This window comes from Delphinapterus leucas, chromosome X, assembly GCF_059928025.1.
Source record: "Delphinapterus leucas isolate spDelLeu-1000000601 "Yukka" chromosome X, BTC_Dleu_Yukka2, whole genome shotgun sequence".
Taxonomy (NCBI): Eukaryota; Metazoa; Chordata; class Mammalia; order Artiodactyla; family Monodontidae; genus Delphinapterus; species Delphinapterus leucas.
Genome location: NC_143150.1, coordinates 67,468,578 through 67,540,666, shown reverse-complemented (window position 1 = coordinate 67,540,666; position 72,089 = coordinate 67,468,578). Strand labels below are relative to the sequence as shown.

The 72,089-nt window shown below is 40.7% G+C and overlaps 1 protein-coding gene across 2 annotated transcripts; it reads left to right on the top strand.

The window, feature by feature from the left end:
* The first annotated feature begins 30,075 nt into the window (after nt 1-30,075).
* On the top strand, nt 30,076-34,567 carry PBDC1 (polysaccharide biosynthesis domain containing 1). 2 transcript variants are annotated; one of them, XM_022580869.3, is made up of 6 exons: nt 30,076-30,192; nt 30,283-30,348; nt 31,946-32,005; nt 32,506-32,646; nt 33,599-33,710; nt 34,034-34,567. In XM_022580869.3, exons 1-6 carry the CDS (start codon nt 30,163-30,165, stop codon nt 34,285-34,287), a joined length of 663 nt encoding a protein of 220 aa, XP_022436577.2. In that variant the 5' UTR covers nt 30,076-30,162; the 3' UTR covers nt 34,288-34,567. The 2 variants fall into 2 exon arrangements, with proteins under 2 accessions (XP_022436577.2, XP_022436578.2); XM_022580870.3 differs by having other exon boundaries at nt 30,077-30,189.
* Nucleotides 34,568-72,089: the final 37,522 nt, after the last annotated feature.

Sequence of the window (72,089 nt, the reverse complement as noted above, 5' to 3'; positions counted from 1 at the left end):
GTTTTGAGGTGTTACAAGAGCTTCCCTTTTTGGTATCCCACCTTCAACGCAGCACCATCTCTTTACCCTTAGTGGGATTTACATTCCACTAAATGTATATTTTATCTCCTCTTTGTGTTTCTCATTTCTTAGATGCAGTATATACCTCATGAAATTTTTCATTCAGTCTCCAATATTTTTGGTAGCCTGCTCAGAGGTGTGCCCATATGTGGTTAAGCCCTAGGTATATGATAATGAATAATGCACGGTAACCTTCTTACAAGGCACTCATCCTAGTGGGAGATATTGTTACGTTAAAACTAATCATTTTTAACAAAAGACAGTAGTAACTGGAATGACAGGGGTTCCAAAGAATCTCTGTGGCTGACGTCTATTAGAGGAGTTCCATGATTACTTGTTGGATGAATGGATCGATGACAATATATCCAGGGTATTACGGGAAGACAGAGAACGGTTCTAAGCTGTCCCTGGGGCATGGTGGGATCTGCACAACTCCTGAAGTGAACACACCTTGGGCGAAGGTTGGAAGCTTCTGATGCATTGAGTTCCCAGGAAAATCCTGGGAATTTTGATTTAATACTGTTCACGGGTAAGGGTAGGGAAATAATCATTCTGTTAACTGCTGAGTCTGGATCATATGGGACTTAATCTGTCCCATACCAGTTGGGCTGTGTGGGGGTGGGGGTGGGGGTGGTGCATGCGTGCCTGCCTGTGAGTACATGTTCAAGAGAGAATGCCTCCCCAGACACACCAGGGGCAGTTCAAGTGATCTGAAATCGGGCCAGATTTTAAATCACCTCCTCCTTGGAAATTATCAACCCTACTCTTCTGCTCAGCCTCGGGGCCGTGATGGTTTATGGTTAAACTATGTCATCTTTTATTTCAGAGGCACCTGAGTTTTACTATCTGGGTGACCTTAGGCAGGTTTCTGAAGCTCACTGAGCCTTGGTTTCCTTACTTCAAAAGTGGAGGCTATAGTCACACTTGCCTCACTTAGTTGTTTCTATCATTAGGAATTATGTAATCAGTGAACATACGAGCTCTTAGCACAGGACCTGGAAGCTAGTGAACGCTCAGTAAATTCTAGATTATTCAGATAGCCATGGACTTTGCAGACATAGCTCAGACTGAGGCTCTGAGATTATTTTCTGCAGCGGTTCCTTTGTTCCACATCTGCTGAGGGAGAAGGAGGCCTGGGGTGAGTGAAGGGGAGAAGTAGGCATAAGTTAGCCCTGATACTTGTGGGTCCAGCTGCAACTTCCTGGTGCTGTGGTGAGCTAGGGCTGTGGCTGGGTATAGACCCCAAGTCATGCCTGTCTTGCTGCAGTGTGTCACAACTTTTCCTCCAGGGAAGCTCTGAAAGCTCCATTAAGCAAGCACAATACCAGGGTGTTATAGCCAAGACTTTGGGCTTTAGAGGCAGCAGCCATGGGTGTCAAGAAGAAAAATGAACTGAGCCCATGGCTGGTCTCTCTGTATAGTCACTGTTCTCTCTTTCCATTGTTTCCTTCCTTTGTCTTTATTTACTCTTTCGTCACACCCTGGTTGGGGCTGCTGAGTATGTTGATGCAGAACTCACTAGGAGTTCTGGAGCAGCCAGAGAAGAGGCAGGGATGAGACTGGTGATGATCCTGTCCTGCTGACCTGGTGCTGACCCTGTTCTGACTCAGCCACATCTACAGGAGATTTCAGGGTTCTGGACACAAGTATCACCAGAAGATTTCTCTGAGAGTGGCTCCTGTGGTGCTTGGTGACACGGGGCACCCTTTGTTCTGACCACAGGCCCACCAGCTGCCCTAATCACTGCCATGAGAGGGAACCGTTTGGGATGTGATGAGCGACTTGCACTGCTTCACCACTCCTATGGAAACACCTCTTTCAGTGTGCACTCTCAGCCCCTCATTGGATTCCTATTTGGTCCTGCGGGGTCTGGGCCAGGAGGCAAACCTGAGTAAGGGATAGAGTCCTCTCTTCAGAATCACCACTTGCTCTTAGTGGGCCAAGCTGGGCTTCCTGGCTCTTTCTTCCTTAGGATGTCATTGCCTAGTATCCTTTACAGTCCCTAAATCAAATAGTCCTCTGAACGGAAAGAAACGGTATCTCACTGTGACCCAAATTTTTTATTGCCTGACTCACTTTGAGGCTAAGCATCTTTTTCCATGAAGGGTGGGGTGTGTGGGAGGGGGGCAAGGAGGCCATTTCTACCAGTCACCACACACGCTCAGCAATGCCTGGAATGCAGCAAGGGACACAATTTAATCTCATGGTAGTAGGATACCTGCTACATTATCTTACCTCCCTAGAAAAGAGAATACTGGGAAGCAAATTAAGTACTAAGCGTGATTATACATTGGCCGTGGAATTATGGGTGATTTTTTATTCATTCTGGTAACCTTCCCCTACTTTCAATGTTTTCTTCGGCGAGGATGTCAAGTCCATATGGTGGGTTAAATGCAAAAACAAGATCTGGAATGAAGGGCTGGCAGTGCAGGTCAGAGAAGACTGAGTGAACTGGCTCAGGCAGCATTGCCTGAGGCCATTCCCTGAGGTAAAAAAGAAGTTAGAGAGAGAAACCTTTTGGGCCTTGACCCTGAACCGTCAGGTAATAATTCACGACCCTCAAACTATTTGTGCCCCCATTGGCTTCCCTGTGCACCTCCAAATTGATGAAATCCCATGCCACAGATACCAGGGGCCCGGATTTCCAAGGATTCACTTGTTAGAATGTTTCGACCTGACCAGGGCATTTTCCAGGTGGTTCTGGGGATCGGTCCTCTAGGCAGCATCCTCTTAGGTGGAGAAGGCTCGGAGATGCCACAGTGCCACTGAAGGTATAGCCTCTCCTGTATTTCATACTCCACTTCCCCATCCTGGGTTAGCAGTGCAGGCTGTGGGAGCTAATCCAAGTAGGGAGGGGACAGTCATACTGAATAGGCTGGAGGAGGGAACCTTGGAAGTGCCATGGATTCACCTGGACAGAGAAAATCATAGATGCATGGATACAAGGGTGATGATTGTTGTTATCTAGAAAGGCCCCAGTAAGTCGGCTCACAGCTTCTTTTTCTGGCGGGCAATATGGATGTGCTAGGATAGAAGTAGTTGTCATCACAAGTCTAATAGTCTCAGTGGTGGCTGGTGATTGTATTTCTTCTCAGAGGGTGGGCTGTAGAACAAGAATTTAGCATTGACCAGACAGATACATCTGCCATGCTGTTGGTAGAAAGTGTAACAATATACAGAGTATTTGTGGATATGACTGACAGATATGCTTTATTCAAATGTTGGCATGTACAAGGGGTAAGCTGACTTAGAGAGACATCATCTCTTGCCATCAAAAGCTGGGTTAAGGAAAAAAAAATCTGTGGCCGTGGTCATGTAACATGTGGCTCGATCACCACCAGAAGCAGAAGCCTGTATTAAAAGTATAATCTGATTGCTGTTTGACTAGGGGCAGAGAGAGTGAAGTGCAGCGAGAGCGAGGAGACTGTGGGAGAGGAAGGCAGAGCGTTAAACAGGAATTAAATCCGATAGATAGTCCTTTACAGGCTAAGGACTGGGCTTTTACTCTGGGTGAGATCAGAAGCCGTTGGAGGGCTTTGAGCTGAGGAATTACACAGCTTATAAAATACATCAACACAAAAGAAAATCAAAGTTAAAAACAAATACATTGGATGAGGAAATCAAGGCCAAATTAAAATGAGGAGGGAGGTCTAATCAGATGACTGATTTGAACGCAAACTGCATGCCATAAGGCTCTATACATTTACTGCCACTTGGCCACAGATGTGGATCTAAGTTTTCTAGCTGCCCAGATGGAAAGAGGGAAAGGTGATCGTCAGCAGGAGTCACAGTAACCCTGAGCTCAAACCTGAACTATCTGTGCGGGAGGAGCAACAATGCTTTTCCCTGAGATGAGTTTCTCCCATGAGTCATCCTAGGGAGGTTACTGTATATCGAGTGAACTTCGTCTTCAACATTGTCCTAACACCAGACACAACAGGTACATTCACGGAGCTATTTTTTACAACACCCTCAGAGTGAGCACAGTTAGGCAAAAGTAGTTTGTTTCCTTAAACTTCACCACCACCACCACCACCACCACCAAATTGTTTTTGAACAATGTTCATTTATTTATGGGTGTCTTCCAGTGTTTTGTTTGTTTTGCTGTTTGGTGTGCTATTTATTGCCTGCTTTTGTTCCTTAGGGTTTTTACCCTTTGCCTGTTATGTGTGTTAGAGATATTTTTCTTTGTCTTGGGATTTTTGTCAATGATGGTACAACCATATGGGGGAAATTGAGGAAACACACAATTTTGTGGGGGACATTAACATCTCCCTCTCATTCTTCACTGGATCCAAAAAAATTCAAGTAAAGATGGAGGATGTTGGTAACGTATATTTATTCATTCAACAAACATTCATTGAGCACCTACTACTAGCCAGTCACTACTGGGATAAATTAGTGAACAATTGGACACACATACTAAAAACAACAACAACCAAAACAGAGGGTTTGAAGAGCTTGCCTTCTAGTGGGCAGAGACAAGCAAACAATCATAATAAGGAAATAAATCACATAATGTGTTGAAAGAACAAAATACATTCGAGAAAGAATAAAATAAGAGGGTAAATAGAAATTGTGTGTGTGTGTGTTTGAAGTAAGATGTTTAGGGGTAAGCCACATTGAAAGGTGACATTTAATCAAAGACACGAAAGAGATGAGGGAGGTAGCCATGCAGGAAAGAATGTGGGGAAAGAATGTTCCAGGCTGCAAAAACAGATGGTGCCAAAGCCCTTACTTTAGGAGCAGCGAGGATGTCACTGTAACCAAAGGGGAATGAGAGAGGAGGAGAGTGAGGAGAGTACTAGGAGATAAGGTAAGACAGGTAACTAGTGGCCACACTGTAAGCAACTGTAAGGGCTCTTAATTTACCCTGAATGAAATGAAAGCTGTTGGTTTTGAGCAGAGGCATTATATGATCTGATCATATGTTTTAATAGCATTATTCTGGCTGCTGGATTGATTATCAGTGGGGAGGTTTGGTGGGGAGGGTGGAGGGTGAAGCAGGGAAAGAAGTCAGGAAACAATTCCAATAACCTAGGGGAAAAACTGATGGTGGCCTGGAACAGGATGGTGGCAGTGGAGGTTGTGAGAAGTGGTCAGATTCTGGATATATTTTGTAAAAAGAGCTCATCTTTTTACAAAAGATGAGACTGCCTGACAGGTTGAAAATGAAGGGTGCATGAAAGAGCAGAGTCTATGGCACAAAAAAGTGGGAGGGCAGAGTTACCATTACCTTGGGATGGGAAATACTGAAGGTGGAGAAGGTTTACAGGGGAAGATGAGGGAGTTCAATTTTGGACTTGTTAATTTGGGTTGACTCCTATGCAATGTTCTCCGTGAAAAATTGAGAATAGGTCATCAGCTAAGAGTTGAGAATGGAAGAGGCAGTGTTGGAGGTTTGAAGAGAGAAAATAGGTTGTGAAATAGAAGGGTGGGCAGGGAGTGGGGCATGAGAGAAATGAGTAGTTTGAGGATTTGGACTAAAAATCTGGTGGAAAGATGTCTTAGTTTAAATAGAGACACTGGGTGTTCCAAGATCTGACATTGTTCTTTCTCTATGATCCAGGTACCTGAGTCCACCGGTGGAGGGGCAGCTTACCTACCAGCTCCCCAGTGGGTAGGAGGTTATATCTAGGATCACATTACTACTGTTCAGTCTACCCTCTGCCTCAATGTACACCTCAATGTACACCTCAATGTACACCAATGTACACCAATGTACACCAGGCAATGTCTTCCTTCATTTTACCCCCAGATGGAGATACTCTGCCTCCCTTTTACCTGAGTTCCATTTGCCAGGAAGGCTGGACATTCTACAACAGTTCTGAGCCTCCCCTGAGAGCTCCTGGCGTCATACAGAGAATTACACAGATGCTTCAGTTTGTCTGCACTGCTGTGAGCTACAGCGGTGGCCAACCTGAGTTTCCTGTAGTTTCCCTCTTCCTTGAGCTCCATACAGCACCATGCTTCCTAATCACCATTCCCATCAGCACTCCCCGAAGAAGCTCCATGTAGCCACTGAAGCTCAACAAGGACAATCTGAATACCCGATAATCAGTGGGATGCATCCTGGTGGGGGTGCATCAGGAGTTATCTTTTGGGGTACTGGTTGCCCCACATATTCCACAGAGGCCTTACAGTGCTGAAACCTACAAAATGAAAATTTTAGAAACACTTTGGCCAGGAGGGCTGGGGATTTAAAGAGCAGCATATCACACTTCTGGACCGTCAGGCCCCAAATAAGCATGTGCTGCAGACATAATACCTCCTCTAGGTGTACATGTTAACTCGTTGCCTTCTCCATGAAGTTCAGGAAGATTAAAAGGGCCATGGAGGTGCCTGGGCACCCTCTCCATTCAACAAAGCCCCCTACCCCTACCCCAGTCAACGGTCAGATACAATCTGTTTTCTCCTTATCCTCATTTGCCATAAATATAAGGAACACACTCCAAACATCTTATATAGTGAACAGATAGCTTCCTGGCAAAGAGTCCTATATGTCAAAGAAACCAGCAATGTGTGCTCTTTAATAGTAGTTTAGTCATTCAGCACATATGGTATTTTACAAATACAAATTTTTAGGCCACCCCACCCACCCACCCACACACCACATTTGGAGAAACACATTGACATTAATTCGTAGTTGGGTAATACGATCACCCAGGTAAGTCATTCAGAACAAAGCGATCTCGTCCAATATTTCAGAAAATTGTTTTAAGTTATTAAAGGTGATCATATGCTGCTGCCCTTGGTCATTTACTACATCTCATTCAGGCAAAGAATACTGTGAAATTGTCCCTTGGCTCTCCTTTCACTCAAGAAAGAGAGCTTCCAAGTTAAATCTGTCAAGACTCAGCATTTCTGGAAAGGTATTCAGGAGGAGGGGATGGAGCCTGACACTTGATTTCTCTCTTCATCACCATTATGTTCAGGCAAGCATTTGAAAAAGATAAGCAGAGTCAGGGCAATTTAGAATTCTATAGCCTGTCAGCTCTCAGAAATCGGGACTTTAAAGGAGCTAAAACTGCATCTAACCAATAGCTCTGCTCACCTAAGGCACATGAAAGTGCAGTATAGCATGGAGCCTTGGTACTCAAAGTATGGTCCACGGACCAGCCCATGAATCAAACTCTGCATGTGATTTGTGAGCGCACTGAAGTTTGAAAAGTTCAGCTCTAGTGATTGGTTAAGAGCTGGGGCATCGACTAGCGCAGTGGTTCTCCAACTTGAGTGTACATCAGAGTCACCTGGAAAGTGTTTTAAACCACAGGTGACTGGGCCCTGACCCCAGAGTTTCTGATTCAGTAGGTGAAGGGTAGGGCCTGAGGACTTGCATTTCGAACAAGTCCCCAGGCAATGCTGATGCTATTGTTCTGGGGACAACACTTTCAGAAAAAACTGGACTAGAGACAAAGCTGGATGCAAACCATGGCCATATTTGTTTAACCTCAGGTAAGTCTCTTAAACTAAGCCCTAGTTTCCTCCTATGTAAAGTGGAAATAGGGTACCAGTGTTCTGTGTTACTGTGAAGACTAAATGAGGGAACACGGAGAAGGCCCTTGGCACAGGGCCCACCACGTGGTAAACCCTGAACAGATGTAGCCAACTGTTGTTGTTGTTATTATTATTGAAAACATACCACGGCAGACATTTCGTCCTCCTCTAACCTCCCTTTTCCCCTGTCTCTACAGAGAACTCTGTCCCCAAAATAATGTAGCTAAATTGCATGCAGAGTATGGACAATCCTAAAGCTCAGTGCTCTGAACATAGAGGACGAATCCTATCATGGCCTGCATTGGGAGAAAAGGCTGGTGCTGATCTTAGAAAGAAGTGAAGATCATAGTCACCTGCAACCTGCAACCTGCTATCCAACACAACGGGGCAAAGTCTTGCCGCTACCCTGGCCTAGACCAGCTGGTGTCCTCGATATTCCCACTCAACACAGTAGGTAGGTGCCCTCTAACAGGACATCAGGGACTCTTTTCAGTATCTATCTTACACTACAGCAACCAGTCCCACCCTCTCCTTTCCCCTCCCTCCCCCCAACTAGGGCCATTCACTTTGCTTTGTCTACTTACAGTCCTTTTGCCTCAGATTTTCCCCAGGTTGAGACCCTCCGGATATTAGTTTGGACAGTCAAACTGGATCTTACTGTGGCCATTCTTTCTGAAGGCCTATTTTTCCAGCTTCCCTTCACTGTGCACCTCACGCCTACAAAAGGAGAACCATAGCTAGTGACGATCTATAGCCTTTTAACTCCCCTTTTTCCTCCAGACCCAGGATAACTGAGGGGATCCCATTGCTGTCTACCACAGAATATGCATGCATGCATGCATTCATTCTTTCACTCAATTTGTGATGCTGTTGTCAACATGGTTTCACCTGCATACTGAACTTTAGGATTCCTTAAAATATCAAAGTTGTGGTCACTACGTAGGACCTACTGTGTACTATGGACCCACTCCAAACTCTTATTTGGATTTAAAATTCCACTGGCATTCCATTGGTAGTACTGCGGGTCTGTGACAAACTCATCCATTATAGCAAAACAAAGCCCCACAGTGACCTAATCTAGAAAGATCAGATCCCAGGACCCATAGAGAAAGGAGACCAGAAGGGAAGGCAGGCCACAAAGAGGAAGGGAATCAGGCTTCCCCACCCTCTGTACTCTTTGGCCTTCAGTGGAAAGAAGCCTTTCAGCTAGGTGCTCAAGGCCCTAACCTAGCAGCTGTTGTCCACACTCTAGTGCCAGCACTTCCTGGTCCTGATCCATTTAGCCCTTCTATCAGGATTTTCTATTCTGATTCTACTTTTGAGAGTCTAGGAGCTACTGCAGGAAATGAAGCAGCAAACATATCTATCTTTTGTGTTAACTCAAGCCTCTGTATTAATAAGGCGTGAAACAATGTAAAACCAGGAAGAAGCTTTTATCCTTATCAATGTCATCAAAGCCATATAGGACCACTCCTAATGTCCTCACTTGTTAATTTCCTTGAAGAAGCCGAATCTGACCACCCAGTGAAAATGGGTACACAGCCACCGCATTTCTCTCCGTCATATCACCCCGTTTTATTTTCTTACTATCACTTATCACTATCTGAAATTAACTCGGTAATTTATTAATGTTCTGTCTCCACTCACTAGAAGGAATGGTCCCTGAGAACAGGGCCCTTGTGTTCTTCAGTGTCTTGGGTCCCCAGGGTCTAAAACTGTGTCTGGTACATAACCGGTGCTCAATGAGCATTTGCTTTATCGAAGAACGGATGTACGGATGGCTGGGTGAATGATGCCCTTAAAAGGGGCTCCGCGGCTAGCTGGCTTTCTCTTTCCCTCACTCAAGCACCCAGGCCCCGACCCACAAAGTAAAGGAACAGCAGAAACTTCCCACTAAATATCAACAGCTTGAGGGCCCAGACGACACAGCTGGCTTGGGAAGTCCGTACTACACTAATGCGCATGTCACCACGGGACTGAACGCGTCCATCTTCGCACTACTCCTCTAGATGACTCTTAGAGTGGGTCCGAGGACTAACGTCATCCCTCCCCTCGCTTTCAATCTTCCCAGTAATGTCCGCCACCAGGGGGAACATAAGAAACTATCCACGAAATAAGCTCAGGCCATGGGTACGAAAGAGCGGACCGCATTCCGTACGACCCTAAGACAAACGGCCACACTTCCCATCAGCCATTGGCGCTGCCGCCCGGAAGGCAACGCTAGAACTTCCTGCTGCTGTTGCTATGGCTTCGGGGGCGGGCCTTCAGGAGCCGCTCTCTTGCCTCTCAATTGCAAGTCCATTTCCGTGGTGTCCCCAGTTAGCAGCTTTGTGGGCGCCCAGGTCTAGCTACCGTCGCTTTCCCCTTCCCGTTTATCTCTCTCAGGTCCCTTAGTGGACTATTCCGGGTCTAAGAGCAGAGACTGGGCAGCGAGGAGAACGTCCTCCGAAAACCTTCTTCGTCGCTCAGTGAAACTGTGGCCGTTTGATGGCAGCATGACTCCATTAAACGCGCGCGACTCCGCTCTTCCCCCGCCCCTCGTGTTTGGAAAAAAAAAAGGGCTCCTCAGAGTCAAAGTAAAAATTCTTTCTCCACAGAGGCAGGGCTGTTTTAGGGCGGCCTTGTTGCTCTCCCTTCTTTCCTTAAATCTCTGTGCCAATCTGATGGACAGAAGAGTGACAGTAAAATATTTTAAATGTAAGTTGCTGTGATTACCAGCCCGCTTGTAAACTGTCTCGCATATGCCTCTTTTTTTTTTTTCTTCTAAGTAAGCCATTAAGTCTCCTGTAGGGCTTATTTTAACTTTCTTTTGTTGTCCATTAAATGAATCTCAAGTGTATAAATGTTGAAAACTCAGAGAATATCAGTAAGAAGGTAAACATCACCGCCACTCCACTACCCAGAAACGACCACTAGTAATTTTGTGTATTGCCTTTTATAACTGGTAGCATTTTTTTAATGTACTGTTTTCCCATTCATTAAAGGCTGTTCACAAACAACGTTTGAAAGAGTTTCATCTTATTCCGCATTATCAAGATCATATTGTATGGACCACTTTGTACCCTGATCTTTTAAAAGTCTCCAAAAATATATGCTTTAAGCTTTCTCCTCTTTTCTCATTATTTCCCTAGTGAAGAGTTCCTGAAAGTGTAACACAACTGTTTTTCTTCTTCAGCGTTTGACAGGATTTACCATACCATTGACCAGATTGAGTATTACTTGAATTTATTCTTGGAATCGTTCTAACCAAGGTCCCTACTTGATGATGATGATGATTTTTGAAAATTGTGGTATGATTGACTAATAACAAAGATACATGCACCCTAATGTTCATAGCAGCATTATTTACAATTGCCAAGATATGGGTGCAGCCATCTAAGTACCCATCAACAGATGAATGGATAAACAAGATGTGGCATATATATCCAACCGAATAGTGTTCAGCCATAAAAAGAAGGAAATTTTTCCATTTGCAACAACATGGATGGCCTTGGAGGTTTTCTTGCTAAGTGAAATAAGACAGAGAAAGATAAATACTCTATGACATCACTCTTATGTGGAATATAAAATAATACAACAAACTAGTGAATGTAACAAAAAAGAAGCAGACTCACAGATATAGAGAACAATTTGGAGGTTAACATTGGGGAGAGGGTAGTGGAGAGGAGTAATACATGGGTAGGGGATTAAGAGGTACAAACTATTATGTATAAAATAAGCTACAAAGATGTATTGTACAACAGAAAGAATATAACAAATATTTTTAAATAATTATAAATGAAGTTATAACCTTAAAAATTCTGAAACACTACATTGTACACCTGTAACATATAATATTGTACATCAGCTATTACTCAATAAAAAACAGATTAGTGTCAGGTGTACAACATAATGATTAGTTATTTGTAGATATTGGGAAATGCTATCCGCAGTAAGTCTACTTATCCTCCCTCACCTTACATAGACACAAAATAAATTTTTTCTTATGATGAGAACTTTTAAAATCTAGCTTCTTAGCATCTTTCAAATATGCAATACAATAGCATTAACTATAGTCACCATGCTTACATTACACTCCCATGTCTTATTTATTTTTTAACTGGAAGTTTGTATCTCTCTACCGTCTTCACCCTGACTGATTCTTGATACACATTCAAGTTAGAGAAACACTGTCCTAAGGGGCTTGCTTTCTCATTCAAAGCACTATTAGTCTGTGATCTTAGCAAATGATTAAGATTTCTGGAAAAGAGATTGTGTAATAATGAGACAGAAAGACAAAGAATTATACAACAGTGTATTCCTTTTAGTGTTTTTTAAAAAATGGAGATATATAGGAAAATTCTAAATGCCAAACAATGGTACAATAGGTCAATACAGTGGTCTGTATCTGTGGACAGAATATGGCAGGATACTATGTGATCATGGGTCATTATGACAAAGCCTCCCTCCTTCATCAAACTTTTATCAGGCTCCTCTGAGCCTCTCCACTAGGCGTCCAGCCTGGCCTCCTTCAGCAAGAATCCTGCTAAGTCTAAAATTTTAGTGAGAAATTCCCTACTCTTGGTATCTGATCTTGTTCCTCAAACCCACCCTTGGTGTGTAAGTCCTTAGCCATGCTTAGCAAGAATCCTGTTAGGCCAGTTTAGCAAGAACTTTCCACCCTCAATGCCTCCTCTCAGTAATTTTCCACCAACTGACCCCCTCACTCTACTTGTTTGCCATAAATCCCCAGCTGTCTTTGTCATATTCAGAGTTGAGCTCAGTCTCTCTTTTCTAATGCAATAGAGTTGACTCCTAATGCAAAAGTCTTGAATAAAATCTTTCTTACCAATTTAACTTGTGTCAAAATATTTCACGTTAACTATGAAGAGATCAGCAACCCACTAAACTGGCATAGTGATTACTTCATAGTGAAAACATCTGAGGTACAGAAGATGCAGAAAGAAATCTTATATGAACTTCTTATATGAACTTCCCTTAACTGACAAGAACAGACATTGGGGACTTAACTGTAACACCTCTTCCCAGCCTGCACTCTGGGGAGGACTCTAGTCAGACAGACATTGACCTGGGGAGCCATAATATTCCCAAAATTTGTGTAAACAATCCTCATAAGAGTCTTCCATCCTTTTGATACACAAAATATTATTCAATGACACTTGCAAATAAATACACAGTAAGGAACACTTGACTGTGGCTATAGGTGTACGTCAACTGGAAGTTTGCAATGGGATAGAGAGATTGGTCACAACTCTGAATACAGCACGGGTAAATGGGAATTTATAACAGGGGCAGGGTGGGGCTCACTGGATAGAAAATAAGAGTAAAACATCAAGGGTAATAGGAATTCCAGCTAAACCAACCTAACAGGATTCTTGCTAAAGATAGGCCAGCATAATCAGACATCACCTGGGGGAGAGGGGGGTAGATGAGGAACCCAATGAGATATTGAGGGTGATCATATATCAAGGACTGGGGATTCTGGTTAAAATGACTTAACGGCATTCTTGCGAAAATTGGGCAATGCAGAGATTAACATGAAAATCCAAAAGAAAGGCCTAATTGACAAAAAGTTTAGGGGAGCCTGAGTGGAGTTAGGCCTATGAGAGAAACTTTGTCTCTTTGAAGCACTAAATACTACCACTTTATTAAGCCTGTATATTAACCTTTACTAAGGTACGTTCTGTAAGTGCACTTCCCCAGGCATAGTAAACATTTTCCCTTGTTAATCTAAGGTCAGTTAACTCATAGTAACTAAGACCATTTAAACTCAAATTGGTTGAGAAGAAATGTTTCCTTCCAATAACTACCCATGTTTATTTTCCTATATTTTAAAATTCACAAAATATTTCCTTACCATACCTATGCAGGTTCTCCAACATAAAACACCCATTCACCACTTGAATCTCTTACATGAATATGTATCAAGAATCAGGTAGGGACCTTGGTTAGAACGATTCCAAGAATAAATTCAAGTAATACTCAATCTGGTCAATGGTATGGTAAATCCTGTCAAACGCTGAAGAAGAAAAACAGTTGTGTTACACTTTCAGGAACTCTTCACTAGGGAAATAATGAGAAAAGAGGAGAAAGCTTAAAGCATATATTTTTGGAGACTTTTAAAAGATCAGGGTACAAAGTGGTCGATACAATATGATCTTGATAATGCGGAATAAGATGAAACTCTTTCAAACGTTGTTTGTGAACAGCCTTTAATGAATGGGAAAACAGTACATTAAAAAAATGCTACCAGTTATAAAAGGCAATACACAAAATTACTAGTGGTCGTTTCTGGGTAGTGGAGTGGCGGTGATGTTTACCTTCTTACTGATATTCTCTGAGTTTTCAACATTTATACACTTGAGATTCATTTAATGGACAACAAAAGAAAGTTAAAATAAGCCCTACAGGAGACTTAATGGCTTACTTAGAAGAAAAAAAAAAAAGAGGCATATGCGAGACAGTTTACAAGCGGGCTGGTAATCACAGCAACTTACATTTAAAATATTTTACTGTCACTCTTCTGTCCATCAGATTGGCACAGAGATTTAAGGAAAGAAGGGAGAGCAACAAGGCCGCCCTAAAACAGCCCTGCCTCTGTGGAGAAAGAATTTTTACTTTGACTCTGAGGAGCCCTTTTTTTTTTCCAAACACGAAGGGCGGGGGAAGAGCGGAGTCGCGCGCGTTTAATGGAGTCATGCTGCCATCAAACGGCCACAGTTTCACTGAGCGACGAAGAAGGTTTTCGGAGGACGTTCTCCTCGCTGCCCAGTCTCTGCTCTTAGACCCGGAATAGTCCACTAAGGGACCTGAGAGAGATAAACGGGAAGGGGAAAGCGACGGTAGCTAGACCTGGGCGCCCACAAAGCTGCTAACTGGGGACACCACGGAAATGGACTTGCAATTGAGAGGCAAGAGAGCGGCTCCTGAAGGCCCGCCCCCGAAGCCATAGCAACAGCAGCAGGAAGTTCTAGCGTTGCCTTCCGGGCGGCAGCGCCAATGGCTGATGGGAAGTGTGGCCGTTTGTCTTAGGGTCGTACGGAATGCGGTCCGCTCTTTCGTACCCATGGCCTGAGCTTATTTCGTGGATAGTTTCTTATGTTCCCCCTGGTGGCGGACATTACTGGGAAGACTGAAAGCGAGGGGAGGGATGACGTTAGTCCTCGGACCCACTCTAAGAGTCATCTAGAGGAGTAGTGCGAAGATGGACGCGTTCAGTCCCGTGGTGACATGCGCATTAGTGTAGTACGGACTTCCCAAGCCAGCTGTGTCGTCTGGGCCCTCAAGCTGTTGATATTTAGTGGGAAGTTTCTGCTGTTCCTTTACTTTGTGGGTCGGGGCCTGGGTGCTTGAGTGAAGGAAAGAGAAAGCCAGCTAGCCGCGGAGCCCCTTTTAAGGGCATCATTCACCCAGCCATCCGTACATCCGTTCTTCGATAAAGCAAATGCTCATTGAGCACCGGTTATGTACCAGACACAGTTTTAGACCCTGGGGACCCAAGACACTGAAGAACACAAGGGCCCTGTTCTCAGGGACCATTCCTTCTAGTGAGTGGAGACAGAACATTAATAAATTACCGAGTTAATTTCAGATAGTGATAAGTGATAGTAAGAAAATAAAACGGGGTGATATGACGGAGAGAAATGCGGTGGCTGTGTACCCATTTTCACTGGGTGGTCAGATTCGGCTTCTTCAAGGAAATTAACAAGTGAGGACATTAGGAGTGGTCCTATATGGCTTTGATGACATTGATAAGGATAAAAGCTTCTTCCTGGTTTTACATTGTTTCACGCCTTATTAATACAGAGGCTTGAGTTAACACAAAAGATAGATATGTTTGCTGCTTCATTTCCTGCAGTAGCTCCTAGACTCTCAAAAGTAGAATCAGAATAGAAAATCCTGATAGAAGGGCTAAATGGATCAGGACCAGGAAGTGCTGGCACTAGAGTGTGGACAACAGCTGCTAGGTTAGGGCCTTGAGCACCTAGCTGAAAGGCTTCTTTCCACTGAAGGCCAAAGAGTACAGAGGGTGGGGAAGCCTGATTCCCTTCCTCTTTGTGGCCTGCCTTCCCTTCTGGTCTCCTTTCTCTATGGGTCCTGGGATCTGATCTTTCTAGATTAGGTCACTGTGGGGCTTTGTTTTGCTATAATGGATGAGTTTGTCACAGACCCGCAGTACTACCAATGGAATGCCAGTGGAATTTTAAATCCAAATAAGAGTTTGGAGTGGGTCCATAGTACACAGTAGGTCCTACGTAGTGACCACAACTTTGATATTTTAAGGAATCCTAAAGTTCAGTATGCAGGTGAAACCATGTTGACAACAGCATCACAAATTGAGTGAAAGAATGAATGCATGCATGCATGCATATTCTGTGGTAGACAGCAATGGGATCCCCTCAGTTATCCTGGGTCTGGAGGAAAAAGGGGAGTTAAAAGGCTATAGATCGTCACTAGCTATGGTTCTCCTTTTGTAGGCGTGAGGTGCACAGTGAAGGGAAGCTGGAAAAATAGGCCTTCAGAAAGAATGGCCACAGTAAGATCCAGTTTGACTGTCCAAACTAATATCCGGAGGGTCTCAACCTGGGGAAAATCTGAGGCAAAAGGACTGTAAGTAGACAAAGCAAAGTGAATGGCCCTAGTTGGGGGGAGGGAGGGGAAAGGAGAGGGTGGGACTGGTTGCTGTAGTGTAAGATAGATACTGAAAAGAGTCCCTGATGTCCTGTTAGAGGGCACCTACCTACTGTGTTGAGTGGGAATATCGAGGACACCAGCTGGTCTAGGCCAGGGTAGCGGCAAGACTTTGCCCCGTTGTGTTGGATAGCAGGTTGCAGGTTGCAGGTGACTATGATCTTCACTTCTTTCTAAGATCAGCACCAGCCTTTTCTCCCAATGCAGGCCATGATAGGATTCGTCCTCTATGTTCAGAGCACTGAGCTTTAGGATTGTCCATACTCTGCATGCAATTTAGCTACATTATTTTGGGGACAGAGTTCTCTGTAGAGACAGGGGAAAAGGGAGGTTAGAGGAGGACGAAATGTCTGCCGTGGTATGTTTTCAATAATAATAACAACAACAACAGTTGGCTACATCTGTTCAGGGTTTACCACGTGGTGGGCCCTGTGCCAAGGGCCTTCTCCGTGTTCCCTCATTTAGTCTTCACAGTAACACAGAACACTGGTACCCTATTTCCACTTTACATAGGAGGAAACTAGGGCTTAGTTTAAGAGACTTACCTGAGGTTAAACAAATATGGCCATGGTTTGCATCCAGCTTTGTCTCTAGTCCAGTTTTTTCTGAAAGTGTTGTCCCCAGAACAATAGCATCAGCATTGCCTGGGGACTTGTTCGAAATGCAAGTCCTCAGGCCCTACCCTTCACCTACTGAATCAGAAACTCTGGGGTCAGGGCCCAGTCACCTGTGGTTTAAAACACTTTCCAGGTGACTCTGATGTACACTCAAGTTGGAGAACCACTGCGCTAGTCGATGCCCCAGCTCTTAACCAATCACTAGAGCTGAACTTTTCAAACTTCAGTGCGCTCACAAATCACATGCAGAGTTTGATTCATGGGCTGGTCCGTGGACCATACTTTGAGTACCAAGGCTCCATGCTATACTGCACTTTCATGTGCCTTAGGTGAGCAGAGCTATTGGTTAGATGCAGTTTTAGCTCCTTTAAAGTCCCGATTTCTGAGAGCTGACAGGCTATAGAATTCTAAATTGCCCTGACTCTGCTTATCTTTTTCAAATGCTTGCCTGAACATAATGGTGATGAAGAGAGAAATCAAGTGTCAGGCTCCATCCCCTCCTCCTGAATACCTTTCCAGAAATGCTGAGTCTTGACAGATTTAACTTGGAAGCTCTCTTTCTTGAGTGAAAGGAGAGCCAAGGGACAATTTCACAGTATTCTTTGCCTGAATGAGATGTAGTAAATGACCAAGGGCAGCAGCATATGATCACCTTTAATAACTTAAAACAATTTTCTGAAATATTGGACGAGATCGCTTTGTTCTGAATGACTTACCTGGGTGATCGTATTACCCAACTACGAATTAATGTCAATGTGTTTCTCCAAATGTGGTGTGTGGGTGGGTGGGTGGGGTGGCCTAAAAATTTGTATTTGTAAAATACCATATGTGCTGAATGACTAAACTACTATTAAAGAGCACACATTGCTGGTTTCTTTGACATATAGGACTCTTTGCCAGGAAGCTATCTGTTCACTATATAAGATGTTTGGAGTGTGTTCCTTATATTTATGGCAAATGAGGATAAGGAGAAAACAGATTGTATCTGACCGTTGACTGGGGTAGGGGTAGGGGGCTTTGTTGAATGGAGAGGGTGCCCAGGCACCTCCATGGCCCTTTTAATCTTCCTGAACTTCATGGAGAAGGCAACGAGTTAACATGTACACCTAGAGGAGGTATTATGTCTGCAGCACATGCTTATTTGGGGCCTGACGGTCCAGAAGTGTGATATGCTGCTCTTTAAATCCCCAGCCCTCCTGGCCAAAGTGTTTCTAAAATTTTCATTTTGTAGGTTTCAGCACTGTAAGGCCTCTGTGGAATATGTGGGGCAACCAGTACCCCAAAAGATAACTCCTGATGCACCCCCACCAGGATGCATCCCACTGATTATCGGGTATTCAGATTGTCCTTGTTGAGCTTCAGTGGCTACATGGAGCTTCTTCGGGGAGTGCTGATGGGAATGGTGATTAGGAAGCATGGTGCTGTATGGAGCTCAAGGAAGAGGGAAACTACAGGAAACTCAGGTTGGCCACCGCTGTAGCTCACAGCAGTGCAGACAAACTGAAGCATCTGTGTAATTCTCTGTATGACGCCAGGAGCTCTCAGGGGAGGCTCAGAACTGTTGTAGAATGTCCAGCCTTCCTGGCAAATGGAACTCAGGTAAAAGGGAGGCAGAGTATCTCCATCTGGGGGTAAAATGAAGGAAGACATTGCCTGGTGTACATTGGTGTACATTGGTGTACATTGAGGTGTACATTGAGGTGTACATTGAGGCAGAGGGTAGACTGAACAGTAGTAATGTGATCCTAGATATAACCTCCTACCCACTGGGGAGCTGGTAGGTAAGCTGCCCCTCCACCGGTGGACTCAGGTACCTGGATCATAGAGAAAGAACAATGTCAGATCTTGGAACACCCAGTGTCTCTATTTAAACTAAGACATCTTTCCACCAGATTTTTAGTCCAAATCCTCAAACTACTCATTTCTCTCATGCCCCACTCCCTGCCCACCCTTCTATTTCACAACCTATTTTCTCTCTTCAAACCTCCAACACTGCCTCTTCCATTCTCAACTCTTAGCTGATGACCTATTCTCAATTTTTCACGGAGAACATTGCATAGGAGTCAACCCAAATTAACAAGTCCAAAATTGAACTCCCTCATCTTCCCCTGTAAACCTTCTCCACCTTCAGTATTTCCCATCCCAAGGTAATGGTAACTCTGCCCTCCCACTTTTTTGTGCCATAGACTCTGCTCTTTCATGCACCCTTCATTTTCAACCTGTCAGGCAGTCTCATCTTTTGTAAAAAGATGAGCTCTTTTTACAAAATATATCCAGAATCTGACCACTTCTCACAACCTCCACTGCCACCATCCTGTTCCAGGCCACCATCAGTTTTTCCCCTAGGTTATTGGAATTGTTTCCTGACTTCTTTCCCTGCTTCACCCTCCACCCTCCCCACCAAACCTCCCCACTGATAATCAATCCAGCAGCCAGAATAATGCTATTAAAACATATGATCAGATCATATAATGCCTCTGCTCAAAACCAACAGCTTTCATTTCATTCAGGGTAAATTAAGAGCCCTTACAGTTGCTTACAGTGTGGCCACTAGTTACCTGTCTTACCTTATCTCCTAGTACTCTCCTCACTCTCCTCCTCTCTCATTCCCCTTTGGTTACAGTGACATCCTCGCTGCTCCTAAAGTAAGGGCTTTGGCACCATCTGTTTTTGCAGCCTGGAACATTCTTTCCCCACATTCTTTCCTGCATGGCTACCTCCCTCATCTCTTTCGTGTCTTTGATTAAATGTCACCTTTCAATGTGGCTTACCCCTAAACATCTTACTTCAAACACACACACACACAATTTCTATTTACCCTCTTATTTTATTCTTTCTCGAATGTATTTTGTTCTTTCAACACATTATGTGATTTATTTCCTTATTATGATTGTTTGCTTGTCTCTGCCCACTAGAAGGCAAGCTCTTCAAACCCTCTGTTTTGGTTGTTGTTGTTTTTAGTATGTGTGTCCAATTGTTCACTAATTTATCCCAGTAGTGACTGGCTAGTAGTAGGTGCTCAATGAATGTTTGTTGAATGAATAAATATACGTTACCAACATCCTCCATCTTTACTTGAATTTTTTTGGATCCAGTGAAGAATGAGAGGGAGATGTTAATGTCCCCCACAAAATTGTGTGTTTCCTCAATTTCCCCCATATGGTTGTACCATCATTGACAAAAATCCCAAGACAAAGAAAAATATCTCTAACACACATAACAGGCAAAGGGTAAAAACCCTAAGGAACAAAAGCAGGCAATAAATAGCACACCAAACAGCAAAACAAACAAAACACTGGAAGACACCCATAAATAAATGAACATTGTTCAAAAACAATTTGGTGGTGGTGGTGGTGGTGGTGGTGAAGTTTAAGGAAACAAACTACTTTTGCCTAACTGTGCTCACTCTGAGGGTGTTGTAAAAAATAGCTCCGTGAATGTACCTGTTGTGTCTGGTGTTAGGACAATGTTGAAGACGAAGTTCACTCGATATACAGTAACCTCCCTAGGATGACTCATGGGAGAAACTCATCTCAGGGAAAAGCATTGTTGCTCCTCCCGCACAGATAGTTCAGGTTTGAGCTCAGGGTTACTGTGACTCCTGCTGACGATCACCTTTCCCTCTTTCCATCTGGGCAGCTAGAAAACTTAGATCCACATCTGTGGCCAAGTGGCAGTAAATGTATAGAGCCTTATGGCATGCAGTTTGCGTTCAAATCAGTCATCTGATTAGACCTCCCTCCTCATTTTAATTTGGCCTTGATTTCCTCATCCAATGTATTTGTTTTTAACTTTGATTTTCTTTTGTGTTGATGTATTTTATAAGCTGTGTAATTCCTCAGCTCAAAGCCCTCCAACGGCTTCTGATCTCACCCAGAGTAAAAGCCCAGTCCTTAGCCTGTAAAGGACTATCTATCGGATTTAATTCCTGTTTAACGCTCTGCCTTCCTCTCCCACAGTCTCCTCGCTCTCGCTGCACTTCACTCTCTCTGCCCCTAGTCAAACAGCAATCAGATTATACTTTTAATACAGGCTTCTGCTTCTGGTGGTGATCGAGCCACATGTTACATGACCACGGCCACAGATTTTTTTTTCCTTAACCCAGCTTTTGATGGCAAGAGATGATGTCTCTCTAAGTCAGCTTACCCCTTGTACATGCCAACATTTGAATAAAGCATATCTGTCAGTCATATCCACAAATACTCTGTATATTGTTACACTTTCTACCAACAGCATGGCAGATGTATCTGTCTGGTCAATGCTAAATTCTTGTTCTACAGCCCACCCTCTGAGAAGAAATACAATCACCAGCCACCACTGAGACTATTAGACTTGTGATGACAACTACTTCTATCCTAGCACATCCATATTGCCCGCCAGAAAAAGAAGCTGTGAGCCGACTTACTGGGGCCTTTCTAGATAACAACAATCATCACCCTTGTATCCATGCATCTATGATTTTCTCTGTCCAGGTGAATCCATGGCACTTCCAAGGTTCCCTCCTCCAGCCTATTCAGTATGACTGTCCCCTCCCTACTTGGATTAGCTCCCACAGCCTGCACTGCTAACCCAGGATGGGGAAGTGGAGTATGAAATACAGGAGAGGCTATACCTTCAGTGGCACTGTGGCATCTCCGAGCCTTCTCCACCTAAGAGGATGCTGCCTAGAGGACCGATCCCCAGAACCACCTGGAAAATGCCCTGGTCAGGTCGAAACATTCTAACAAGTGAATCCTTGGAAATCCGGGCCCCTGGTATCTGTGGCATGGGATTTCATCAATTTGGAGGTGCACAGGGAAGCCAATGGGGGCACAAATAGTTTGAGGGTCGTGAATTATTACCTGACGGTTCAGGGTCAAGGCCCAAAAGGTTTCTCTCTCTAACTTCTTTTTTACCTCAGGGAATGGCCTCAGGCAATGCTGCCTGAGCCAGTTCACTCAGTCTTCTCTGACCTGCACTGCCAGCCCTTCATTCCAGATCTTGTTTTTGCATTTAACCCACCATATGGACTTGACATCCTCGCCGAAGAAAACATTGAAAGTAGGGGAAGGTTACCAGAATGAATAAAAAATCACCCATAATTCCACGGCCAATGTATAATCACGCTTAGTACTTAATTTGCTTCCCAGTATTCTCTTTTCTAGGGAGGTAAGATAATGTAGCAGGTATCCTACTACCATGAGATTAAATTGTGTCCCTTGCTGCATTCCAGGCATTGCTGAGCGTGTGTGGTGACTGGTAGAAATGGCCTCCTTGCCCCCCTCCCACACACCCCACCCTTCATGGAAAAAGATGCTTAGCCTCAAAGTGAGTCAGGCAATAAAAAATTTGGGTCACAGTGAGATACCGTTTCTTTCCGTTCAGAGGACTATTTGATTTAGGGACTGTAAAGGATACTAGGCAATGACATCCTAAGGAAGAAAGAGCCAGGAAGCCCAGCTTGGCCCACTAAGAGCAAGTGGTGATTCTGAAGAGAGGACTCTATCCCTTACTCAGGTTTGCCTCCTGGCCCAGACCCCGCAGGACCAAATAGGAATCCAATGAGGGGCTGAGAGTGCACACTGAAAGAGGTGTTTCCATAGGAGTGGTGAAGCAGTGCAAGTCGCTCATCACATCCCAAACGGTTCCCTCTCATGGCAGTGATTAGGGCAGCTGGTGGGCCTGTGGTCAGAACAAAGGGTGCCCCGTGTCACCAAGCACCACAGGAGCCACTCTCAGAGAAATCTTCTGGTGATACTTGTGTCCAGAACCCTGAAATCTCCTGTAGATGTGGCTGAGTCAGAACAGGGTCAGCACCAGGTCAGCAGGACAGGATCATCACCAGTCTCATCCCTGCCTCTTCTCTGGCTGCTCCAGAACTCCTAGTGAGTTCTGCATCAACATACTCAGCAGCCCCAACCAGGGTGTGACGAAAGAGTAAATAAAGACAAAGGAAGGAAACAGTGGAAAGAGAGAACAGTGACTATACAGAGAGACCAGCCATGGGCTCAGTTCATTTTTCTTCTTGACACCCATGGCTGCTGCCTCTAAAGCCCAAAGTCTTGGCTATAACACCCTGGTATTGTGCTTGCTTAATGGAGCTTTCAGAGCTTCCCTGGAGGAAAAGTTGTGACACACTGCAGCAAGACAGGCATGACTTGGGGTCTATACCCAGCCACAGCCCTAGCTCACCACAGCACCAGGAAGTTGCAGCTGGACCCACAAGTATCAGGGCTAACTTATGCCTACTTCTCCCCTTCACTCACCCCAGGCCTCCTTCTCCCTCAGCAGATGTGGAACAAAGGAACCGCTGCAGAAAATAATCTCAGAGCCTCAGTCTGAGCTATGTCTGCAAAGTCCATGGCTATCTGAATAATCTAGAATTTACTGAGCGTTCACTAGCTTCCAGGTCCTGTGCTAAGAGCTCGTATGTTCACTGATTACATAATTCCTAATGATAGAAACAACTAAGTGAGGCAAGTGTGACTATAGCCTCCACTTTTGAAGTAAGGAAACCAAGGCTCAGTGAGCTTCAGAAACCTGCCTAAGGTCACCCAGATAGTAAAACTCAGGTGCCTCTGAAATAAAAGATGACATAGTTTAACCATAAACCATCACGGCCCCGAGGCTGAGCAGAAGAGTAGGGTTGATAATTTCCAAGGAGGAGGTGATTTAAAATCTGGCCCGATTTCAGATCACTTGAACTGCCCCTGGTGTGTCTGGGGAGGCATTCTCTCTTGAACATGTACTCACAGGCAGGCACGCATGCACCACCCCCACCCCCACCCCCACACAGCCCAACTGGTATGGGACAGATTAAGTCCCATATGATCCAGACTCAGCAGTTAACAGAATGATTATTTCCCTACCCTTACCCGTGAACAGTATTAAATCAAAATTCCCAGGATTTTCCTGGGAACTCAATGCATCAGAAGCTTCCAACCTTCGCCCAAGGTGTGTTCACTTCAGGAGTTGTGCAGATCCCACCATGCCCCAGGGACAGCTTAGAACCGTTCTCTGTCTTCCCGTAATACCCTGGATATATTGTCATCGATCCATTCATCCAACAAGTAATCATGGAACTCCTCTAATAGACGTCAGCCACAGAGATTCTTTGGAACCCCTGTCATTCCAGTTACTACTGTCTTTTGTTAAAAATGATTAGTTTTAACGTAACAATATCTCCCACTAGGATGAGTGCCTTGTAAGAAGGTTACCGTGCATTATTCATTATCATATACCTAGGGCTTAACCACATATGGGCACACCTCTGAGCAGGCTACCAAAAATATTGGAGACTGAATGAAAAATTTCATGAGGTATATACTGCATCTAAGAAATGAGAAACACAAAGAGGAGATAAAATATACATTTAGTGGAATGTAAATCCCACTAAGGGTAAAGAGATGGTGCTGCGTTGAAGGTGGGATACCAAAAAGGGAAGCTCTTGTAACACCTCAAAACATCCTTTGCAAAGTAAGCTAGGGTCTCTGCACTCACGTAAGGATACATCTTAGGCAGGATGGCAAAATAACATCCAGCCCTGTAATGGGAGCGCTCTCTTCTCAGTCTCAGGTCTGCTTTAGGGGGCCCAGTCTGCCTATCATACTGTATGCAACACAATAATGGCACACCAGGGACAGCACACCAGGGACAGCAGAAGTGAAAAGTGAAAGAGCATGAATATGAAAGCCCTTTCTTTTAGGAATAGATACCTTCTTCTCTGACTCACTGGACTGCATTGCTTGTTTCTCAAAATACTAGAATTTCTGAGTCCCCAAAGGCTACACAGGAGAAGGGTTGCTACTTCCATACCTCTACATGCTTCTTAACTATGCATAAGGTTGAAGGGCCAAACTTGCCTGCCAGTTCCCCTAGAGATAGCAGATTTTATCTGTGAATTCTGTTGATAGGGTCCATCCCATATTTTGCAGATTCCATTCTTTATAAGACATTGCTGCTTTCAATTTTTCACTTTTTTTTTTTTTTTTTTCCTGGACAAGGAACCTGAATCGTCTCATGGTCCCTGGCACGGTATTCAGAAATCATGCGAGGCTTCTGACTTTCAGTTGTGCTGCAGGGGGCAGCAGGGAGCAGCCCATCATTTCTTTATACAGCTGCTTAATAATGATATAAAACAATACAAAAAACATAGGTTCCATAAATTGAACAGGTCTCCTAAGTTAGGTTAGGTTCCACACTACATCATTAATCTCAGAATAACTCTACAACTTAGGTAGTTTTCTTCCCATTTAATACTAAAAAAAGAAAGAAAGGAAAGAATAAGACCCTGGGCAAAAACACTAAATAGAGGTATTAAAATTCAAGGTCTAAGTTTATCAGTAGCAGGTGTTATGGATACTGAATGGTGTTTCTTGAGTTTTCCTTCCTGAAAAGCAAATCTGTCTATCGGGTATGAAAGAGCAGTAGCTGGAGTCCGTGGCCAGCCTGGCAGCTGGCCAGGACTTATGTCAGCACCCCTGGGAACACTAAAGCTACTTTTGATGGTAAAGGGGTAAGAAGGAGGTGAGATTGTGGACATGACACAAAGCTTAGAGGGCCTTATGGAGACTAGGGAATGGCTGTACCTTTCCATAAGGGAGAGGTATTGGTGGTGTCAGTGTCATGATATGAACCCCTGCTGGCCAATGCACCCCAAGACAGAGCAAGATTCAGGGATCTGTGAGCCCCCCGCCCCCATCATGTCAAAAGGGACACAGTGCATTGTGTCACCTCCTGTAACAACTGTGTCAGGTTGGCCAGGATGGTATCCTAGGGGACCATTGTACTTTCACTTGGCCACAAAACAGTCCTAGAATATGATCACCACTCTCATAGGCAACAACTTCAGCAAGATGGCACCAGCCATCTCTTTTACCTGTCCCCTGTTACGTTTGGTAAATCAGGTTTTCTGCTTTCTCAGAATACTCTCTCACATGATTTCTGACCACAGTCCCAGTTTTTTTCCTCCAAGAGTTTGGTCACAAGTTTCAAGGCCAACCGAGTTTGGTTTCCTGTCTGTAGTCCAATAGACAAAGAACCCATAAGAACCATGCCCCTGAAGATGATCTGACTATGTTGCTAGTCAATTCATGTTTAATATCTCGCTGAGCTCATTGTCCTAGGACACCCTACTTCCTATCGATTGTGGCTTCTAGACTGTCTGCATGAGCTGGACTCTGTTATTTTTTTTTGAGATGTACCTTGTCTGATATTACATTTATTATACATGTTGCAGATATGCTTGACCATAATGTGTATTATATAATTATTGGTTTCAGGGTTCAGGATTTATCCATTAAATCAAGTTTGTTCACATGTTGCTCAAAACTTCTAAATTCTTATTAAGCTGTTGGCTGTTTGAGCTGTCAGTTGCTGAGAGACATGTTAAAATGTACCACTCTTTTAACGGATGTGTCTATTTCTGCTTGTAATTCTTTCAATTTTTGCTTTATGTATTTTGAAGCTATGTCACTCCAAGGTTTCTGGGACAAGCTCGAATCTGGGAAGGCATCCTAAGGTCACTGTTGCACTCCCTCCTAACCATAGAACACACCCTGTGGATGTGATCACTTGAGAGGTCATCTCTAGTATCCTGTTTTCACATGAAACAGCCTCATAAGATGACAGGGGTCAACTCCTGTAGGTATCATGAACCACACCTGTCACAGCAAACGCCTTTATTATCCAGATTTTATATATTCATAGTAGACGAACTTACATGGTTTCTGACCATAGCCCTATTTTCGCTCCCAGGTTTTAATGGCCAGTTTCAAGGTCCTTCAAGTTTGCTTTCCCCGTATAGTCTGACAGCCCCGTATAGTCTGACATATTTTTAGGGAGTGTCTACATGGCTTCACCACCTGCAAATAGCAGCACTCACCCAACTGCCTTGCCACTGACAAACTTATATTCAATAACGTGAGATGCCTTCCTCTACCCCATGACACCCTAGCTCCAGCAATTATAGCTTTCGTCTTCTCCACACCCCTGTTATCCCTGGCATTACAGACACCTCAGCACCTTAGTCAGGATTGGTGATGCCTTTGGCTCCACACATGGCATGTCTACATCACCTGCCTTAGAAGGAAGCTGAAGGTCAACTCAGTGGTGCCCTTCCAGAAAAGAGAGGGAATCATCCCAGTGGACTTCCATCTCCAGTTTTCTTACCCCACACCAAAAGGTCTTTCTTTCTTTGATATAGTTCTTGAAGTCCACCACCTCTCCCCTTTTATGTACCACCTTTTGTTCCTGGCACATTCCTCTTTCTCTTATTTTAACATCCAGCTACTTTGAGTCCATCTGAAACAATAGGTATGGGCACAAAGGCCAGTGCTTTTTCTTATACCTCTGCCTGGGCTGGTTCCTTTGCCTGGCAGTGGGAAAGGCTCTGGGTGACAGTTTTATCTCCTGCTCTTTGGGGGTACAGAAGCAGTTGGCTTTTCCAGTCTTGTGAAGACCCAATTCTTGGTCTCTGCAAGTATCTAAGGCTGTGAGTACTTGACTGGTGAGAAGTTCCCTTATTTAAAAAAAAAAAAAAGTCCTAACAAACAAACCATGCACATACTATACATCTTAATAGATTTCTTTTTAATTTAGAGGCAATGAATCTGCCCAAAACATTAAAGAAAATTACCTAAGTGCTTCCTCAGGTAAAAGGTTACTTGTGTTTTTTGGTATTCTATCCATATGCACTTGTTATGCATTGATTTGGCCATCATTTGGGGCTACCCCTCCGTTTTCCTGTTGTCTATTGACCTCCTGGTCAGGCCTCCACATTCACTAACGTTTAGCATCCATCTGGATGACCCATCTTACATTCAGACCGCTGGGTTACATACAGAGTGCTATCCCTGAAGAATCATGTCCTCTAGTTTGACCTGGTCCCTGAAAACTTCCATCCATCTCCTTGTCAGACTGCTTCTCCCTCTCCTCCGAGCTGCTATGCAGGACTTCTCAAGTCATTCTTCTCAAGACAAGACTTCAACACATTCCCTCTTGCTCTCAGCTGCCCTCTCATGCTTCATAGAGAAAACAGAAAGCATCTGATGGGAACACCTCAATTTCCTGCTTATGCTGCCTCTCTTCATTCCATTTCTCTGGAGATACACCTAGCTCACCCTGCAGGACGGTCTTTTGTATAAGGCCAAGTCCCCAGTACACTTAAGCCTCTCTAAACCTAACATCATAATTTTAAAAGTCCCTGAGGTTCCTCAAAAAATTAAGGATATAATTACCACATAATCCAGCAATCCCACTTCTGGGTATAACTCCAAAAGTATTGAAAGCATGGTCTTGAAGTGATATTTGCACAGCCATATCCATAGCGACATTATTCACAAGAGCCATAAGGTGGAGGCAACCCACGTGTTCGTTGACGGATGAATGGATAAATCAAATGTGTTGTATACATACAATGGAATATTATTCAGCCTTAAAAAGGAGGGAAATACTGTCACATGGCAACACCATGGATGAGCCTTGAGGACATTATACTAAGTGAAATAAGCCAGTCACAAAAAGACAAATAGTATATGATTCCACTTATATGAGGTACCCAAAGTAGTCAAAGCCATAAAAACAGAAAGTAGTACGGTGGTGGCCAGGGGCTAGGGGATGGGGAAAATGGGGAGTTGTTGTTTAATGGGTGTAGAGTCTCAGTTTTGCAAGACGAAAAAGTGCTGGAGATCCGTTGCCCAGCAACGTGGATATACTTAACACTATTGAACTGTACGCTTAAAAATGGTTAAGATGGTACATTTTCATGTTCTGTGTTTTTTAACCAGAATTTTAGGAAGTCCCTGGACCTCATGTCTCTTTCTAGCTGCAACTCTTTGGAAGAATGCCGTATGGTCATTGTCATCTCTTCTTTAACTCCCACTCCCTTCTCAACCCACTGCCCTCTGACTTCTGCCTTCACCACTCCACTGAAACTGCTCTTGCTAAGGTTTTCAAGGACCTCTCCAAGTTTCTGGGCTGAGGGTACTCAACCCAGGGTATTGGACATGGTTCACCACTTCTTTCTGGAAGTTCTCTTATCGCTGGCTTCTGTGAGACTCTCCCTTGGTCCTTTGCTGATGTCTCAATGATAACTCCTTTTTTTTTTAAGTCTTCTTTTCTTTCTTGCTATCCTCTCTTCTTCCTAAATAGTTCTGTCCTTGGCCTGCTGCTCTTTGTGTCTTTATAGTTCTTCATGGTTTCACTGGGACAGCTCAATTAAACCTGGAGTATCCACTATCAGATTTATATCTCTGATTGGATCTCCCTCTGACTAGTCAACTCCATCTGAATGTCCCATAGGCTCTTCAAACTCAACTCCTGAATTAAACTCATCATCCCTCCTCCTGTGTTCTCTAGCTCAATGGCATTTATCCCCCAAACCTATTCTGAAACCTGGGAGTCATATTGGAATCCTAATTCTTCTTTATCCTCCATATCCAATTAGTCAAAAAGCCCTATTGATTCTATTTCCCTTATTAATTCTCAATGTCCATCTCAACTGTCAGTGCCTCAGCTGAGGTTTTTAATCACCCAGTGCCTCCAAGTTAGTCTCTCTGCCTCCAATTTTGCCTTCCTCAAATTTTTCTTCCAGAGGGTGCTTCAGTGACCTTCCTAAAACTTGAGTTTGATCATGAGGCTGGCCTACTTAAAGGCCTTCAGTAGCTTCCCATTGCTTTTAGGGTAAAGTCCCAACTCTCTAATATTCAGCATACAAAGCCCATCTGCTCCCCCAAAATCATGATTGATGACAGGCCCATGATCCAAGGTGACTAATTCTTGGGGAAGTTAGACGCCAGTGGAAGAAGACGAAATCTTCACGGTAAACATATCACCTTAACAGAATAATTCTTCCTTGACCTACTATCTACTCCATTGCTTAACTGCATTCCTGCTTGTAACTTAATCAGTGCCTGGGGTTTTGGGAACTTTGAGTTGTGTCCCCGTCTGAATGCGCGTCCAAGCACAAGTGGAGAATGTAAATTCGAATCTCTGCAGGGCACTCAGCGCAGTGGGGATGGGAAAGTTGCATTATTTTAACTCAGTCTTTTCCCATGTTCATCGCAGATATTACTGACTGTTCAACCACTTCCTGGCCGTCAAGCAGCCCAGAGTATACAACAAAGCCACACCTTTGCGCAAGGCGTAAGAGGAGGGGCAAGGAAGTACTGCCTCCAGGCGAGGGAGAGGGCACGCAGGCGCAGCCGCAGTCGGATGAAAGCCACTCTTTCCGGCTGTCCCTTTTCAATGAACCTGGAACTGCGGAAGGAGCACGCAAAACGTCATTTCCGAACTGGAGCCACGCCTTGTAGGCTGCAACATGGAGGCGACCAGTGGAAATGATGAGGTGGTGAGACGCTGCTCTGGGGTCGGGTGAATGGGGAAGCCGGGCTGGGTCGAAACTCGAACTCTCCTTCCCCATCTCTGTTTCCTTTCCCAGATTTCCGGGGAACTGACGTCCGTGGCGCACGCTGTTTCTCTCCCAGCAGAGTCCTATGGCAACGATGTGAGTATGACTCACCCACGGTTTTACACGCACGCAGCTATCCTGGGATGTCTGCAGGGCCCGCCACGAAATTGTAACCCTCCTACCCAGATGGCTTCCGTAGACTCTCTCCACGTCTGCCAGAAAATGCGCCTTTCAATTAATTCTAATCCTTTTGGTTCGCAAACGCAGGACTAATGTCAATGGGAGTAGTTCCCAAACTGTGCTGTACTTTAGAGTTACCTGGGAAGCTTTTAAATATCTCGAAGTTCGGGTCGCAATCCATCCCAACTAAATCACCGTATCTGGGTGGTTAGAGTCAGGAATCAGTATTTTTAAAGGTCCCCGGGTGACTCCATTGTGCAGTAAGTTGCACTGGCTTATGGTGTATCTGGTTTAGATCCTTAAGGAGAAAGCACATGATGTATTTTGAGTTATAAGACACACGGACATGAAAATAGTAATAACACTCAAATAATAATGTGATGTATGGTAGATTAGTGAATCAGGGCATAAGATCCAAAGGAGGTTAGCCAAAGAAGAAACCCCTAAGGACCCAGACAGTAAAGGAAGACTTTGCTGAGGAAGTAGATATGGAACTGGATCCTCAAAGTGTAAGTGGACAAAAGATATGGATTGGCAGTCAGAAAAAGGGCATGGAGGTAAAAATGCAATTTTTTTTCTGGGGTCAGTGAAATAGATCCATCCAGTTGGAGTGGGAGATTCCAGTGGAACAGGTACTTGGTAAGGCTTATTATAACCTAGCCTGCTTCACGATATTGATTCATTTCTAAGTGTTGTAGGATAGGGAATTGGCTATCTGATGAACACACATGATGATTATGAAATTGTACACTCTTAAAAGTGAAGAGTAATATTACTTCTGTTATATTACACTGTCCTCTCAATAACTCAGTGGTGTATGTGGGTATTTCAGTTTTACAGTAATTTAACTCAGTCCTGAGAAGGTGATTTATCTACTGCTTTATGTAGTCTTCTACACTTTCACTAGCTGCTGGGAAAAGACAGCCAGTGGCTCATTTTGTTTATTAGACTGTGTAGGTAGCTTCTTTTGGTTGTCATAAAGACAAAAGAATTATTATATTGTCCAAACTTATTAGTCCATTTTTTTTTAACATCCAGAATCTTTTATTGGCCACTTGTATGCCAGGTACCAGCATCAACAAGAAAAAAAAAGGTGTTTCCACCTAAAAGAGCCCCTTATCTCTTCGTTTGCCTCTTCCTGTAGTGTTTCTCTCCCAACTCTGTAGATCTACAATCACAGATGAAGACAGCTACAACAAACACTCGATCAGGAGGCAAGAAAGCTATGGATAAATCCCTCCCAAGTACAGAAATATTAGTCAGCAATCACTATACCAATTGCCCAGAGCTTCACATACAGCCTCCCTTTAAGCCTAAGATTATCCCATTTTACAGGGGAGGAGGCAACAAGTTCCAAGAGAATTCAACCTTAGTCCAGTTTTTAACCTTTGACAGTAACACCAAGCTTGGTAGCCCTCTTGAGCATTAACTAGACATCCACAGACTTCCTTAATTTGTTCTCTAGTAGCAAGATTGGGTGATTTCTGACCTGGCATTCTTCACTCCTTTGCAGCCTGATATTGAGATGGCTTGGGCCATGAGAGCAATGCAGCATGCTGAAGTCTACTACAAAGTGAGTTGACTGTCTTCATTGTTAAGCAGAATTAAACATGTAATTTCAGCATATTGTGCTCTGCTAATCACCATTCTCAGCAAGTTAAACAGTTGTGTTTTGGAGATAATTTTTATTACTCTAAGGAGAACTGGGGCATGGAAGTCAGTTTTGCTTTGACAGTGAGGAGTTGTGCTTCTCTGCCCAGTGTTGTGTTGCTAACCCACAAAAGGATGCCTGGCCCATAGTAGGCACTAAATAATGTTTGTTGACTGAATGAATAATCCACAGAGGGTAACAGCCAGACATTAATAGGGCCAAAGGGGTTTGAATTGGTGGAAGGGACTGTAGTATATTATGGCCCTTTAAAATTATGTCATGATTTCATCTGGGACCTAGGCTGTCTATATTTTCTAATAAACTCTTCTGCCCTGAGAACCATGAGGATTTTCTGGGGAAGAGGGGACAGAAATATAGTAAATTAGAGACTAGCATCTTTACGTTGTCTTATTGTCTGGCAGCTGATTTCTTCAGTTGACCCACAGTTCCTGAAACTCACCAAAGTGGATGACCAAATCTATTCTGAGTTTCGGGAAAATTTTAAGAAACTCAGGATAGATGTATTGGACCCAGAAGAGCTCAAATCAGAAGGAGCTAAAGAGGTAAGAATTCTCTCTTTTAAATATTGCCTAGCATCTGACCAACAATTATTGACTGAATACATTTTTATACATTTAAACTTTTGGGGGGTTTGTTTTAAGGCAAATACCTAAAGCACCAGGGCTTTTATGCAGTTGTAATTAATGTGTTACTAAATGAATGTTTTTCTGGTTTATGGATTTTTCATTTTCATTGAATCTATTTTTTTTCCCCTTTGATTTGGACCTTTCATCCTCACCCACCTAGCTCTTTCAAGGGAGAAGGAATAAATTTATTTATGTGAGTACTTTAGCCAGAAGGCTTAGATAGAGGGTTGGCAAATAGAGGACTGAGAGGTGTTTGGATTCTCTGGATTTAAGATCATATTATCACAGGCCGTGGATAATTGGAAAACTTGTGTTTTGCATTGCTTGCTTGATTATGTTATACTTTTACAGAGCACTAAAACTCTTATAGTTAGGAAATTTTTTTCCTTGAGGGTAGACTCTCGGCTTATGAGGAATGTAAACTTTTAACTCTAAGCAGGCTGTTACTGATCTTTGGAAAATTGCCTCTATTGGATGGACTTCTTTCTTAAAATTTAACTTTGTGACTTTGGGCCAAATTCCTGCCTTCTTTGTCTCATTTGTGCTTCAGTGGGGATGAATAACCATTTTGGACTGAACTAGCCAATAACTTAAAACAGAGAATATACTTAAGAAATTAAAATTTAATTCTCTAGTCAAGGATCTAAGTATTTTATCAGATTAAACTATTGTTCATGTTGGGAAATACCAGCCTAAAGATACCAAAGATAGCACAGAAACTCATTGCTAGTGAAACTAGTAATCAGCTCAATTCTAGTCTCTTTCACTGTGGTTACTTTCCTTACCGGGGAAACGGAAGCCCCTCTCCTGGCCTGACTTCACCAGCCTCCTGCATTTTTTAGCTAAGATACCTTTTTTGCCTTTACAGAAGTGGAGACCATTCTGTTTGAAGTTTGATGGGATTGTAGAAGACTTCAACTATGGTACTTTGCTGCGACTGAACTGTTCTCAGGGCTACACTGAGGAAAACACCATCTTTGGTGAGTTTCTTGCCTCTGGGATTGTTTCTGTATAAGGAGAGTGAGGGATCTGGTTTTACTGATGAATCAATGACATGAATAGTTAGTTTGGGAATCATTTTATTTGTTATATCTGTAAAGATCATGTTACTGTATCTTGAGTAACTGTGAGGTAAGATAAGTATTTTTAGCATCATTTAGTATAGGATTAGAATTTACATCTCTGAATCTTATGACTATATTTGAATGCTTTGCATGTTAGTTCAACTTTGTTAATAGATTTCCAGTAGGTTTAGAGAAGTAACTGTGACTAGGACAAATAATCAATTCTATTCACCTTTCAGCACCCAGGATACAATTTTTTGCCATTGAAATTGCTCGGAACCGGGAAGGTTATAACAAAGCAGTTTACACTAGTGTTCAGGACAAAGAAGAAGAGAAAGGAGCCAACAGTGGAGGAGACGAAGGAGCCAACAGTGGAGGAGAAGAAGAGAAAGGAGCCAACAGAGAAGGAGAAAAGGAGAAAATCAACAAAGGAGGAGAAAAAGAGAAAGACGCCTACAAAGAAATCAACAAAAGTGGTGAAATAGCTATGTAAGGTAGACAGGGAACAGCACTCTAGAAGCTGTGATTCAGCTGAGCCTACAAGTACCATGATGCTACTTGCACAGGCCCCTATGGTGAAATGTATCTCCTTGTTCACTGGAAGGACATGCAGAAGGACATCTTTCTGGCCTAATCATCAGGAGCTGCAATGGTTGTTCTCTTGTATGAACTGGCTTGAACACTATTAGTGGGGTCTTAGTTGATGGTTTCTTGCTTCTCACCATCAGTCAAGTAAGAAATTTTGTAAATAAATTTCTTTTGGTTCTTATGACTATATGTCTGTGATTGACTTTTAAAAGGTATTGAAAATTATTTGACACTTGATTTTTTTTTTAGGTACATAATCTCTTTGTCATGTCTTATATAAAATGATTTATGCCTATTTCTTTTTTGTTGTTGTTGTTGTTTTTTGTTTTTTTTTTTGTTTTTTTTGCGGTACGTGGGCCTCTCACTGTTATGGCCTCTCCCACTGCGGAGCACAGGCTCCAGAAGCGCAGGCTCAGCGGCCACGGCTCACGGGCCCAGCCACTCTGCGGCATGTGGGATCCTCCTGGAGCGGGGCACGAACCCACGTCACCTGCATCGGCAGGCGGACTCTCAACCACTGTGCCACCAGGGAAGCCCTATGCCTATTTCTTAATGCTTCTCACTATTTCCTGTAGTGAAGTTCTCTCAAACCTGTAAAGTTGTATACGGTTTTGGATTAGAAGTCCTTACATAAGAATTGACTCTTGCCATTTGAGTGACTCTAGCTTTCTGATTTTATTTGATATATCTCTCAAAAGATTTGATAAATACTCTATGGGGATAACAGCAGCAGCCTGAACCTGTCACACTAGTGAACACAGCCCAGTTCACATTAAAGGAGCAGTAGACTGAACCTGCTCTCTCTTGTAACCTGCTTCTCTCTTGTAACCTGCTTCTCTCTTGTAACCAAGTTGTTACCTAAAATATAGCAGAAATTAATAAATATAAAGCCTGGTAGAGTGGCTTTCCTTTTATAATGCTGTGGACAATAGCACACATTTATACATTAATACAAAATGAACATATTTCTAAATGGGATTTTGTCAGACTCCAAAGATAGACCAATTGATTTTATATGGATGGGGGGATGTTCCTTCTCATCTAATGACTTTTAAGAGTGCATGTTTTCAGTTATCTTTACAAATGTATAGATTTGTGCGTGTCCCCATAGACATACTGACTTTGTTTGCTAAAACTAGCTAGAGAAAGCTGCAATGTTCATAGTGCATACAGTAAATAGTCTAACCACAGCATGATCATGCAAGGAAAGATTTACCAGAGGAGAGGAGGGTGAATGAGACTTGTTTTTCTCAGTGGACACAGGAGGAGACAAAAATTAAACTTAATTGATCAGTTGTCCCCTAGGCAAGAGCTGCACTAGAGATGCACAGTCAGCAGCAACAATTGGGCACAAAGCGAATAGGTTTCTCCATGAATTCTCTTTGGCGAGTTCTTAGAAATATTTAAAACATCTGTTAAAGTTTTCATTTTATAAAAATATGTTTTTTTAAAAGGTAAGAGAGTGTTAAATATATTAGGCAGACTTTTTGAGATGAAGAACATGCTTTACTGTATTAACTTTCTCTTTGATTTTACAGAGAATATGAAACATACTGTTGATAGACTGCTTTAGAGCAAGAGGCATCTGTCTAAGAACTAGGTTATAAAACCTGGGAAAAAGAGGGGGAATAAGAACACGGAACACTTCACACTAACCATTTGATTTGGAGTTGATCAAAAGGGACAATATCCTGGGTGGATCTGGCCTAATCAAGCGAGTACTTAAAGGAGACAAGCAGTAGCAGATGTTCTGTTGGCCTTGAAGAAGCAAACAGATGTATGAGAGAAGGGAGCCATGTGGCAAAGAGCTGAGGGTGGCAGTTGGGAGCTGACAGTGATCCCAGTTGCTGAGAGCCAGCAAGAAAGTGGGGATTCTACTACAGTTGAAAGGAATTGAATTTTGCCAACAACTGGTGAGCTTGGGAGAGGAACTCAAGCCTCAGATGAGATTGTAGTCCTGGTTGATACCATGATTTCAGCCCTGTGAGACTCTGAACAGAGGACCCAGTTAAGTCATACTTGGACTCCTAACCCACAGGACTGTGAGATAACAGGTATTGTCTTAAGCCACTAATTATGTGGTTATTTATAACAGAGTAGTAGTAACTACATAGACTTTGGTAATGAAAGTGGACTGCTGCTGTAACAAGTACCTAAAGTGTGGGAATGGCTTTGGAATCAGGCAGTGGGGGGAGGCTGGAAGAATATTGAGGAGCATGAGAGAAAATCTAAATAGCCTTGTACAGACTGTCAGTGGAAATATGGACTTTAAGGATGCTGCTGGTGAGGGATCAGAAGGACATATTGTTATTGAAAACTGGAAGAAGGGGGATCCTATTAATAAGTGGTAACATTATAGCTAGAGGCCAGGAAGTTTGAGATTTGAGTCCTAGCTCTGAATTATTTGGAAGATGATATGAAGCCAGGCTTGACATAGTGTGTAAACATCTGTGATTTATTCAGAATGTGGTACCTATCCACTTATTTATCTCCATGACATCTTTTGGAGGCAGGGAAAGAGCACAGACTAATTTTTGCATTTACAGAAGGGAAAACTGCAGCCATTTAAAATTTTTAAGCCATTAAGTTTGTGGCGATTTGTTACAGCAGCAATATGAAACTAATAAAGAAAGCATACTGAACCCTGCTCCAAAAGTGGAGACATTCACTGCACTGTCATTATTTATTTTGAAACTATAGTTTAAACAAGGATATGTTGTACCGATGATTGGAGACATGAACGGCACCCAAAGTGAGCTTCAATAATTCTAAACCCTTTTGAACTTAGGAACTTAGGAACTCCTGTAGCTGAGTCTGTGTGTCGTGTGTCAGGTGCCATTAGTATAACTGGAAGTTCTCTAAATTTGCTTCTATGTACAATACAATGCTTATTAATGCATATGTGCTCATTTGGAATATATGTATATATATATATATATATATATATATATATATACACACACACACATGCATAAAACTCAACAGTAACTTCATCAATTGTTTAGACCTTGGACCAAGAAAATGTGTTTCTGGAGAGGTGTGTTTTATCAATGACATTGTTTAAGATTGCCAAAGCATGGTGATAATTAAAGCTGACCGGGTTTTTGTTGGTTTTATTACTGTTTTTAAATTTTCTACAGGTAATACAGCTTTTTTTGCTTGCACCCAGTGTAGATGATTCTCACTACCTCACATTTGTACTCCACAGTTGCTTTCATATGTTGTTTATTCAGATAAGTTAATATCTTAACTGATTATTCAGAATTAAGGCCTGTATGTATGTTATGTTAATGGTCTTTTTCTTTGCTTACATTCTATCTCTAGAAATATGGAAGCATTATGAATGTCAACACGTTGTTGGTCTCCTGAATTGCACAGCTGTCACATGATAACCTTATATATGACTGGCTAGCTTTAAGTTTTCCCTGCTGTACTCAGGGTTTCTCTGAATTCCTCAGTATAAATTTTACTTTCTTGAAGTCAGTATTTATGTTTTCATTTTATAAATTGAAAAAGATTGAATCATAATTTGCTATCTGTCACATAAGTGGTGGTGTTGGGACTCAGATCTACATCTTTTGATTATGAATCTCATTGTTTCCCAAATTCCCATTCTAGAATAAGCTTCTTGCTAGAATAGACAGATAATTTGGATGAGGAATTGAAGTATTCAATAATCATAAGCATTCTGTTGTGGAGTGATGCACTAAACTAGTTTAAACTCCTCAAGACATTTTCAATTTCTCTGTCTTTTTCCTTCTAAGAGATTCCTTTTTACATATACAACCAAGACATTTAAAAAGCATTATAGTATAATTACTATATCACTGTAATCTTTCTTCAGTTTCAAAATTATATTTTAATTTCTTAACCTTTCTTATGAACTGAATTTGGCTGACACATTTTCCTCAAGTGCTTTGTAGTTTTTTATTATTTTTTTCTTTTTGAGGCTTTATCTTCCTGAAATCTTCCTGAAATAAGTTTTTTCAGGCTAAATCGTTGGAAGCTATAATATGTATTACTGGTTTGTTTTTACTTTGTAAAGGAAATTAAAAATGTCAACTTAGAGGATAAGCCTTTGCAACTGGAATATATCTCAGAAACCTAATTCAAAAATTTCATTTTTCTGTGAAAAAATAAAAAGACACAAAAGGATGTGCTTTACCCAGTTGAAAATCCTCTATGTATGTAAAGATTGTTTATTAACTTACTTATTGTCCTTCCTGTTACACCAGGAACACTGCACAAGACATCATTCCATAAGGTTTCCATTGTCTTAGATACATCCCTGCACAAGACACTTTCCTCTAGAAAACAGTTTTAAAATAGTCTCCATGCTTCTCCATGATTTAGGATTCTTATGATGTCCTTTTTGTTTACACTAAACTATATCTGGCCAATCTTACACAATTCTGAGAATTTGGATTATATTTAAAATCAAAATCACAATAATTTGAAATTTACATGTTCTTGACTTTTTTTTTTTTTTGGCTGCGCTTGGTCTTCATTGCTGCGTGCGGGCTTTCTTTAGTTGCAGCGAGCGGGGGCTACTTTTCGTTGCGGTGCGCGGGCTTCTCACTGTGGTGGCTTCTTTTGTTGTGGAGCACGGGCTCTAGGAGTGTGGGCTTCAGTAGTTGTGGCATGCAGGCTCAGTAGTTGTGGCTCACGGGTTCTAGAGCGCAGGCTCAGTAGTTGTGGCACACAGGCTTAGTCGCTCTGTGGCATGTGGGATCTTCCCTGACCAGGGCTCGAACCTATGTCCCCTGCATTGGCAGGCTGATTCTTAGCCACTGCGCCACCAGGGAAGTCCCAGTTCTTGACTTTTTATTAAAGAAAACAAGGCTTTTAAAAATTTTGTCGCTCTTAAGGTCATTTTTCTCCCCCCAAATCACAACAGCTTACATGCTGTCCTTTGGTTTAGGGAAGATAAACGAAGGAATTCTCCCTTCTGCTCCCTGCAACCCCCTGCCATTGAATTAAGTTGATTGCCTCTTAATCCTGGATGAGATCATGAACTCTGACACTTGCTTATCTGGTAAGCTCAAATTCACCTATGGGACATTTATTTTAAATTATTTTTTTGTTATGAAAATTTTAAACATATACAATAGTAGAAATAATAGTATAATGAACCCCTATATATCTGTCATCCAGATTATATAGTTACCAAGATTTTGCCACATTTGCTTCATTTATCCTCCTTTTTGCTTTATTGAAGCGTGGAAAACAAATCTCAGATATTATATCATTTTACCCCTATATATTTCAGTGTGCCTTTCTAAAAATGGATATTTTCTTATATAATCGCAGTGATAATCATAAAATTTTCAACTGATATTCAATTATAGCAAAAATTTGTGAATGCATATTCAAATGATGGAGATCCAGGAAACAATCCTTTAGTGTATATTTAAGGAACAGTGATTAGTGTAGGTTGACTAAAGTATAGGACATATGTATGTACAAAGGATTTAGTAGAAAAGGTTGAAAATATGTATTTGATTCACACTGTGGGCACTAATAATAAGCCCTAGATACTGAGCTAGATGCCTTACATATATCTTATTCCTATCATATAGGCATTATCAACCCTATTTTACACATTAAGAAATTAATTCTTGGCTAGTGATATGATGAAAACTGCTTAAGGAAGATTAAACGATGTACTATATTGAGTAAATTAAATATTAAGCACTTATTCTGGATTGATTGTTTTGACCTGATTCATGCATTCATTCATTTACTTAAATATTTATGGAGTGGGTCTTACACACCATGGACGTTAACAATCTAATGGGGAAGACAGAACTTAAATATACATAAGATATAGATATGGTTTGCTAAGGAAATATATGGTAGAACTCTTAGTGTCTTTTTGTGATTAAAAAACAAACTTATGGTCTTTTTGTTAAATATGGAAATCAAAATCCACAAAGAAGGAAATTTTAATTACTCATTACTTACTGCCAATGACATTGCCAGGGAAGGGGAAAGTCCATGAAGGACTGTTTATTGACTTGCATTGGCCTGTCCTAGAACTGATACACATCTTCTACTCATATTCTGTTAAATAGAACTCAGTCTTCTGTCACTGAATTGAGGGTGGGAAACTTAGTTTAGCTCTGTGCCTAGGAAGATGAGAAAGAAAAGGTTTTATTGACCACCTAGGCAGTCTCCCTCACATATTTATTAATTTCAGTTTATTCATTTTTCAAACTCTGGAAGGAGATTCCCAAACTATGACTCTGGTGCTCAGTCACTTAATTGTACAGTTAACTTCTTGAATCAATGTTCCTGGACACTGTGTCAATATGGTCTGAAATAACAAGCTTCTCCTTTGGACTCATTTCTTCTTTTTTTTTTTTTTGCGCTACGCGGGCCTCTCACTGTTGTGGCCTCTCCCGTTGCGGAGCACAGGCTCAGCGGCCATGGCTTACGGGCCTAGCTGCTCCGCGGCATGTGGGATCTTCCCGGACCGGGGCACGAACCCGTGTCCTCTGCATCGGCAGGTGGACTCTCAACCACTGCGCCACCAGGGAAGCCCTCATTTCTTCTTTCAAGTGATTAAAATGCACTGTGTTGGGATAAGTCACTCACTTTTGCGTTTTTCATCTAGACAATATAATCCATGCATTGTTTATTTTTGGTTAAAAAGAAATCCATCTGTTCTGGACACAGAGAGACTGTTCATTTCCTCATAATCTGCAATAGGTTTAGGACATTAAACCTGATAGGCTAGATGAGCAAATCATAGAAGTGACAGGTTGGTTCAGCCTTTAGTTAAGGAAGTGTTACATGATACACAATAAACATTACAAATTTACACAGAATAGAGCTGGACCTCAGCTCTGAAACTTAGTACTCTTAAATTTAACTTATTCTAAATTAGTGCAGCACAGTGTAAGAGAGAATGGATTAACATGTGGAATCATTGTAGAATTATTTGTAGAAGTATTTGAATTATGTATATGATAAAAGGAAATGTATTCCTTTCTTCAAGGAAATGTTCTAGCAGTGTCATTACCAAAAAAGTTATAATTTATTCAAACAAGCTTGAAATATATCATCTGATCCTGGAGTTCATTTTATCATTTATTCATTCATTTCTTCATTACATCATAATGAACACGTTTCCATATTGTCTTTACCCATTATTTAAAGGGTAATCATCTTCTTCAAGATCCCTGTCACCTTCATCAGTGACTCATACTCTCCTGCTCTCACCTTCAGCCTCAGGTCCTTTACACGTGATATTCTGTCTGCCTGGAAAGCTATTCCCACAGATATCCATAGGATATTCATTCATTTCTCAAAGATCTCTACTCAAATATCGCCATAATAGAGAGGTCTTTCCTGACCTCTTTATTTAACATAACAACTCTCTTGGTGCTCTCTATCCCCCTTACCTAGCTGTATTTTTAATTATAATTATAACTCATCACTCTCCTCTTTACCCCCACCCCAGAGGATGGAACATTGTTTTGCTTGTTTTTGTATGCTTAGCACCTAGAACAATGTCTGGCTGGCATATAGTAGGATCTTAATATAAGTATTGAGTAGGATCTTAATAATATATATATATATATATACATATATAGTGTATAATATATATATATACACTACATATACATAAATATATGTAGTGTATATCAGGCATAATTCCAATACACTAGGATCACAGCTGAGACACTGAACAATCAGAATGAAGGAAGATCTAAAATGTTTCCAATGTTGTTCTATCCATCCAGACAGTGATATATTAGAAAAGAAAAATAATGATCCAAATAACTGTACTTTTTTTTTTTGGCGGTATGCGGGCCTCTCGCTGTTGTGGCCTCTCCCGTTGTGGAGCACAGGCTCCGGACGTGCAGGCTCAGCGGCCATGGCTCACGGGGCCAGCCACTCCGCGGCATGTGAGATCTTCCCGGACCAGGGCACGAACCCGTGTCCCCTGCATCGGCAGGCAGACTCTCAAACACTGCGCCACCAGGGAAGCCCTAACTTTACATTTTGAAGGGTCTTTCCAGACATGAGAGCGTGGCATGGACATATATACACTACCAAATGTAAAATAGATAGCTAGTGGGAAGCAGCCACATAGCACAGCGAGATCAGCTCGGTCGTTTGTGACCACCTAGAGGGGTGGGATAGGGAGGGTGGGAGGGAGGGAGATGCAAGAGGGAGGAGATATGGGAATATATGTATACATATAGCTGATTCACTTTGTTATAAAGCAGAAACTAGCACAGCATTGTAAAGCAATTATACTCCAATAAAGATGTTAAAAAAAAGAAAGCATAGAGAATTCAGAAAAATATATCTACAGATGTAAAAGCCAAAATTTTGCATGGATTCTATTATGCTCTGTCTACAATCCTCACTTTCGTAGTATACAGTTAAGTGCAAGATAATTACAGAATAAAATACATAGCCACCTTTCATAATTAAAACTCAAAAAATTGACCCTATTTACCATAAAATATTTCTCTCATTCAAGTAAAGATCATCCAAATTAAACATTTTTAATTCCCTAAAAAAAAAATTAAAAGAAGCTGAGATGGAGCCAAAATGGTAGAGTAGGAAGACCTTGAACTCACCTCCTCCCATAAGCACACCAAGATTACAACTATTTACAGAGCAATTATTGGTGAGAAAAAACTGGAAGACTAGCAGAACAGATCTTCTACAACTAAAGACATAAAGAAGGAACTACAAAGAGACAGGTAGGAGGGGCAGAGATGTGGTATAGTCATGACCCATAACCCTAGGTGGGCACCCCACAAACGGGAGGATAATTACATTGCAGAGGTTCTACTAAAGGAGCAAGCGATCTGAACCCCACATAGGCTCCCCAGCCTGGGGGTCCTGCACTGAGAAGACAAGCTTCCAGAACATTTGGCTTGGAAGGCCAGTAGCGCTTACTTTTGTGAGACCAGAGGGCTCTGGAAAATAGAGACTCCACTCTTAAAGGGTGAACACAAAATCTCGCATGCACTGGGACCCAGGGAAGAAGCAGCAATTTGAAAGGAGCCGGGCTCAGACCCACCTGATGATCTTTGAGAGCCTCCTGGAGAAGCAGGGGACAACTGGAGCTCACCCTGGGGACAGAGATGTTGGTGGCAGCCATTTGGGGGAGCTCATTCTATCACGAGGACACTAGTGCTGGCAAGTGCCATTTTGGAATGCTCCCTCAAGCTTATTAGTGCTGGGGCCAGGCCCCTCCCATTAGCCTGTGGGCACCAATACTGGAACATCTCAGACCAAGCACCTAGCCAGGCAGGGACACAGCCCCACCCACTAGCAGGGCTGCTGCCTTAAGAACCCCTGAGCCCACAGGTGCCCCAGGGCCTGGCCTTGTCCACCAGAGGGCCCAGGACCTGGCCCCACACACCAGTGTGCCAGCATTAGCCCTGGGACACCCAGGACCCTGCATCTAGAGACCCAGGGGCCTGACTCCGCACACCAGTGGGTCAGCACTAGCACTGGGAACCCACCAGCTGGCCAAAACACCAACTTCAGAGCACCCAGAGTTCTGCAACCAGAGACCCTGAGACTCAGCTCTGCCCACCAGTGAGCTGGCACTAGCCCCAGGATCCCCGGGCCTCAGTCCTGCCAACCAGCAGGCCAACACCAGCTTAAGGACCACTGGACCCTGCAGCCAGAGACCCCAGGCCCTAGCTCCACCCACCAGTGGGCAGAAAACAGCTTTGCGATCCCCTGGGTCCCAGCCCCACCAACCAGTGGGGGACACCAGCCCCAGGACCACCAGAGCCCTTCAACCTCTAGTACCAAGACCCAGCCCATCTACCAGCAGGCCAGGACCAGCCCTGGGACCCCCAGGGACCTACAGCCAGAGTCCTGGGATCCAGCACAACTCACCAGCAGGTCAACACCTGCTTTGGGACACCACAGACCCCACAGTCAGCTGTGTCAGGAACTGGCCCCATCCACTAGCAGGCCAACACTAGGTCCAGGACCCCCAGGTCCCACAACCACCCACTCCAGAACCTGGCTCCACCCACCAGTGGGCAAGCACTAGCCCCAGGATCCCCTGGGGCATTGAAGCCAGCAGCCTTGTTACCCAGCTCCACCAACCAGTGACTGGCAGGCTCTGCACAAGGCAGTGCCTGGCAACCAACTGGACCTAGGGCCAGCCATGCCTACCAGACTACCCACAGTAGCTAGCCCGCCATAACAGAAGGACCCATGCAGTCCACATAGAGGGGCACCCTCTAGAACATATAGCTCTGGTGACCAGGTGGTGTGCACTGCTGGGATGCATAGGATATCTCCTACAAAAGGCCCCTTTTCCAAGATTGGGAAACAAACAACCTACAAGATACATAGAAAAAAGCCCAGCAAATTAGGCAAAATGAGTCAACAGAGGAATATGGTTCATACAAAAGAACAAGATAAAAACCCAAAAGAGGAACTAAGTGAAGAAGAGATAGGTAATCTTCCCAAAAGAGTGTTCAAGGTAATGATCATGATGATGCTCAATGAACTCTGGAGAAGATTGGATGAAAAGAGTGAGAAATTAGAAGTTTTAAACAAAGAGAAAATATAAAGAAGAACCAAGCAGAACTGAAGAATACAATAACTGAAATGAAAAACATATTAGAAGGAATCAACAGTAGATTTAATGATACAGAGGAGCGATCAGCGAGCTGGAAGACAGAGTAGTGGAAATCACTGAAGCTGAACAGAAAAAAGGAAAAAGAATAAAAAGAAATGAGCACAGTTTGAAAGACCTCTGGGACAACATCAAGTGTACTAACATACAAATTATAGGGGTCCCAGAAGGAGAAGAGAGCGAAAGGGGCAGAGAACATATTTGAAGACATAATAGCTGAACACTTCCCTACCCTAGGAAAAGAAATGGACATCCAGGTCCAGGAAGCACAGAGAGTCCCAAAGAGAAAGAGGACCACACCAAGACACATTGTAATTAAAATGGCAAAAATTAAAGATAAAGAGAGATTATTAAAAGCAGCAAGGGAAAAGCAACAAGTTACATACAAGGGAACTCCCATAAGGCTATCAGCTGACTTTTCAGCAGAAATTCTTCAGTCGAGAAGGGAGTGGCAGGATATATTTAAATTGATGAAAGGGAAAAACCTACAACCAAGAATACTCTACCCAGCACATCTCTCATTCAGATTTGATGGAGAGATCAAAAGTTTTACAGACAGGCAAAATCTAAAAGAGTTCAACACCACCAAACCAGCTTTACAAGAAAAGTTAAAGGGACTTCTCTAAGCAAAAAAGTAAAAGCCACAACTAGAAACATGAAAATTGTAAAAGGAAAAATCTCATTGGTAAAGGCAAATACACAGTAAATGTAGTAAATCAGCCATGTATAAAGCTAAAAAGAAGGCTAAAAGACAAAAATAGTAAAATCATCTTTATCTGCTATAAGTAGTTAAGGGATACACAAAACAAAAAGACTTAAAATATGATGTCAAAAACAGTAAATGTGGTGGAGGTACTAAAAATGCAGGATTGCTAAAATGTGTTTGGGAGAGACCTTCAAGACGGCGGAAGAGTAAGACGTGGAGATCACCTTCCTCCCCACAAATACATCAGAAATACATCTACATGTGGAACAACTCCCACAGAACACCTACTGAATGCTGGCAGAAGACCTCAGACTTCCCAAAAGGCAAGAAACTCCCCACGTGCCTGGGTAGGGTAAAAGAAAAAAGAAAAAACAGAGACAAAAGACTAGGGATGGGACCTGCACCATTGGGAGGGAGCTGTGAAGGAGGAAAGGTTTCCACACACTAGGAAGCCCCTTCACTGGTGGAGACTGTGGGTGGATGGGGGGAAGCTTTGGAGCCACAGAGGAGAGTGCAGCAACAGGGGTGCAGAGGGCAAAGCGGAGAGATTCCCGCAAAGAGGATCAGTGCTGACCAGCACTCACCAGCTTGAGAGGCTTGTCTGCTCACCCACCAGGATGGGTGGGGGCTGGGAGCTGAGGCTTCAGCTTCAGGTCAGATCCCAGGGAGAAGACTGGGGTTGGCTGCGTGAACACAGCCTGAAGGGGGCTAGTGTGCCACACTCATCTGGAAGAGAGTCCGGGAAAAAGTCTGGAACTGCCTAAGAGACAATAGGCCATTGTTTCGGGGTGCTCGAGGAGAGGAGATTAAGAGCACCACCTAAATGAGCTCCAGAGATGGGCTCGAGCTGCAGCTATCAGAGTGAACACCAGGGATGGGCATGAAATGCTATGGCTGCTGCTGCAGGCACCAAGAAGCCTGTGTGCAAGCACAGGTCACTACCCACACCTCCCCTCCCAGGAGCCTGTGCAGCCCACCACTTCCAGGGTCCTGTGATGCAGGGACAACTTCCCCGGGAAGTTGCACCTCAGGCTGGTGCAACCTCATGCCAGCCTCTGCCACCACAGGCTCACTCTGCATTCCGTACGCCAGCCTGAGTGAGCCAGAGCCCCTAATCAGCTGCTACTTTAACCCCGTCCTGTCTGAGGGAAGAACAGATGCCCTCAGGCGACCTACACGCAGAGGCAAGGCCAAATCCAAACTGAACACCATGAGCTGTGTGAACAAAGAAGACGAAGGGAAGTTTCTCCCAGCAGCCTCAGGAGCAGTGGACTAAATCTCCACAATCAACTTGATGTGCCCTGCATCTGTGGAATACCTGAATAGACAACAAATCATCCCAAAATTGAGGCGGTAGACTTTGGGAGCAAAGATATATATTTTTTCTTCATTTTTCTCTTTTGGTGAGTGTGTATGTGTATGCTTCTTTGTGTGATTTTGTCTGTATAGCTTTGCTTTTACCAGTTCTCCTAGGGTTCTGTCCATCTGTTTTTTTGTGTTTTTGTTTTTTAACATAGTTTTTAGTGCTTGTTATCATTGGTGTATTTGTTTTTAGGTTTGGTGGCCCTCTTCTTTCTTTTTTTCCTTTTTTTATACTTTTTAATTTTTAATAATTATTTTTTACTTTAATAACTTTTATTTTATTTTTTCTTTCTTTCTTACTTTTTTTCTCCCTGTTCTTCTGAGCTGTGTCTTGGTGCTCTGGCTGGGTGTCAGGCCTGTGCCACTGAGGTGGGAGAGCAAAGTTCAGGACACTGGTCCACCAGAGACCTCTCAAATCCACATAATATCAAATGGTGAAAGCTCTCCAAGAGATCTCCATCTCAACGCTAAGACCCAGCTCCATTCATTGACCAGCAAGCTACAGTGCTAGACACCCTATGCCAAACAACTAGCAAGAGAGGAACACAGCCCCATCCATTAGCACAGAGGCTACCTAAAATCATAAGGTCACAGACACCCCAAAACACACCACCAGACACGGTCCTGCCCACTAGAAAGATAAGATCTAGCCTCATCCACCAGGACAAAGGCACTAGTCCCCTCCACCAGGAAGCCTACACAACCCACTGAACAAACTTTAAACACTGGGGGTAGACATCAAAAACAACAGGGACTACGAACCTGCAGCCTGTGAAAAGGAGACACCAAACACAGTAAGTTAGGCAAAATGTGAAGACAGAGAATCACACAGCAGATGAAGGGGCAAGGTAAAAACCCATAAGACCAAACAAATGAAGAAGAAATAGGCAGTCTACTTGAAAAAGAATTCAGAGTAATGACAGTAAACATGATCCAAAATCTAGGAAACTGAATGGAGAAAATACAAGAAACGTTTAACCAGGACCTAGAAGAACTAAATAACAAACAAACAATGATAAGCAACACAATAAATGAAATTTAAAATTCTCAAGAAGGAATCAATAGCAGAATAACTGAAGCAGAAGAATGGATAAGTGACTTGGAAGATCAAATAGTGGAAATAACTACTGCAGAGCAGAATAAAGAAAAAAGAATGAAAAGAACTGAGGACAGTCTCAGAGACCTCTGGGACAACATTAAATGCACCAACATTCGAATTATAGGAGTCCCAGAAAAAGAAGAGAAAAAGAAAGGGACTGAGAAAATATTTGAAGAGATTATAGTTGAAAACTTCCCTAATATGGGAAAGGAAATAGTTAATCAAGTCCAGGAAGCACAGAGAGTCCTATACAGGATAAATCCAAAGAGAAATATGCCAAGACACATATTAATCAAACTGTCAAAAATTAAATACAAAGAAAAAATATTAAAAACAACAGGGGAAAAATGACAAATAACATACAAGGGAATCCCCATAAGGTTAACAGCTGATCTTTCAGAAGAAAATCTGCACACCGGAAGGGAGTGGCAGGACATATTTAACGTGATGGAAGGGAAAAACCTACAACCAAGATGACTCTGCAGCAAGGATCTCATTCAGATTAGACGGAGAAATTAAAACCTTTACAGACAGGCAAAATCTAATAGAATTCAGCACCACAAAACCAGCATTACAACAAATGCTAAAGGAACTTCTCTAGGCAGGAAACACAAGAGAGGGAAAAGACCTACAATAACAAACCAAAAACAATTAAGAAAATGGTAATAGGAACATACATATCGATAATTACCTTAAATGTAAATGGACTAAATGCTCCCACAAAAAGACATAGACTAGCTGAATGGATACAAATACAAGACGTGTATATATGCTGTCTACAAGAGACCCACTTCAGACCTAGGGACAAATACAGACTGAAAGTGAGGGGATGGAAAAAGATCTTCCATGCAAATGAAAATCAAAGAAAGCTGGAGTAGCAATTCTCATAGGAGACAAAAGAGACTTTGAAATAAAGACTATTACAAGAGACAAGGAAGGACAATACATAATTATCAAGAGATCAATCCAAGAAGAAGATATAACAATTGTAAATATCTGTGCACACAATATAGGGGCACCTCATTACATAAAGCAAATGCTAACAGCCATAAAAAGGAAAATCAATAGTAATACAGTAATAGTAGGTGACTTCAACACCCCACTTACACCAATGGAGATGTCATCCAAAAAGAAAATACATAAGGAAACACAGCTTTAATTGATATATTAAAAAAGATGGACTTTATTGATATTTATAGGACATTCCATCCAACAACGACAGAATACACTCTCTTCTCAAGTGCTCATGGAACATTTTCCAGGATAGATCATATCTTGGGTCACAAATCAAGCCTTGGTAAATTGAAGAAAATTGAAATCATATCAAGTATCTTTTCCGACCACAATGCTATGAGATTAGATATCAATTAAAGTAAAAAATATGTAAAAAATACAAATACATGGAGGCTAAACAATACACTACTTAATAACCAAGAGATCACTGAAGAAATCAAAGAGGAAATCAAAAAATACCTAGAAACAAATGACAATGAAAACATGATGACCCAAAACCTATGGGATGCAGCAGAAGCAGTTCTAAGAGGGAAGTTTATAGCAATACAATCCTACCTCAAGAAACAAGAAACATCTCAAATAAACAACCTAACCTTACACCTAAAGCAATTAGAGAAAGAAGAACAAAAAAATCCAAAGTTAGCAGGAGGAAAGAAATCATAAAGATCAGATCAGAAATAAATGAAAAAGAAATGAAGGAAACAATTGCAAAGATCAATAAAATGAAAGTCTGGTTCTTTGAGAAGATAAACAAAATTGAAAGACCATTAGCCAGACTCAACAAGAAAAAAAGGGAGAAGTCTCAAATCAGTAGAATTAGAAATGAAAAAGGAGAAGGAACTACTGACACTGCAGAAATAGAAAGGATCATGAGAGATTACTACAAGCAACACTATGCCAAAAAAATGGACAACCTGGAAAAAATGCCCAATTCTTAGAAAAGCACAACCTTCCAAGACTGAACGAGGAAAAAATAGAAAATATAAACAGACCAATCACAAACACTGAAATTGAGACTGTGATTAAAAATCTTCCAACAAACAAAAACCCAGGACCAGATGGCTTCACAGGCGAATTCTATCAAACATTTAGAGAAGAGCTAACACCTGTCCTTCTCAAACTCTTCAAAATTATAGCAGAGGGAGGAACACACCCAAACTCATTCTATGAGTCCACCATCACCTGGATACCAAAATCAGACAAAGATGTCACAAAGAAAGAAAACTACAGGCCAATATTACTGGTGAACATAGATGCAAAGATCCTCAACAAAATACTAGCAAACAGAATCCAACAGCACATTAAAAGGATCATGCACCATGACCAAGTGGGGTTTATCCCAGGAATGCAAGGATTCTTCAATATACACAAATCAATCAATGTGATACACCATATTAACAAACTGATGGATAAAAGCCATATAATCATCTCAATAGATGCAGAAAAAGCTTTTGACAAAATTCAACACTGATTTATGATAAAAACCCTTCAGAAAGTAGGAATAGAGGGAACTTCCCTCAACATAATAAAGGCCATATGTGACAAACCCACAGCCAAGATCGTCCTCAGTGGTAAAAAACTAAAACCATTTCCACTAAGATCAGGAACAAGACAAGGTTGCCCACTCTCACCACTCTTATTCAAGATAGTTTTGGAAGTTTTAGCCACAGCAGTCATAGAAGAAAAAGAAATAAAAGGAATCTAAACCAGAAAAGAAGAAGTAAAGCTGTCACTGTTTACAGATGACATGATACTATACATAGAGAATCCTAAAGATGCTACCAGAAAACTACTAGAACTAATCAATGAATTTGGTAAAGTAGCAGGATACAAAATTAATGCACAGAAATCTCTGGCATTCCTATACACTAATGATGAAATATCTGAAAGTGAAATTAAGGAAACACTACCATTTACCATTGCAACAAAAAGAATAAAATCCCTAGGAATAAACCTACCTAAGGAGACAAAAGACCTGTATGCAGGAAACTACAAGACACTGATGAAAGGAATCAAAGACGATACAAACAGATGGAGAGATATACCATGTTATTGGATTGGAAAAATCAACATTGTGAAAATGACTCTACTACCCAAAGGAATGTACAGATTCAATGCAATCCCTATCAAACTAACAATGGCATTTTTCACAGAACTGGAACAAAATATTTCACAAATTGTATGGACGCAGAGAAGACTCCAAATAGCCAAAGCACTCTTGAGAAAGAAAAATGGAGTGGGAGGCATCAGGATCCTGGGCTTCAGACTATACTACAAAGCTATAGTAATCAAGACAGTATGGTACTGACACAAAAACAGAAATATAGATCAATGGAACAGGATAGAAAACCCAGAGATAAACCCATGCACATATGGTCACCTTATTTTTGATAAAGGAGGCAAGAATATACAATGGAGAAAAGACAGCCTCTTCAATAACTGGTGCTGGGAAAACTGGGCAGCTACATGTAAAAGAATGAAATTAGAACACTCCCTAACACTGTACATGAAAATAAACTCAAAATGGATTAAAGACCTAAATGTAAGGCCAGACACTATACAACTCTTACAGGAAATCATAGGGAGAACACTGTGACATAAATCACAGCAAGATCCTTTTTGACCCACCTCCTAGAGAAATGGAAATAAAAATAAACAAATGGGACCTAATGAAACTTAAAAGATTTTGCACAGCAAAGGAAACCATAAACAAGATTGAAAGACAAACCTCAGAATGGGAGAAAATATTTGTAAATGAAGCAACTGACAAAGGATTAACCTCCAAAATATACAAGCAGCTCATGCAGCTCAATATCAAAAAAACAAACACCCAATCCAAAAATGGGCAGAATACCTAAATAGACATTTCTCCAAAGAAGATATACAGATTGCCAACAAATACATGAATGGATGCTCCACATCACTAATCATTAGAGAAATGCAAATCAAAACTACAGTGAGGTATCACCTCATACCGGTCAGAATGCCCATCATCAAAAAATCTACAAAAAATAAACGCTGGAGAGGTTGTGGAGAAAAGGGAACCCCCTCTTGCACTGTTAGTGGGAATGTGAATTGATAGAGCCACTTGGGAGAACAGTATGGAGCTTTCTTAAAAAACTAAGAACAGAACCACCATACGACCCAGGAATCCCACTACTGGGCATATACTCTGAGAAAACCATAATTCAAAAAGAGTCATGTACCACAATGTTCGTTGCAGCTCTATTTACAACCGCCAGGATATGGAATCAACCTAGTTGTCCATCGACAGATGAATGGATAAAGAAGATGTGGCATATATATACAATGGAATATTACTCAACCATAAAACGAAACGAAATTGAGTTATTTGTAGTGAGGTGGACGGACCTAGAGTCTGTCATACAGAGTGAAGTATGTCAGAATGCGTAAAACAAAAAATCTATGCTAACACATATATATGGAATCTAAAAAAAAACCCATGGTTCTGAAGAACCTAGGGGTAGGACAGGAATAAAGACGCAGACGTAGAGAATGGAGTTGAGGACATGGGGAGGCCAAAGGGTAAGCTGGGACGAAGTGAGAGAGTGGCATGGACTTATATATACTACCAAATGTAAAATAGAGAGCTCGTGGAGAGCAGCCACATAGCAAAGGGAGATCAGTTCGGTGCTTTGTGACCACCTATAGTGGTAGGATAGGGAGGTTGGGGGGGAGATACAAGAGGGAGGATATATGGGGATATATGTATATGTATAGCTGATTCACTTTGTTATAAAGCAGAAACTAACACACCACTGTAAAGCAATTATACTACAGTAAAGATGTTTAAAAAAGTGCTTTTGAACTTAAGAGATCAGCAACTTAAAATAATCACATATATATATATTTCTATGTACAATGTGGAAAATATAGTAAATAAGTATGCAATATCTTTGTATGGTGACATATTATAACTAAACTTAACGTGGTGGTCGTTTTGAAATGTATAGAAATACCAAATCAGTGTGTTTTGTAGCAAGAACTAACATAGTGTTGTAGGTCAGTTATACTTCAAAAACAAACAAACAGACAAGCAAACTCATAGAAAAAGATATTGGATATGTTGTTGCCGGAGGTAGGGGATGAAGGGAGGGAGAATTAGATGAAGGCAATCAAAAGGTACAAAGTTTCAGTTATAGGATGAGTAAGTAGTAAGGATATAATGTACAGCAGGATAAATATAATTAACACTGTTGTATGTTATATATAAAAGTTGTTAAGAGTACATCTTAAGTGTTCTCATCACAAGGAAAAATTTTTTCTCTGTTTCTTTAATTTTGTATCTGTACAAGGTAATGGATGTTCACTATACTTACTGTGGAAATTATTTCATGATGTATGTAAGTCAAATTATTATGCTGTATGCCTTAAACTTATACAGTGCTGTATGTCTATTACATGTCAATAAAACTGGATGAAGAAAAGAAAGAATCAACAATGTTGTTTGTTGCTCAGAGGTCCTGGACAAATGTCCATCCTTGGTCCTTAGGTTTTCTTATTGGTTAAAATGGGAGTGTTACAGGACTAGTACAAGGGTTCAAGAGGCCTTGAACCTTGTAATCTTGTATTTTGGGCTTTATTCCTTGGAGGACTTCTTTATTTGTAGGGTTGGTTGATTCTGAGATGAAGTTTTAGGGGTCTATTTGAATTTTGATGGGAGGAGCACTGTGAATTTTGTCAATATCAGTTGGAGATTTTGCCCATAAGGAAAGTTGCAGCTGATTCAATACAGACACATGATCAGTGTTTCCAGAATCTGCTCTAGTACCATCACAGACAGAAAAAATGAAATATGCCAGAGGGTCAGTCAATTCACCTGATCGGTTAGTTTGATGACTACCATCAAAATTTAGAATTATTTACCCTTTTTGGGAGAAATAAATTCTGACATGATATTTCTCTAAGAAGTCTTGGCCTAATAAATGGGTACGGGTGGAGTAACTAAGGAGAAATGAGTGTATATCTGTCAGAGGGCCTAAACAAAAGGAAATAGGTTCAGAGACAGGAATCTCTCAAGGTTCATTAGAGATCCCCACTTATTTGAACTGTTTCAGTACGCCAAGGCAGGGACCTTTATAATAGTGGGGTTGAGCACCGAGAGTGTGGCTCTGGTGTCAGTTAGGACTGGAAGAAATTCGTTCCCTATCTGGAGAAAGGCTTCTCCAACCTGATTAAGAAGGAGGATTGGGAAGAGTCCCTGTAGTTTCTCAGAGCCCCATGATTGAGAATTAGGAGGACATTGGAAAGGCTGGTTATAGAGCTGAAAGCACCTAAACTGCTTAAATTTGTAACCATCTCTTTTCTCATTTCCTGGCTCCTTGCAATAATAGCAGAAACTAGGATGGTTTTGGTTTTCTTTCGGAGCCTTTATTTGCTGGAGTTGAACATTAAGAGTTTTAGCAGTTTTCCTTTGAGGTGTCTCATCTAGAGTGTGAGAGAGCTGGTTTTCAGACTAAACAATCTGGAGTGGACATAGTTTTCCCACTCCATCCTGGTCTTTTTTACTAGATGGGAAAAGTTCCTGTTCAGCCCAGTAATAAACATAGAGTTAAAAGGTAGCCAGGTGGAATCAATAGCTGAAGGAAGACCAGAATTTTCTTTAAAAAGCAATCTGATGTCAATTGTAATAATTACAAACAGGGTCATCACATGTTTGTGTGCAATCTTGAATTTTGTTCCAATCAATGGGCTTTGGAAAAGAACTAGGAACTTTGCAATGAAGTTGCCTAGTAAGTGCTCAATCCCAATTATATAGTAAGTTAGTGGGTGGTCTCCCAGTTGTAATTCTAGACACCTTTCAGTATTTTCCAAATTAGCAGTTTTTATTCAATGCTGGGCTTAGCCTTTACTGACAAGTATATCATATAGCTAATATAAGCAAGAGAAACCAGGTTGATAAGTTTGAATGACTATATAAAATTTCTCTGAACATCTGTGAGGAACTTCAATTACTTTGGGGAAATCTTTGACTATGGCTCACAGTTCAGCTTTAGTTCAAGTAGTATAACAAATTAAGGGTTTGGCTTCTGTATCCTCAGAAGGCTTAATTTTAAAGGAACAGGTTCTCACAAGTTCAGAGCAAGGGAGAATAGGGAGAGTTTCTTGAGAAAATGGGACGTTTAGTGAGACTAGTATGGGGAATTTGGGGATATAGAGGAGGCATAGGCAGCATAGAAAGGAAGGAAGAAAATGATGTCAGAGGCAGATTTTGACCATGAGGAGCCAAGGGAGAGAGACAATATGGTGCTAAACGTGGAGCCTGAGACAAAGAAGCCAAGGAATAAGAGCCTGAGATTTTGAGAGCCATTTTATCTTTCTTTAGTTGTTTGTTTGCCTCAGTTGATCTTAAAATCTTATTTTGCAGAGAGGCAATCCATGATTATGCTACATCTTTCCATTTATGGTATTTTTATGATATTGCATTCAGTTTTTTCGATTAATCAGCTTTATTTTTTAGACCAGTTATAAGTTCACAGCAAAATTGTATGAAAGTACAGAGTTCCTCTATAGTCCTTTTCCTCACACATGTATAGCCTCCCCCATTTTCGACATCCTGCACCATGGTGGTACATTTTTTATAATCAATAAACCGACATGAATACATTATTATTACCCAAAGTCCATAGTTTACATTAGGTTTTATTTCTGGTGTTGTATATTCTATGGGATTTTGGGGGGGGCAAATTTATAATGACATGTGTCCATTACTACCCTAAAAATTCTCTGTGCTCTTCCTATTCATCCCTCCCTTGCCCCTGACTCCTAACAACCACTGATCTTTTATTTTTTCAAACATCTTTATTGGAGTATAATTGCTTTACAATGGTGTGTTAGTTTCTGCTTTATAACAAAGTGAATCAGTTATACATATACATATGTCCCCATATCTGTTCCCTCTTGCGTCTCCCTCCCTCCCACCCTCCCTATCCCACCCCTCTAAGTTGTCACAAAGCACCGAGCTGATCTCCCTGTGCTATGCGGCTACTTCCATAATAGCTATCTATTTTGTGTTTGGTAGTGTATATATGTCCATGCCACTCTCTCACTTTGTCCCAGCTTACCCTTCCCCCTCCCCGTATCCTCAAGTCCATTCTCTAGTAGGTCTGTGTCTTTATTCCCGTCTTGCCCCTAGGATCTTTATGACCACTTTTTTTTTTTAGATTCCATATATATGTGTTAGCATATGGTCTTTGTTTTTCTCTTTCTGACTTACTTCACTCTGTATGACAGACTCTAGGTCCACCCACCTCACTACAAATAACTCAATTTCTTTTCTTTTTATGGCTGAGTAATATTCCATTGTATATATGTGTCACATCTTCTTTATCCATTCATCTGTTGATGGACACTTAGGTTGCTTCCATGTCCTGGCTATTGTAAATAGAGATGCAATGAACATTTTGGTACATGACTCTTTTTGAATTATGGTTTTCTCAGGGTATATGCCTGATCTTTTTACTGTCTTCATAGTTTTGCCTTTCTTTCCCAGAATGTTATGTAGTTGGAATCATTTGCACTGGAGCCTTTTCTGACTGGCTTCTTTCACTTAGTAATATGCATTTACGTTTCCTCCATGACTTTTCATGTCTTCTTAGCTCATTTCTGTTTAGTGCTAAATAATATTTCATTGTCTGGATGTACTACAGTTTATTTATCTATTCTTCTATGAAAGACAACTTTGTTGCTTCCAAATTTTGGCAATTATGAATAAAAGTGCTTATAAACACCCATGTGCAGGTTTATGTGTGGACATACGTATATGATTCATTTGTATAAGCACCAAGGAGCATGATGGTTTGATAAAATGGTAAGAGTATGTTTAGTTTTGTAAGAAACTGCCAAACTATTTTCCAAAATGTCGGTGCCATTTTGCATTTTACCATCAATAAATGAGAGTCCTTTTTGCTCCACAACCTTGCCAGCATTTGATGTTGTGTTTTGAATTTGAGCTATTGTAATAGGTGTGTAGTGGTATCTTATTGCTGATTTAATTTTTAATTCCCTAATGAGATATGTTGTGCATTTTTCATATGCTTACTTGTCTTCTGTATATCTTCTTTGGTGAGGTATGTATTCAAATGTTTGCCTATTTTTTGTCAAATTGTTTTCTTATTGATAAGTTTTAAGAGTTCTTTGTATATTTTGGATAATAGTCCTTTATCAGATGTGTCTTTTGCAAATATTTTCTCCCAGTCTGTGGCTTGTCTTCTCAATCTCTTGACAAGGTTTTCTGGAGAAGTTTTAAATTTAATGAAGTCCAGCTTATCAATTATATTTTTTATGAAGCATAACTTTGGTGTTGTATTTTAAAAGTTATTGCCCTACCCAAAGTCCTCTATGTGTTCTTCTATATTACCTCCTAGAAGTTCTATCAGTTTTTTCCTCATATATTTTGATGCTCTGTTGTTAGGTGCACACACATTAAGGATTGCTATGTCTTGAAGAACTGGCAACTTTATCATAATGTAATGTATCTCTTTATCCTTGATAACTAGTCTTGTTCTGAAATCGACTCTGTCTGAATTTAATATAGATGCTTCCATTTTCTTTTGATTAGTATTAGGATAACATACCTTTGTCTATCCTTTAATTTTAATCCATATGTGTCTTCTACATAAGTTTCTACAGAGAAATCAGCTGATAGCGTTATGGGAGTTCCCTTGTAACTGACTGTATTTCTCTTGCTGCCTTTAGAATTCTCTCTTTAACTTTTTCCATTTTAATTAAGATATATCTTGGTGTGAGTCTGTTTAAGTTCCTCTTGTTTGGGTCCCTCTGTGTTACTGTATCCAGATATCTGTTTCCCTCTTTAGATTTGAAAGGTTTTCATCCATAATTTCTTCTAATACATTTTTTATCTCCTTCTTTCTCTCTCTTTTCCTTCTGGAACCCCTATTATGCATAGGTTGGCACGTTTTATATTGTCCTATATATCTCACATGTTGCTTTCATTTTTAAAAATATGACCTTCTGTCTGTTGTTCTGATTGAGTGATTTCCGTTATCTTATTTTCCAGATAACTTATTTATTCTTCTGTGTCATTTAGTCAGATATTCATTGGTTCTAGATTGCTTTTTATCTTGGAAATTGAATTATCTATTTTTGATTGGCTTATCTTTATAGTTTCTAGTTCCTTGTTACAGTGATCTGTGTTTCTATTAATAATCTTTGTTCAGTTAGCATTTTTATTATCACCTTTTTGAATTAGGAGTCTGGTAAACTGGTGAGCTCTGTTTCACTATTTGTTCTTTCAGGAGATTCCTCTTGCTGTTTTAATTGAGAGTAGTTCCTCTACCTTTTCATTTTACTTAACTTTATCTCTATGAATTTAGGAGAAACAGTTATCTGTTGTGGTCTTGAAGGGATGTTTTATTTGAGAGCATCCCTGTGTAGACTGTGTGTCCAGTGTCTTTGGTGCAAGGGCTGATTTTGATATGGATGCCAGTCACGTCTTTCCTCAGGGTGTGCTGGCCACTATCACCTTTACAAGTGGTGTGGTTGGTGTGGTTATAGTATCTGGAGCCTGTGCTAGACATGAAGCAGAGTTTCTCTCTGCTCCATGGCTGTCACTGTCCTGTCATGGATGGAGTCTGTTCCCCAGTTGTTGGAGTAGAAGCCCTGAGGGTTGGGTTCAATCAGGCTCCATTGTCCTTGAATGTGTGCCCTGCCCCAAAGGAGGTGATTGCTGAAGCAAGTGAGGCCTATGCAGTCACAGAGGACTTATGTGTTGCCTGTGTAAGCTTCCAGGATTCCACTCAGAAGCAGGACAAGGTTGCGTTCCTTTGTCTTGTTTGTTCCAGATCTAGTGCAAGGTTGTGGTGTGGAGTAGGCTGGGGCTGGGGGTTGGGGCATCTTGGTTGCAGAAATTGAGGTAGATGCGCTGCCCTGAGAGATCTGGGCTGCTTCTGTGGCAGTCTTCTCCCAGGACCTGTCTGCCCCAGATCTAGAGCTAAGCTGTGGTGTGGAGTGGGAGGAGCCTGTGGCACTCTCACTGGGAGACAAACAGCTGTGTACTCCTGCGTGAACTGACAGCTCCTGTCTCCCCCTCCTGCCCACCCAGATTACACCCTAGGCTCCCTGGGCTGTCTCTGCATAGCTAGATTGAGTCCTCTCCCAAAGCCTGTATGCCCAAGATCTAGCGTTAAGCTGCAGTAGCTCCTGTGGTGCTACCCGGTGTGTGCACTGGTAATGGTCACCACTGCTGCCCCACACAGACCACACCCCAGGACCCCCACCTGTCCCTGTAGTAGACTGAGTCCTCTTCCAGAGCCTTTCTGCCCAATATCCAATGCTATGCTGTGGCACACACCTGTGACTCTGCCTTGTACATGTCCTGACAGTGACCTTCACCACCCCACCTGGATCACACACCAAGCCTCCCAGTCTGTCTCTTTGTAGCTAGACCTTGTCTTTTCCCAGCACCCAGTTTGCCCAGATCTAGCATCAAGCTGTGTTGTGGAGTTAGCGGGGCCAGGGTATTTGTCCCATTTGGACTGGGGAGTGCAGTGAGATGGCAGCTGCCAGTGCAAGGCTCTCTCCACCCTGATTGTTGGCAACAGCATGCACACACTCCTTATGAGTAGCATCTAGGCTTCTCTAGCCTTTCAGTCTGTCCTAGTGATACTCCCAGCACCCAAGGGCTTGTCTTTTCTGTGCAGGACCCTAAGTCTGGGATGCCCAAATAGTGCTCTACCTGCTTGCTAACCCATGTGAGGGTCCACCTGTGTGGACCTTCTCTTCCTTTCAGATCCCCCCAGAGGTGCAGGTGCTGATCTGATGTGTTTTCTCCTTCCTAACTGGTTATGTAGAGATCTTTCTTGGAGGTTTGTTTGTGTAGGACTTCTTCTGTCAGTTTTCAGTAAGTTTTCTGTGAGAATTGTTCCACATGTAGATGTATTTTTGATGTGTTTGTGGGGGGAAGTGAACTCTATGCTCTCCTACTCCACCATCTTGATCCCCTCCCTTGCGACTTTAATTCAGCATATACTGAAAGTCCTAGCCAGAGCAATCAGAAAGTCAATCAATCAATCAATCAATCTATCTGTCAATCAAGCTTGGAAAGGAAGAAAATTTGTCACTTTTTGCAAATGGCATGACACTGTATATAGAAAATCCTAAGGACTCCACAAAAAACTATTACAACTAATAAATGATTAAGTAATTTTTCACAATACAAAATTAATATACAGAAATCTGTTGTGCTTCTCTACACCAATAATGAACAATCAAAAAGGGAAATTAAGAAAATAATCCCTATACGTATACACATATCCCGATATTCCCTCCTTCTTGCATTTCCCTTCCACCCTGCTTATCCCACCCCTCTAGGTAGTCACAAAGCACGGAGCTGATCTCCCTGTGCTATGCAGCTGCTTCCCATCAGCTATCTATTTTACATTTGGTAGTGTATATATGTCAATGCCACTCTCTCACTTCGTTCCAGCTTACCCTTCCCCCTCCCCATGTCCTCAAGTCCATTCTCTACACCTGCGTCTTTATTTCTGTCCTGCCCTTACAGCAGAAACTAACACAACATTGTAAAGCAATTATACTCCAATAAAGAGGTTAAAAAAAAGGAGAATGAACTACCAACATACATAATGATGAGTGAAAGAATCCAGAATCAAAAAAGTACATACTGTAGGATTCCACTGATATTAAGAACAGTTCAAGAACAGGCAAACAAATCTATGGTTACACTGTGCAAGGGAATAATAGCAAACAAAGTAAAGTTCCAAACAAAAAAATAAAATAAACTGCTTGAGGAAAAAAAATCCTAGTTACAATTGCCTTAAAAGGAATAAAATACCTAGGAATGAATCTAGCCAAGGAGGTAAAAGACTTGTATTTGAAAATCTGTAAGATATTAATGAAGGAAATTAAGACAATAAAATCAGATGGAAAGATATACCATGCTGATGGATTTGAAGAATTGATATTGTTAAAGTGACCATATTATCCAGGCAAGCTACAGATTCAATTCAACCCTTCTCAAAATACCAATGACATTTTTCACAGAACTAGAACAAATATTTCTAAAATGTGTATGAAAACACAAAAGACCCTGAATAGCAAAAGCAATCCTGGAAAATAAGAACAAAGCTGGAGGTATCACACTTCCTGATTTTAAACTGTATTACAAAGCTATAATAATCAAAACTGCACAGTATTGGCAGAAAAACAGACTCCTAGATCAATGGAAGAGAATAGAGAGCCCAGAAATAAACCCACACTTATATGGACAGTTAGGCTATGAGAAAGGTGGAAAGAATATACAATGGGGAAACGACAGTCTCTTCAACAGGTGGTGCTGGGAAAACTGGACAGCTACATGTAAAGGAATAAAACTGGACTACTTTCTCATACCATATACAAAAATAAGCTCAAAATGGATTAAAGACTTAAATGTAAGACCTGAAACCATAAAGCTCATAGAAGATAACGTAGACCACATAATTTTTGACATTGGTTAGCAATATTTTTTTTGATCAATCTCCCCAAGCCAGGGAAACAAGAGCAAAAATATCCAGTGGGACTACATCAAACTAAAAAGATTTTGCAAAGTGAAGAAAACAGAAAGGCAGCCCACTGAATGGGAGAAAATATTTTCAAACCATTTGTCTGATAAGCGCTTAATATCCGAAATATATAAGGAAATCATACAACTTAATAGCAAAATGCCCCCCACAAATAATCCTATTAAAAATGGGCAGTAGATGTAAATAGATATTTTTCCAAAGAAGACATACAGATGACAAACAGGTACATGAAAAGTTTCTTGTATCACTAACCATTAGGGAAACACAAATCAAAACCACAAGGAGGTAACACCACATGTCTGTCAAAATGACTATCATCAGAAAGATAGCAAATAACAAGCTTTGGTGAAGCTGTGGAGAAAAGGGAACACTTGTGCATTGTTGGTGGAATGTAAATTGGTACAGCCAGTATAGAAAACAGTATGAAGCTTCCTTAAAAATTAAATATATAGGCTTCCCTGGTGGCACAGTGGTTAAGAATCTGCCTGTCAATGCAGGGGACACGGGTTCGAGCCCTGGTGTGGGAAGATCCCACATGCCGTGGAGCAACTAAGCCAGTGTGCCACAACTACTGAGCCCACGTGCTACAACTACTGAAGCCCACTCACCTAGAGCCCGGCTCCACAACAAGAGAAGCCACAGCAATGGGAAGCCTGCTTACCACAACGAAGAGTAGCCCCTGCTTGCCGCAACTAGAGAAAGCCTGAGCACAGCAACAAAGACCCAACGCAGCCAAAAATAAATGAATAAAATAAACGAATTAAAATTAAATAAATATAGAACTACCTTATGATCCAGCAATCCCACTTCTGCTTATATATCCAAAATAACTGCAGCCACACTCTTAAAGAAATCTCTACACTCTTATGTTTATTGTAACATTATTCATAATAGCCAATATATGGAAATATATAGCTTAAGAGCATTATTCTGAGTGAAATGATTCAGACAGGGAAAGACAAATACTATATGTTCTCACTTACATGTGGAAGCTAAAACAGCCAAATTCAAAGAAATATAGAGTAGAATGGTGATTGCCAGGGGCTGTGGTGTGGGGAAAATGGGTTATGATGCTCAAAGTTTACAAACGTCTAGCTATAACATGTAAGTCCTGGAGGTCTAATGTACAGCATGATGGCTATAATTAACAGTACTGTATTATATACTTGAAAGTTCTTTAGAGAGTAAATCTATAAGTTTTCTCCACAAAAATAAATTGAAAATATGTGAGAGGCTGAAAGTGCTAACTAACTTTATTGTGGTAATCACTTCACAATATATATGTGTATTACATCATGTTGTACATCTTAAACCTACATGTATGTCAATAATATCTTAATAAAACTAAAACAATAATATCTCAAAAATATTGTCTAAGATAAATATTTCAATACAGTGAAGTCAAATTCTTGAGTATGAGGCAGCATAATACAGAGTTTAAGAGCAACATGTCTGCCGTGCTCCAGAGGTTAGAATCTTTGCTGTTATTTAATAGCCATGTTAAACTGGTCTTGTTATGTAGCTCTCTATCTTTACATTTGCTTTTAGTAGGTATAATAACTAACAAATGCACAGGACTTTTACAAATATTAAATAATTAATATTATAAAGTACTCATAATTGGTTTTTGCATACAATAACTGCTGTATGTGTTTGCTAAATAAATAAAAATATTTTAATGAAAACACTTGCTCATAATTTCCATAAATCACTAAATTCTCATTATTGTTACAATATATATTTGAATTGTTTAATTCCATTCATGCTTATTTTTTGTTTGATTTCTTACAGCATAACATGATCTTTATACTATCATTCCAATTCAATACCATGCTGCCATAGACACAACAATCCTCAACAAAATACTAGCAATCCGAATCCGACAATACATTAAAAGGATCATACATCATGATCAAGTGGGATTTATCCCAGGGATGCAAGGATTTTTCAATATCTGCAAATCAATCAGTGTGATACACCACATCAACAAATTGAAGAATTAAAACCATATGACCATCTCAATAGATGCAGAAAAAGCTTTTGACAAAATTCAACAGCAATTTGTGATAAAAACTTTCCAGAAAGTGGGCATAGAGAGAACGTGCATCAACATAATAAAGGTCATATATGGCAAACCTACAGATAACGTCATACTCAACGGTGAAGAGCTGAAAGCATTTCCTCTAAGGTCAGGAACAAGACAAGGATGTTCACTCTCGCCACTTTTATTCAACATAGCTTTGATAATCCTAGCCATGGCAACCAGAGAAGAAAAAGAAATAAAAGGCATCCAAACTGGAAAAGAAGAAGTAAAACTGTCACTGTTTGCACATGACATGATACTATACATAGAAAATCCTAAATATGCCACCAGAAAACTACTAGAGCTCATCAATTAATTTGGCAAAGTTGTAGGATACAAAATTAATACACCGAAATCTGTTGCATTTCTATACATTAACAATGAAAGATCAGAAAGAGAAATTAAAGAAACAATCACATTTATCATCACATCAAAAGAATAAAATACCTAGAAATAAACCTACCTAAGGAGACGAAAGACCTCTACTCTGAAAACTCTAAGATGTGTATGAAAGAAATCGAAGAAGACATAAACAGATGGAAAAATTTACCATGTTCTTGGATTGGAAGAATCAATATTGTCAAAATGACTACACTACCCACGGCAATCTACAGATTCAATGTAATCCCTAATAATTACCAATGGCATTCTTCACAGAACTAGAACAAAAAATCTTAAAATTTGTACGGAGGCACAAAAGACCCAGAATAGCGAAAGAAACCTTGAGAAAGGAAAACGAAGCTGGAGGAATCAGTCCCCTTGATGTCAGACTATACTACAAGGCTACAGTCATCAAAACTGCATGGTACTGGCACAAATTCAACAATATAAATCAATAGAGCAGAATAGAAAGCCCAGAAATAAAACCACGCACCTATGGTCAATTGATCTATGACAAATGAGGCAAGAGAATACACTGGAGGAAAGAGAGTCTGTTCAAAAAATGGTGCTGGGAAAACTGGACAGCTACATGTAAAAACTAAATTAGAACATTCTTTAACACCATACACAAAAATAAACAAAAATAAACTCAAAATGGAGTAAAGACCTAAATGTAAGACTGGATACTATAAAACTTATAGAAGAAAACATAGGCAGAACACACTTTAACATAAAGCACAGCAATATCTTTTTTGATCCATCTCCCAGAGTAATGGAAATAAAAACAAAAATAAATAAATGGGACCTAACTAAACTCAAAAGCTTCTGCCCAGCAACGGAAACCATAGACAAAACGAAAAGACAACCCAGAGAATGGGAGAAAATATTTGCAAATGATGAGTCTGACAAAGGATTAGTCTCCAAAATTTACAAACATCTCATGTAGCTCAATATCAAAAAAACAAATGACCCAATCAGAAAATGAGCAAAAGACCTAAATAGACATTTCTCCAAAGAAGACATACAGATGGCCAAAAGACACATGATAAGATGCTCAACAATGTTAATTATTAGAGAAATGCAAATCAAAACTACAGTGAGATATCACCTCACACCAGTCACAATGGCCATCATCAAAATATCTACAAGCAATAAATGCTGGAGAGGGTGTGGAGAAAAGGGGACCCTCCTACACTGTTGGTGAGAATGTAAATTAGTACAACTACTATGGAGAACAGTATGGAGGTTCCTTAAAAAGCTAAAAATAGAGCTATCATATAATCCAGCAATCCCACTCCTGGGCATATATCTGGAGAAAACCATAATTTGAAAGGGTACATGCACCCCAATGTTCATTGCAGCACTATTTACAATAGCCAAGATATAGAAGCAACATAAATGCCCATCAATAGAGGAATGGATAAAGAAGATGTAGTGCATATATACAATGGAATATTACTCAGCCATAAGAAAGAACAAAATAATGCCATTTGCAGCAAAATGGATGGACCTAGAGGTTGTCATGTTGAGTGAAGTAAATCAGACATAGACAAATATCATATGATATCACTTATATGTGATAAATATTTACAATTGTTATATCTTCTTGGATTGATCCTTTGATCATTATGTAGTGTACTTCCTTGTCTCTTGTAACAGTCTTTATTTTAAAATCTATTTTGTCTGATATGAGTATTGCTACTCTAGCTTTCTTTTGATTTCCATTTGCATGGAATACCTTTTTCCATTTCCTCACTTTCAGTCTGTATGTGTCCCTAGGTCTGAAGTGGGTCTCTTGTAGACCACATATACATGGGTCTTATTATTGTATCCATTCAGCTAGTCTGTGTCTTTTGGTTGGTGCATTTAATCCATTTGTAATCCATTTACACTTAAGGTAATTATAGATATGTATGTTCCTATTACCATTTTCTTCATTGTTTTGGGCTTCATCTTGTAGGTCTTTTTCTTCTCTTGTGTATCTTGCCTAGAGAATTTCCTTTAGCATTTGTTGCAAAGCTGATCTGGTGGTGCTGAATTGTCTTAGCTTTTCCTTGTCTGTAAAGATTTTGATTTCTCCATCAAATCTGAATGAGATCTTTGCTGGGTAGATCTTGGTAGTACTCTTGGTTGTAGGTTTTCCCCTTTCATCACTTTAAATATATCACGCCAGTCCCTTATGGCCTGCAGAGTTTCTGCTGAGAAATCAGCTGATAACTTTATGGGTGTTCCCTTGTATTTATTTATTTATTTATTTTGGCTGCTCTGCACGTCCTGTGGGCTCTTTGTTTCCCCAACCAGGGATCGAACCCATGCCCTCGGCAGTGAAAGCGCAGAGTCCTAACCACTGGACTGCCAGGGAATTCTCGGAAGTTCCCTTGTATGTTCCCTTGTCTTTGTCATTTTCCCCTTGTTGCTTTTAATATTTTTTCTTTGTCTTTAATTTTTGTCAATTTGATTACTATGTGTCTTGGCATGTTCCTCCTTGGATTTATCCTGCCTTGGACTCTCTGTGCTACCTGGACTTGGGTAACTATTTCCTTTCCCATGTTAGGGAAGTTTTCAGCTATTATAACTTCAAATATTTTCTCCAGTCCTTTCTCTCTCTCTTCTCCTTCTAGGACCTCTATAATGCGAATATTGGTGTGTTTAATGTTGTCCCAGAAGTCTCTTAGTCTGTCTTCATTTATTTTCATTCTTTTTTTCTTTATTCTGTTCCACAGCAGTGATTTCCACCATTCTGTCTTCTAGGTCACTTATCCATTCTTCTGCCTCACTTATTCTGTTATTGATTCCTTCTAGTGTATTTTTCATTTCAGTTATTGTATTGTTCTTCTCTCTTTGTTTGTTCTTTAGTTCTTCTAGGTCTTTGTTAAAGATTTCTTGCATCTCCTCAATCCTTGCCTCCATTCTTTTTCCAAGATCTTGGATCATCTTTGCTGTCATTATTATGAATTCCTTTTCTTGTAGGTTGGCTATCTCCACTTCACTTAGTTGTTCTTCTGGGGTTTCATCTTGTTTCTTAATCTGAGACAAATTCCTCAGCTGTCTCATTTTGACTATTTTTGTGATTGTGGTTTCCATTCTTCAGGCTGCAGGATTATAGTTCTCCTTCTGCCATGTGTCCTCTTCCATTTCTACTTATAGAACTGGATTTCTAGCTGATATTTTTCTTCAGCATTTAGAACTTCTTTCAGCACTTTTTGTAAAGAACTCTGCCAAGGATGAATTTTTTAAACCTATTTTCTGGCCAAAGATATCTTTATTTACCTTCATTTTTGAAGGATATTTTTACCAAGTATGGAATTTTAAACTGACGTGGTGTTTCTTTTTTAAATATTATTCCTGTCCTCCAAATTTTAATTTAAATATAGTTGATGTACAATATTATGTCAACCTCAGGTATACTACATAATGATTGCACAATTGCATACATTATGAAATGATCAGCACAATAAGTTTAGTAAGCATCTGTGCCCATATAAAGTTATTACAGTATATATGACCATATTACTTATGCTGTATATTACATTCCCATGAGTTATTATATAACTGGAGATTTGTACCTCTTAATACTGTAACCTATTTCTTACACCTCCTTCCCTCCCTTCTGGAAACCACCTATTTGTTCTCTGTATCTATATGTCTGTTTTTGCTTTCTTTTGTTTTAAATGAGATCATGAGGTATCGGTCTTTCTCTGACTGACTTATTGCATTTAGCATAATACTATCTAGATCCATTCATGTTGTAACAAATAGGAAGATTTCATTTTTTATGGCAGATTAATATTCCATTGTGTGTATGTGTGTATGTGTGTGTGTGTATATATATATATATATATATATATATATATATATATACCACATCTTCTTTATCCATTCATTTATCATTGGACTCTTAGTTTGCTTCCATATCTTGGCTATTATAAATAATGTTGCAATGAACTTTGGTGTGTGTATACCTTTTCAAATTAATGTTTTTGCTTTCCTGGGTTAAATACCAAGAAGTGTAATTGCTGGATCATATGACAGTTCTATTTTTAATTTTTCAAGGAACCTCCCTAATATTTTCAATAGTGGATGTACCAGTTTAAAATTTATTTGGGGGTTCTTGATTCTGTTCCACTGCTTTATGTGTCTATTTTTATGCTTGTACAATGTTACATATATTATTATAGCTTTTAAATAAAGTTATAAACCAGGAATTGTGATACATCCAGCTTTGTTCTTGTTTTGAGTATTTGGAATCTTTCATGATTCCACACAAAATTTGATTTTTTTTCTACTTCTGTGAAAAATGCCCCTGGAATTTTGATAGAAATTGCATGAAATCTATAGATGGCCTTGGAAGTATGGAGATTTTAACAATATTAATTCTTCTGCTCCATGAATATGGATATCTTTCCATTTGTTTGTGCCTCTTCAATTTCTGTAATCAAAATATTACAATTTCAATGTACAGATATTTCATCTCCTTTGCTAAATTTTTCCTCAGTAATTTATTAATTTTGATGCTATTGTGAATGTAATTCTTTATTTCTTTTTTTAGATAGTTTATTGTTAGTGTATGGAAACACAACTTATCTTTTGTATGTTGATTTTGTATCCTGTAGCTTTACTGAATTTGTTTATTAGTTCCAGTAAATTTTTAGATTTTAAAAATTTTAATCCAGTAAATTTTGGAATCTTTAGGGCTTTCTATATATAAGATTATATTATCTCAAAAATATAATATTTACTTCTTAATTTCCTATTTGGATGCCATTTATTTCTTTTTCTTGCCTAATTGCTTTGGCTTGGACTTCCAGTACTATGTTGAATAAGAGTGGTGAAAGTGTTCATCCTTATCTTGTTCTTGATGTTAGAGGGAAAGCTTTCAACATTTTATCATTGAGTATATCAGTTATGGGTTTGCTGTATATGGCCTTTATTGTGTTAAAGGGTGGTTCTCCCATACCCAATTTGTCAAGGTTTACTATCATGAAAGGATGTTACTTGGCAAATGTTTTTTTTGCATCTATTGAGATGATCATATGACTTTTATTTTTCTTTCTATTAAAATGATATATCACATTTATTTATTTGCATATATTAAGCATCCTTGCATCCCAGGAATAAATCCAATTTGATTTCAGTGCATGATTGTTTTAATGTTATGTTGAATTCAGTTCACAAATGTTTTGTTGAGAATTTTTCCATGTATATTTATCAGGGATATTGACCTCCAATTTTCTTTTCTTGTCATGTTCTTATCTGACTTTGGTATCAGGCTAATGGTAGTCTTATAAAATCAATTTGGGAGTGTTCCCTTCTCTTCAATATTTCTTGGAAGAGTTTAAGAAAGATTGGTGTTAATTCTTTAAGTGTTTGGTAGAATTCACCCAGAAAACTGTGATTCTTAGCTTTCTTTTGTTGAGAAGTTTTGAATACTGTTTCTGTCTCCTTACTTAGTATTCATCTGTTCAAATTTTATGTTGATTCATGATTCAGTCTTGGTAGGTAGTATGTTTCTAGGAATCTATTCATTTCTTCTAGGTTGTCCAATTTGTTGGCATATAATAGATCATGGTAGTCTCTTATGATCCTGTGTATTTCTTTGGAATCATTTGTAATGTCTCCTCTTTAATTTCTAATTTTATTTATTTGAGTCTTCTCTTCTTTTCAGTCTATTAAAGAATTGTCAATTTTGTATGTTGTTTTTATAAACTGGCTCTTAGATTTTTGAGTTTTTTTTTACTTGAAATTTATTTGTCTGACATGAATATAGCTACACCTGCTTTCTTTTGGCTGCCATTTGCTTGGAGTATTATCTTCTATTCTTTTATTTTGAGTCTATGTCCTTATAGCTGAAGTTATCTCCTGGAGGAAGCATATAGTTGGGTCTTGTTTTTTAATCCATCCTGCCACTCTGTGTCTTTTGATTGGCGAATTCAATCTATTTGTATTTAGGATGGTTACTGATAAATGAGAGCTGCCATTTTATCTTCTGTTTTTTTTTTTTTTTTTTTTTTCTTTGTAAAAATTTTTTATTGAAATATAGTTGATCTACAATGTTGTGTTAGTGATTCAGTTATACATATATATAATATATATATTTTTTTACATTCTTTTCCATTATAGGTTATTATAAGATATTGAGTATAGTTCCTTGTGCTATACAGTAGGTCCTTGTCGGTTATGTATTTTAGATACAGTAGTATGAATATTTTAATCCCAAACTCCTAATTTATCCCTCCCCCACTCCCTTTTGGTAACTATGTTTGTTTTCTATGTCTGTGAGTCTATTTCTGTTTTTTTTTTTTTTTTTTTAAAATATTTATTGGGGTATAATTGCTTTACAATTGTGTGTTAGTTTCTGCTTTATAACAAAGTGAATCAGTTATACATATACATATGTTCCCATATGTCTTCCCTCTTGCGTCTCCCTCCCTCCCACTCTCCCTATCCCACCCCTCCAGGCTGTCACAAAGCACCGAGCTAATATCCCTGTGCCTTGCGGCTGCTTCCCCCTAGCTATCTACCTTACTACGTTTGTTAGTGTGTATATGTCCATGACTCTCTCTCACCCTGTCAAAGCTCACCCTTCCCCCTCCCCATATCCTCAAGTCCGTTCTCCAGTAGGTCTGCGTCTTTATTCCTGTCTTACCCCTAGGTTCTTCATGACATTTTTTTCCCCCTTAAATTCCATATATATGCGTTAGCATACGGTATTTGTCTTTTTCTTTCTGACTTACTTCACTCTGTATGACAGACTCTAGGTCTATCCACCTCATTACAAATAGCTCAATTTCGTTTCTTTTTATGGCTGAGTAATATTCCATTGTATATATGTGCCACATCTTCTTTATCCATTCATCCGATGATGGGCGCTTAGGTTGTTTCCATCTCCGGGCTATTGTAAATAGAGCTGCAATGAACATTTTGGTACATGACTCTTTTTGAATTTTGGTTTTCTCAGGGTATATGCCCAGTAGTGGGATTGCTGGGTCATATGGTAATTCTATTTGTAGTTTTTTAAGGAACCTCCATACTGTTCTCCATAGTGGCTGAACCAATTCACATTCCCACCAGCAGTGCAAGAGTGTTCCCTTTTCTCCACACCCTCTCCAGCATTTATTGTTTCTAGATTTTTTGATGATGGCCATTCTGACTGGTGTGAGATGATATCTCATTGTAGTTTTGATTTGCATTTCTCTAATGATTAATGATGTTGAGCATTCTTTCATGTGTTTGTTGGCATTCTGTATATCTTCTTTGGAGAAATGTCTATTTAGGTCTTCTGCCCATTTTTGGATTGGGTTGTTTGTTTTTTTGTTATTGAGCTGCATGAGCTGCTTGTAAATTTTGGAGATTAAACCTTTGTCAGTTGCTTCATTTGCAAATATTTTCTCCCATTCTGAGGGTTGTCTTTTGGTCTTGATTATGGTTTCCTTTGCTGTGCAAAAGCTTTGAAGTTTCATTAGGTCCCATTTGTTTATTTTTGTTTTTATTTCCATTACTCTAGGAGGTGGGTCAGAAAGGATCTTGCTGTGATTTATGTCATAGAGTGTTCTGCCTATGTTTTCCTCTAAGAGTTTGATAGTTTCTGGCCTTACATTTAGGTCTTTAATCCATTTTGAGCTTATTTTTGTGTATGGTGTTAGGGAGTGATCTAATCTCATACTTTTACATGTACCTGTCCAGTTTTCCCAGCACCATTTATTGAAGAGGCTGTCCTTTCTCCACTGTACATTCCTGCCACCTTTATCAAAGATAAGGTGTCCATATGTGCGTGGGTTTATCGCTGGGCTTTCTATCCTGTTCCATTGATCTATATTTCTGTTTTTGTGCCAGTACCATACTGTCTTGATTACTGTAGCTTTGTAG

What these genes read in the sequence shown, in the direction of transcription:
- PBDC1 (XM_022580869.3), top strand. Translation starts at nt 30,163, where the DNA reads ATGGAGGCGACCAGTGGAAATGATGAGGTG. An exon ending in CCAGTGGAAATGATGAGGTG is followed by an intron (nt 30,193 to 30,282) that starts GTGAGACGCTGC and finishes TTCCTTTCCCAG; the next exon opens with ATTTCCGGGGAACTGACGTC. An exon ending in CAGAGTCCTATGGCAACGAT is followed by an intron (nt 30,349 to 31,945) that starts GTGAGTATGACT and finishes ACTCCTTTGCAG; the next exon opens with CCTGATATTGAGATGGCTTG.